This window comes from Tetrao urogallus (genome assembly GCF_951394365.1).
Source record: "Tetrao urogallus genome assembly, chromosome: 2".
Lineage (NCBI taxonomy): Eukaryota > Metazoa > Chordata > Aves > Galliformes > Phasianidae > Tetrao > Tetrao urogallus.
Window position 1 is genome coordinate 74997466 of NC_136814.1, and position 59242 is coordinate 75056707.

The following is a 59242-nucleotide window of genomic DNA, read 5'->3' on the forward strand; positions in this document are numbered from 1 at the left end:
GTGTAAGTAAATTGTGTGTTTGCATAAGCTAGCATATAGCTAGGTGTTCCCACACTATTCCTGACAGGAAAAAGATACCATGCATAAGATTTGTCAGGCCGCCACCAACTATGCACTGTGGATATTTGCTTTCAATCCACTGAGTTCAAGATTAGAAAAGGTATCTGTTGAATTCATTTGAATAGCAAATAGACTGGGGAATCACAGTCTGTTCGTAGCTATTCAGTGGATGATAACCAGTAATTCATTAAATATATTAGTCTCTCCATTCTAATAATTATTAGAGCAGAGACAGAAATTTGAAAACAATCATTTCAGGAACAGTGCAGCATTTCTACATGCAAGTGATAAGTGACATATTTCAGCACATGCGCTCCTTGGCTTCTGGATCAGCCGCAATCACCTCATGACAAATCTCCTCTGCTGCTGCTTGGTGGATAGCTGACAGTGCACCCGCACAGCACAGGTATGAGGATTTCTAAGATCAAAACACAAGTTAGCGACGTTATTCATCTGGTATTACATTTTGACCCCCGCATGCATGTACAGTTATGGAAATTAGTCACTTATAATGCTTACAAATTAATTTCAGCAAACAGTTTAGTTGATCAGCACTGTGAGTACAAGGAAGCAGACCTTGGACATTTTCATTTTGCATGAAACCATGAATGAAAGGACTTTGAGGACAACTGGTAGGAAAAAAAAAAAAAAAAAAAGCAAAAGCACCTTTGGGAGATGATAGCACTGAGATCCTTCAGTATTCAGTATTTCTGGGAGGAAGGTTCTATTTGTAGGGCATTTGGCCAGGATTAAGGCAAGTTTGTGATCTCCCTTCCAGGCAGCTTTTCCACATGCTCATCCTCCTGGAAGTGTGACTGGAAGACCACAGCCTTGCATGGTGACTCATAATTCAGAGAACCAAGTAGAAATTCAGCCTCTCTGATTCACATAGGATTTAGGAAATGCTTGCTTGCTCTTAGCTCAGAAGCCATTTCATCAGCTCAAGTCAGAAGCAGGTGGATATCCATAGAAACATCTGGAAAATCAGCATTACACATGGAAAGAAGACAGTACTAAGAGAGATGGCAGATTGCCATTCAGTTTTCACCCAGTTAATATGCTCCCTCCTTCACTTGCTCACTACATCTTTCCAGGCTTCATAATCTCTGATGGACGTACCAAGGGGTGGAGCTGGGCTGGCAACCATCGCCATGCATCACTGCTCCTACAAACACATAGTACTAGTATGGGCAGAAGGCATCGTTGTGCTGATCATCATCCTCTGAGTCAGCCATTTGCAAACACCTTCTCCAGGCTGTCATCTTGCCACTAGGAATTCAAAATCTGAGTCAGAACCCAATTTAAACTGCTATAATTAACAGTCCCAATTTAACCAAATCTCACAGTTTGTCATGTTGCATTCTCTGTGTACATCTGAAAATCTCTCTCCAGGACTCCCAAAGAGCCTCAGTGGTTTCAGGCTTTCACCAAGACCAAGTCCAACAGCCACTAAACAAACCTGTCCTTGCTGGATTCATTTCACCATTAAATACAAAAATATCAAACGTGATGAGTTGCATGCTGATGTGAGCTCTTCTATAAATACTGCTGGTGAGGGCAAAGCACAGGTGTCACATGAAGGAAAGAGGGGTGGAAGTATCTCATGTTCTCAGAAGCCCCCCAAAAATTAAAACAGTTGAGATTCCTGTGAAGGAGATAATTACATACTGAACAAGCTAAAAACAAGCCCTTTTTTCCTTTATTGTTTCCAAATGATGTTATTACAAATGAAAGTTCACCCTGAGGAAGGTCTCCAGTTACTGTGGATGGCTTAGGGAGCCTCTGCATTTACTTTTAGGGAATCCAGTGCTATTGCAAATAAAGTGACCTGGGGACTATCTGATAGTTTTGCAGTCATAAGTGACAGGAAGCTGAACTGTGGGTGGAAGTGCATTTTTGAAAATACTTTTTTTTTAAGATTTAAGGAGGAATTTTTATTTCCCCTGCTTTTTTTCTTTACTTTCATCTGACCATCAAGAAGGATTTCTGTGCTGCACAGGTGACAGAACAGTGGCACAGGCTGCCCAGAGGCTGTGGAGTCTCTTTTTGGAGCTCTTCAGAAGCCACCTGAGCACTCTGCTCCAGGTGTCCCTGCTTGGGCACAGGTTGGGCCAGATGGACTCTGAGGTCCCTGCCACCCCCAGCCTTGATGGAATTCTGTGATTCCTTTCAATTCTCTGAACAGTGAATTTAGTCTTTTGTGTTGGGCTGCTATTGTTTTTGCAGAGCTATCTCAAGGCTGCCACTATGAGCTCCCCTCTTAGCCTAAGTGCTGCACATCTGTAGCTGGAGAGCCATCCACTTACCGTTCACATAGGCAAAACATTTGAGGAACATAAGGAGAGGGACTCTTTATCAGGGAGTGTAACAATAAGACAAGGGATAACAGCTTTAAACTAAAAGAGTGGAAATATAGATTAGATTTTAGGAAGAAATTCTTCACAATGAGGCTGATGAGGCACTGGAGCAGACCGCCCAGAGAAGCTGTGAATGTCCCATTGCTGAAATTTCTCAAGGCCAGGTCGGATGGGACTTTTGGCAACCTTATCTAGTGGAAGTGGTCCCTACCCACGACAGAGGAGTTGGAACCAAGTAGTCTTTAAGGTATCTTCCAACCCAAGCAATTCTGTGATTCTTCAATTCTATGACTCTATGAAGAGATTACCTCAAATTCATATAGCGGATGAGCAGACGAGTTGGCATTATTGCCATGTCTCCAAATCTGCTTGAGATAGTCTGTGCCCTAAACTACACTTATTTAGCAGCCTTGATATTTCACTGTCATTCCTCTCCATCCTGAGTTTCCCATGTATACAGGGATTTCATTCTATGAACACTTCCAGCTGAAAACGTATTATGGAATTTTTAATGACACTTAGACATTGCCTCACTTTCTTTCAGAAATACCTACATGTCAAAAATTATGAGCATTTCTAAAGAAGTCAGTGAGCTAAAGACTTCTAAGGAAGTCACATCCTGACATGTCAGATGTGTCAAACCTTCATGTTTCAGCGTTGATCAATTCACTGTCTTCTCATGATGTTGTCTTCATTATTTTAGCATGAGTTTTACATATCAGTGTATACATTATCATTACATATCTTTGGAGACAAAGGCAAATGTATTTTTGATGATAGAATTTTAAATATCTTGAGTGTATTTCCACACTGAATTAGGAAAATGTTCCTCAAATCTAACTCTTCTTTTTCATTGGCTTTTAGATACTGTGTACATACATTATGTCATATTTATAGTAGTGTATGTCTGTACATAAACTTACACATACGTAGAAAAAAAATTAAATTGAGTTGTCATTTATACTCTCAATGACCAAGCTGGGGAACAAAATTTTGCCTCATCACACATCTTTCTACTTCAGTGAATTATTTTTATTGATGTCGCAAGTCTTAATTCTAAATCCAGTTCTGATGAAAAAAGTAGCTGATCATCTGCCCTGTTATTATACAAAGTATATTTATATCGAGTGGTAGGAAATATAATTTGTAGAATGATTAATTACATAATGATTATAGTGGAGAAATATATTCTCTAACAAAATTTGTCAAATGGAGGAATTTAATATGAAATAGTAGATTTTCCAAATTTATACAAATAACACCAGATGGTGAGTAGCTAGTTTTAATTAAATTAAGTTTGATAATTATAGCTGATTAATTTTTAGGTTTGACTCAGATTAGAAAGAATGCACTATTTTCCTGTAAATTTATTTTTAGCTTCCTTGCAAAGCTGTGAATATCAGTGTGTGCTGAGGTCTGGTCCCACAGCTGCCAGCTCATAGCATCCCTGTGGGACCCAGCAGTGCTCCTGCAGCTGGGAGGATGCTTGGGCCAGGACCACCTGATGGAAGTCAGAAGGAGTTTTGCCAATGGAAGAAGGAGGAAGTTCTGTCACAGGACCAAAATATGTTTTCACAACCCAATCTACTGACTCAGCTGCTTTGAACAAAGGAAAAAGTTCAACATGACCTCTTCGCATTTGCACACAATTGCACTTGCTGCAGCTTGTGTCTTGGGACATCTTCTCAGGGAGGAACACGCAAGGGCTGAAGCCTGGAAGCAAAGAGTCCCAGAGCTTGTCCCCCACTCTAGCACACTCAGTCTCATCACTGCTTTCCATAAGACCATCCAATCTGGTCCCACAATTGATCTGACCAAGTCCCAGTGGCTCCAATGAACCGTAGAAGTATGCTTAAAGCCACGAATGTATCTTTTGATACATTGAATACATTAAAGCCACTGAATGCTCTTTTCAGACTGTGAAAAGAGTCCAAATCCTACCCTGCAGGACCTAGAACCTGATGCTCAGTGCTCACTGCTCTGCAGGAATCACCTCCCACCTTTGGAGGGAACTGTATTGAGGCCAAGTCAGAATCCACACAGCTGAGTCCTTTCTCACTAATCCTGTTTTTGCAGTTTCAGCTATAAGACCAAGTGAACATTTTCATCATTTTTTAGGCTACATCTGCAAAATGGTGCAGGCTTCAGAGACGTATGGGAAGGCTCAGTTTCTCCCTAGCAGCGAGAGGCTGAAGGTAGAAACGTTCGTCTGAGAATAACTGTGAGACATTTACTTTTTCTGATGATCAGGGAACGACTCTTTCAGCATGCTTGAGCTTGTGGCGTGATTCTCAACTGCTTGGGCTGCTAACCCATCTCCTGGTGCCTGTACACCATAAAAAGAAGTAGGGACTAAAAAGATTTGATTCGCTGTCTCATCACAACACAAAAGTACATTGAATATTGTAATTATAATTAAATATTGTAATTGTAATCACATATTACAATTTAAAAATTGAATATTGGATTAAACAGAGTGTTGAGTAGATGCCTATAACTGCTCAAAGCTATCAGGTGCTTCTGACTTCCAGGAAATAACACATTAGGCTACAAGAAGACAATCCAAGAGCATACTCTCCATTTGGGATGATATGAAACTTGAAAGATGCCTTAAATAATTCCTCACTGCAGAGCTTTCTCAGAGCCAGCACCTGGGCAGGCACTCAGGCAAGTTAGTGCTGTCCTGCCTCCTCCCTCTCAAGTCTCTTCTCTTTTATCTCAGTTTTCTCTCTGCAGGGTTCTTCCTCCATTATCTGCCTAGTGCAAATCCAATCTCCTCCTCTGCTTTCTTTTTTGTGTGTGTGTGCTGAAAAGTGGCCTCCCTGAATTTGTATTATATTGATTATGTAAATCAACACTTCTCTTCTAGATTGCTTTTTCTTTGTGAACTGGGAGTATAATTTGCAGTCTTCTACCTGATAATTGTGAGTATAATTTGAGCTGTCTCTTTGTGGAATCATCAGTGACTGTTTTAATTTCCATGTGTGAGCGGTGCTATTTTTCTTTAACTTTTTTCCCTAATCCCGTCTCCTTCTGAACTAATGGATTGATTCTGCTGCTCATAATAGCATCACCTGAAGAGTATTTTGGAATTTCTGCTGCTGGTGAGATCGAAATTTATCTACAATATGACAGGTTTCTCAACATTTTCAGAAAAGACATAATCTTGTAACTACCAACCTGACAATAAAATTGTCTATGTGTAATGGAAAATTGAGGACTCAAATATGGACGTTTTTTTCACTGTGAAAACATTTCAAAATAAGTAAAACAATACCATTTTGTCGTGAATAGTACATGTCTTTCATCAACTTGAAATGCCAACTATAGATATCAAAATTAAAATAATGAGAGGTTCGTGACATACTGTTCTTTTATTCAGCAACGAATGCAACCCACTTACACAGTGCCATGTAGCACGTCTAGCAGCAGATGAGATATTGCAAATCTATTCAAAATGTTTCTAAAGGATAAGGGGAAAAAAATCGAATAGCCTCTTCCTGGCAACTCCTTCAGAAAAGAAGACCATTGTTTCATTATGCCACTTTCAAAAAGCAGTGCAAGCAGTTTCTTCCCCTCTTGTTGGGGTGATGTTGGTGTTGGCTAAGGGCAAACAACATGATGAAGGTTTAAAGAGGCATGGATTGACAGGAGCTCTGTCCTCGAATGTTCCAGCATGAACCTAAGTCAGCTCCCATTAGTGTCAATAGTGTCTGGAGAAGGTTCCCAGGGCACCCAGAGGCACAAGGCTGGGACACAGTAGGGACAAGGTCTCTATAGCTCTCTGTGACCTACCAATGGAAACACAGCCAGTGAGCTCTCTTCTGCTTTCCAGGTTTGATCACGCTTTTCAAGCCTGGCCCTGTGGAAAATCTGCCTAAGATATGGTTGGATGGATTTAGCTTCTTTGGGACTGTGTTTTGCTAGGAATTGCACCATTAAAAAAGAGCAAAATATTACAAAAAATCCTGAATTTTCTCCCCAAATCATTCCCATCAAATCAAGAAATATTTTACGTTGGCCAAGGATTTCTATTTAGAAAAATTTGCCATGTTGCGTTCTGATACTTTAATTAAGAAAAATGTATCAGACGCTATGTAAACTTTTTTAAATGCGAAGTAGTTTGGAAAAAGTATCAGTTTGTTCCGTCCCAAAAATGTCCAAAATGGGTGACATTCTGATCCAATCAATATGCTTTTTAAAAATTTCTGTCTACAAAGAGAAATGACATCATAATTAGTGCATTTTCATGAAATACTTCCTTTTGGGCAAAGTGGCATTTTCTAATGGGAGATTATTCTGTTAGACAATTTCAGATCAATGCTGCTGCTAACACACCATTCAATCGCACCTGCAAATAAACTCAGGCACGTAAAGCTGGTCTGTTGGAATCAATGGTATTTCTGTCAGAGGATTCAAAAAGTTTGGAATTACAGATGTGTAGGTACGCATGCATGAATATACATGTATCTTCATCATTTATGTATATTATCTATCTTTTACATATCTATGCCTAGATAATTATAGCAATTGCTGTATACACACATCAGAGAAATGACTGGTCTAACAGATGGGAGTCCTGCAGGAAACCCTAAGAACAGCCAGGGTTAGGGGAGAAGAGAGGCAAAGGCATATGTTTTGTTGTAGCTTGAATTACCAGGGCACCAATCCCCAGGAAGGGGGTACGTTTGACCTTCTGCAGCATGGGGAAGGTTAACCTTTCATATTTCTCAATGATCACATTCTAGGGAAGACTTTCTGCTTTGCTGTGGTGCTAAAAAGCATTGAGATATTACAATTTTTAGCAAGATGGAGATTCTGGAAGATTTTTTTCAGCACTAATCATGCAACTTATCAACACTGCACTAGCTGAACAGTCAGTCAAATGCAAGTCTCTTAATCCTTGAAATTTGGCCGTTTTCCCATATTTAAACAATGCGGCCCAAGACATTTATTTTCATCCTTGGTTTCAGCGGATTAATGGTTGAATATGACATTGAGCATCATTATCAACTGATGAAAGGTGAAATGACTGAAATGAATGAGAAATACTACATTTTAAAATGTATGGGCCAGCCATCCTCCCGTGAGAAAGGAACAGAGGCAGAGGATGTTGGTGAGATGGCAGTAGAGGCTGAACCTTCCCAACAATGGGAATCTGGGCCTGGAGTTATGAAACAAGGAAAGCCCTTTTTCTTTCTATGAGGGCTGCTGGAAAAGTAATGCCTCCTATTTTATCATATTGGCCTATGATGTCAGAGGAGGATGTTGGTGAGATGGCAGTAGAGGCTGAACCTTCCCAACAATATTCTGTTACATATTGTTGCTGTGTGACACATGGCAGCAGAGGGGCAATCTAACAAGTCGGCATCTGACATGGAAGTGCGGATGAATCAATGGTGTGGCAGTGAATTCCTCCATGCAAAAACACTGCCCCCATCGACATTCATCGGCAGTCACTGAATGTTTACCAAGACCGAACAGTGGCTGTGAGCTCAATGAGGTGTTGGGTGGTGTGCTTCAGCAGTAGTTGGTTTCAGTAGTGGTGTGTTTCAGTAGGACAAGCAGCATTCCAGACAGCCATGCATAGCTGTCACACCACAAAATGAAGAGAGCCTCAATCAGCTCACCTGTGCAAATCAGCAGATTATGACCAGTGAACTGTGTACAGAGCTGAATAATTGGTTTCAATGTGTTGGAAATAATAGTGGAAATGTTGATGTATGGCAAAGATTGTACCAGAGGGGTCCCACAGATACTCACACAGGAACAGAAAGAACACCATATGCAAGCCTGTTAGGAACTACTGAACCTGGACAAGGCTGCAGGTGACATTTGTCTGGATCTCATCATCACCAGCGATAAGATGTCAAAACAGCAGTCCGTGGGTTGATGACATGTAAATCCCCCATGGAAGGAAGAACTCAAGATGCAGCCCTCAGTGGGTAAAGTGATATGCACTGTCTCTTGGGATAGAAAAGAGTTCTTATTCCAAATTTCCTGGAACCCAGACAAACCATCAACTCTGACCACTATATCACAAAGTTGACTAAGCTGAAGGCTCTACCTTCCAGTGCAAGGCTGGAGAAGACAACATTTCTCTTAAAGCATGATGACACCAGAGCCCCATACCAGCATGAAGACCATGGAGCACATTTGCAGTCTTAGTTGGAATATTCTACTACATCCACCATATAGACTGGATTTGGCACCTTCTGACTTCCATTTGTTTGAGCTGATGAAAGATGGACTGCATAGGCAACTTTTCCTAGAAACAACACCATCATAGCAGCTGAGAAACAGTGTATTACCTCCAGTGGTGTGGATTTTTATAAACGCAATGACTGAGGCTCTCATTCATCACTAGCAAAGATGCATAGCTAACAGTGGTGATTAAGTTGAAAAATAGCGTTTTGAAGCTAAGAATATGCACTATCAAATAGTGTTATCATGCTCTTTGTATCTGTTGCAATTTCCATGAAATAAATGGAAGGCATTACTTTCAGAACAACCCATGTGCATACAAATACCTTTCTCTGCTAGATTTGCTTTTGAAAATTCAGTAGTATTCTTTCTCTTAACACCATGCAGAAATCCTCTGAGATACATCTTCCATTCTGACCTTAATTCTGTCAGTTGTATCTAATATTGAAGCAATCTTTAGGTTGAAGTATGATATATTGCAGACATTCAGAGAATGGAAGCTTTAACTTTGAAATTTTTTTGCATTTGTGGGCTTTTGTCAAAGCTCTAGCATTGCTCTTTCAGTGGAGAAAGTGGGAGATTATGGGATTGTTATCTGGCCTAGAGTTTCTATACTTCAAAATGCACAGGTTTTGATAAGCTGTCTCCACCTAGTAAGGTGGGTGTGTTAAGTTTCTTAGTATAGTAGGCTCTGTATATTCCAAGTTGCCATCTATTCCTCAGCATTTGGACTTGATCTTAGAGGTATTTGCCAACCTAAATTATTCTATGAGTCTGTGATTTTATATAAGACATACACATGTACATAAGAGTGCTTATGTATAAATGTGTGCAAATAAATAAGTGTGAATATTTCTAATTGTATATCATGTTAACTACAGACAATGTCTCTGTACACTGAGGATGAAATGACACTTAGAAATCATGTTCATCCTGGCTGCCATGTTCCGTGGATTGCTATTAGAGGCTCTTAGATTTACTTCTTCATCAGCATATATCACAGAATTAGCAAAGGAGGTTTCAGCATATTGGGTTAATTACAAAAGCAGAATCCAAAGGGTTAAAAAATGTGTATGTGCATTGTCGGGGCAGCATGACCTGTTGAGCACAAACAAGGATTTATTGTTGGAGTCAAGACAGGGGTGTACCAAGAGTACAAGAGAAGCTAAAGAGCACGAGAGCCCTTTTATACCTAGTGATCCTGATAATGTGCTTACATGCTCACTGCAATAACCCCGCCTTTGCTTTTAATGGTTTAGCTGTGTGGGTGCTGATTTCCAGGTATCAAGCACTGGCTACTCCAGCTTCAGTGGTGACACTGAAGGACCTGGAAATTCACTACAGATGCTCACTGACATCCTGCGGTTACAGCCTCCAGGTGTTTCCTATAATATGTTGACTTTTCTGATCCCCATGAGCCTGCGCTGGGATCACAGGCATGTGGCGGGCTCCCTGCTCCATCTGTACAGAGAGGTGAGAGAGCACACCCTGCTAATGCACTCACTGCTGCTGTTATAAAAGACAGCACCGCTTGCATTAGAGATGGCAGAGAAGTAGCCTGAGGGATAAGTGTGTTGTGCTGACAGTGTTACATCTATGCCAGCAACTTTCTGCTTCACAGGAGTCCTAGCTGCAGCTGCAACACAAAGGCTGGTAGTGCCTTCTCCAAGGGGAGAGGAGCAAGGCCAGTGAGGTAAATGCTGGATACAGCTCTCAGGGATGGAGGATGTGAGCTATGTGTCTCACATCTGTTTAGATTCAGAGGTAGCAGTAAAGCCAGACCCCTGGTAGGACCTAATTACCTCCCATCTGAGCTGTAACTCGGAAGCAAAATACTGTCGAGGAGAGATGGGAACTCTTTTCCAAGAACACAGGCGCAAACACATTCTTATTGGCCATAGAGAATGGTACTGTGTGTGCCAATATAGCATGGATGTCTGACTCAGAACATAAAGTGCAGGTGCCAGCAGCAAGAAGATGCTGTGGAGAAATACCAGCACTCTGGGATGCAAAGTATCGGCTATCCAGGGAGACCAGAATTAAGAACAGAATGTTGCTGATAACTGCAGGCATGTTTTTTTCTGTCATCTCCTGCTCCTCACCATGGATTTAAAGCAAGGAGCTGTGGCAGCACAAAGCAGTGGAGCTGCCCCATGAACTGGATCAGCAATTCTGACCCATCCTGAGCATGCTGCAGAGGCTCCCCATGCAAGAGGAGCCCAGTGCATCCTTCGCTCTCCTCTTTGTGGGATGTTGCTGGAAGCAGACAGTACTTTGTGGCTTGTCCTCTTCCCCGGAGCCTGCTCCAGGAGGCAGTCTTCAGAGGAGAGAAAATCAACAGCACTGATGCATTTTGTGCAGTGCCTTGCACAGTGTGCCTTGCATAGTTGGGCACACCAGGTAATAACAACAAACAGGCGCTGTCTCTGAGGATAAGAGCGGGAAATGAAGTTATCTTTCGGGTAAAAATAGTTCCTTTTGATTGTGTGTTTTCTGCTGACACTCTGCCTTCGGGCAATGTATGACAAGTTAAAGAGCACGTTTTTTTTCCCCTAGGAGATGTTTTATTGCTCTCTGCCTTAAAGCCAGTCAATATTTGTAATTATCTGTCAATTCTACAGGTAAGCACAGGGCTTCTGAAACAAAAGAATGAAGGTGGCAGCATAGGACCTGACAACATTTGGAGAACTGAGATGACAAAATGTGGGCTGGTGAGCTTCAATCTCTAGCACTGATACAAAAGGCTGGTCCTTTATAGTTTAATATTATGGTTACTCCACAAAACCCATGCAGGTACAAGCGTATGTTTCTGTGTGTATGCACTCATCTATGACTGTATTTTCTTATTTGTGTATGTGTATGAATTCATGCAGCGCATGTGGGTGGTGAGAAGCCAAGGGAATGTTTTCAAGGTTGAGGAGACCAAAATTCAATCCTCCTTCAGCCAGCTGGGTTTCACTAAGTGTGTGCTAAAGGAGCGAGGATCCCCTCACAGGCTGTAGGATGCTGCAGGAGGACAAAACCCCAGCCCACCAGCGCTTTGCAGAAGTGTTAGCCCAGCACACTGGCTCTGCTGCCGCCACGGTTATGCTGCTGACAAGCCTCGATAATACGGATATCCTCTCCTCTCAGTCCCAAAAATAAGCCAGCAGGAGCTTGCTTTGCAATGTTTGCCTTGTGTTCCAAGCAGGCTAGTGTGGGATCTGAGACACCCGTATCTCTCACCAGCTGCCGGTGACAGAGCTGTTAGGAGGGGCACGGCTGGCATGCAGGGCCAGCACATGGCTTCCAAGCCTGCTGCAAGTCCCAGCTGGCCAGCTCCTTTTGGAAAGTGGGGTGTTTCCCCCTCAATAACAAAGATGTGAAAAAGGGAACCAACACCAAATTAATTGTTTTTGGGGGTAGCATGCAGGCAAAGTTTCAGGTCTATTGACCTCAGCAGTGTCCCCATGAGTCCAGTTGTGCTGTTTGGAAAGGCAAAGCTTGCATAAAACATCATCCTGGCTCTCCTGCCTGCATTTCATGTATTCAGGAGCAGGGTACGTATGCGTGGTGACAAAACGTTGTGACACAGCCAGTCCTACACCTCACAGCTCCTCCACTGCAATTGCTGTCACTGGCATCTAATGGTGCCAGGCCCTATGTGACAGGTCTTTTCACTCTCCGGGGAGCTGACACCAGCTCCCAGCTTCGACAGGCACACTGCTTTGTGGATTTGCACAGAGCTCCCACCCTTTCCTGCCAGATCAAGGCAGAAGTGTTTGTCCAGGAAGAGAAACAGAGGCAAGGAGCAGGGAGCAAAACAAGGGGTCCTCCAGGCACTAGTCCAGAGCCCAGTGCTCTGGTTTTCTTCCACAGCGAGGCCTGCGAGTCAAGCAGAACACCTGGAGGATGACTTAAAGGCTGCCTGCTATGATGGAGCTGGGGTAAGGATTTCAGGGTGGAAACAATTCACAGAATCACAGGGGTTGGACAGGACTTCAAGAGATCATCGAGTTCAACCCCCCTGCCAAAGCAGGTACTCTACAATAGGTTGCATAAGTAGACGTACAGATGAGTCTTGAATATCTCCACAGAAGAAGATGACTCCACAACCTCTCTGTGCAATCTGTTCCAGTGCTCCATCATTCTTACCATAAAGAAGTTCTGCATGTTGGCACTGAACTTCCTGTGTTCAAGTCTTAGGCCGTTACTTCTTATCCTATCACTATGCACCACTGAGAAGAGCCCAGGCTCATCCATTTGCCTTCCACCTCCCTTTAGATATTTACAAACATTATTCAGATCTTTCCTCAGTCTTCTTTTCCCCAGGCTGAACAAACACAGGTTACTCAGCCTTTACTCACATAGGAGATGCTCCAGGTCTTTTATCATCTTAGTGGTCCACTGCTGGACTCTTAGGAGATCCCCAACTTTTTACAATTGGGGAGCCCAGAACTGGTCACAGTATTCTAAATATGTCCTTACCAAGGTAGAGTAGAGGGAGAGAATCACCTCCCTTGATATACTGGCAATGTTCTTTTTAATGCACCCCAGGATACCATTGGCCTCCTTGGCCACAGGGCCACACTGCTGGCTCAAGGTCAACATGTTGCCCACATTCATGGATCCTGCTCCTGGACTTGGAGGTGCCTGGTCTGCAGGGCCAACCAGAGGTGCCGAGATCCTCACACAGCACAAAGCACCACTGAATAAAAGCCAATAGAGTCAGCAGGTCAATGTGCAGGTCACCTGATAGGAAACACTGTTGCTGGCCATATAATTTAATGATACCACCTTGTAGGATATGGATGCATGCCTATGCTGTGGGAAGGAGTCAGTTGACAATTAGACCTGTGTGTGTTTGTTAGAAGAATTTCACTTGGTAACAATTCAAAAGGGAAAGGAAGGGACCCCCTATCCCTCCTCTTAAAACTGTTCATTCTTCAGAACCAGATATGAAATTTGTTAAATCTGACTTTCTCGCAGCATGGTGCAGATGGTTGCCCCATGGGGCTGTTTTAGGCAAGATACAAGGACACAGTACTCTGCAGAGAGGCGAGAAAAGTGGATCTGAACTTCTGCAGCAGGAGAGGAACTAATCCTGTATTTGCCATGGCTAGGGTAATTGTTTTCACTGGAAGATAAATCAGTTATACCCCTATTTACTTCATCCCCATTTTGTGCTCAGAATCCATTTTCCTGTCTGGAACACCCAGGAAATACACAGTCTGTGGATATCACAGGGCTTAACCATGCAGTAAGGACTCAGTTGCTAAGCTGCGATAAGGTGCTCAGGTACTTAAGGATCCAAGGGAATATAGCTGTCAGAAATGTAGCTAAAGATTTGAGGCACCTGCAGGAGCAAACACAGGTTTATAAGCTCTTGTACCTGAACTGCGTTGCCAAAATTTTCCTATGCCCTTTACAAAACCTGCCTACTATGTCCCTTACCAACTTAGCACATTAATAGGGTTTACAGTTTTATTGATTTTTCTCATTAAGTGATTGAAAGAAAAATTGTATCCTAAGCCACTAAGACAATACAATAAATAGTTATGTTTGTAGACTGATAAATTCATGATATGTGGTCCTTCCAAGGGAAACACATTTTTGTTTTTCAAACTGATAACTCACCTGGAAGACAAAATGAAGAGGGCAATCTTGTATTTCCTCACATGATGCTTGAGGGTTGGTGGGTTTTTTTGTTCACTGATCAAATGTAGATAAGAAAATCACATTACAGATCTGCAGTCTTTTCCACTAAAGTTGCAAATATGAAAAAGAAGATCAATCTTTTAGAGATGTGGTAAGAAAAAGCAGAGCAGAATGGAGCCATTAGCAGCATGAATCCATTACATTTACTTATTTTTTTCTAAAAGAGCTAAGAATGGAAGCAGACAAATAGGCACCAAAAATTCCTGTGAAACCACTTTGTTGAGCTGGCTAATAGCTCTGTAGTTCCTAAATCCAGCTTTTCATGAAGTGGGAATGAAATAATAGAGCACCGTGAATTTCTCCATTAACTGCCCATGCTCTGATAATGCAAAGCAAGGGAAGAGATGATTTTTCATCCCTCAGTTTAAAGAGTCCAGGAGAAGTCCATTTTTTGGTTTAGATCTGTTGAAAAGGTGGTTTTGCACAGGGATTTATTTTTATCTATACTGAGGGTTTGGACTAGATGATTACTCTCTCTCTTTGATGGTGATGTGAGCAATATTGCCAGCTCACTACTGTAACATGCCGAAGTGAGATGAAAGTGTAAGCAAAAAGTGATGGTTTGTCACTGCCTGGTCAAGTGCACAGTGGAAAATCCATTGCTGGCTTGTTGGACACAAACAGAATCTGCACAGGGAAATTCAAAGTTGTGCTGAACTTCAGGAGCCTCAGCATTTAGTCTTAAACTTCAGGCTTTGCAGGAGGAAATGTGAAAAAACAGAATAACACATTTTTGGAAAGAGGCAAAGATCACTTAAACACTGTCTGCATAAGATTAAGTACTTGTTAGAAAGCCAGAATTGCAAGAAGAACATTGATCATTTTTCTTTTTTTCTTTTTTTCTTTTTTCTTGTACCACATATTCACTCCTAATCCAAATTATTATTTCCCTTTCTGAGGCTTTTCTCTCAGGAATTACCAAACATTGTGACACTCTGAGAAAAGGCGCTGGCTCCACTCCTGCCCTTCTTGCTTTTCATAACAGAAATGCTGCAGGGCTCCCCTTAGCCTCCCCAAGCTCCAGCACTGCAGAGCTCACTAGAAGGGGCCAGCCCAAGTACTGGTGGCTTCTGCTGAGATGTCATGGGTGTTCAGGGCTGAGGGCAGACCTGGAGGAGGTCCCACAGTGTGCCAGGAAGGCCAAAATGGCCAAGGGCCTTAGCATTCTCTAGAGGAACCAAGAATCTGCAGGGCACAAGCATCGTCTGTAATCATGCTGTCCCTTCTCTCCCTCACCGCCCCCATTCTCACTGCCAGGATCTGCATTCCTTCCACGATGACGTTTTCTTGGGCTTTTTGGGAATACTTGAGTCCCTGAGTCAGTCAAACAGCTGTGCCCTGAATGGCTGTAATTGTTAGTAATGACATCTGCTAAGAGCCCCTTGAGAATTGATCACCCATGGGCTTTTGCCAGGGCTTATGTTCTGTGCTGAGTGTCCCACAGGACCTACTCAGACACAAGAAAAGCAATATTTGTACTACTTAGGGTCTCTGAGAGAAGCCTTCAACATGCTAGCTGGAACCTAGGAGCTGTTATGTGCCTCAACAAGTCAAATACATGTAATTATAAAGTTATTGTGAGGGTGAATAACATATCACACATCCTCACTTGAACATATGGACTTGCAGATTCTATGTAATGAGCAATAGTCTGTGTATTGCTGGGATCTCTTACAGCTTGGGGAGTAGGTTATATATTCACATAGTGTGATGCAGTAGTCCTTCAGCTCATATGTTCCCACAAAAATAGAGGAGCTGCCGCAGTTCTGCAGCAATGATTCTAGTGATGAGGCCTGTCAGAAATGGACATCTGAATAAAATCATCAGTTTTGGTTCTGCGTACATCAAATCCTTAAGCCCATTCTAGAAGCACTAGTGATAAGCTCCTACAGGTCTAAAGCAGGAAGTACCTATTCAGCTCAGCCCTGGACCTGCTCCATCCCTACCGATGCCTGCTAACTGAGCCCCACAGCCCCAGACCAGGTTTGTTCCACTAGCATGACAGCCCAAGGCCAACACAATCCACCATTATGGTGGCAATCTCTGTGACAACCCAGCCAGACCTCCCACAGAGCCCTGGTTCTCACTCTGGGGACTCGGGATTAGGATGCCCAAGGCTAAAACACTGTAGCATCTAGAAGCAAGTAGGCTTTCTGCCCAAATTTCCATTCTACAGGGGATATTTTTCATTTATTGTTGTTGTAAAAAGCCCCCAGGTTTACTATTCCCTTTAGCAAAGATTTTTGTGGGGAAATATAATTACAGTCATCTGAAAGGTCTTATTTCTATTATTTTGATTTGAAGAGCTTTTTCAAGTTTGTAATTTAATTTTTATTTATGAATAGAGCATAATAATTATTGTAATTATAAACAATATCAGATATGGTAATGCAATAATTCATTAGTATTCTAATTGGTAAGTATTACTATAACTGGTGTTTTCTTCGGTAATTGGCATTTTAATTGGCAATTGCTATTCAAAATGGCCATTGGGGTAATTCTTACTACTGACTGGTAATTACAATGGAAATTGTAAATTGATTCTCTAATTGGTTTAGTAATTCATATTTGGTTTGCCCATTGGTAACAGAGCAAAGTGGTCATTTGTAATAGATAATTGGTTTGGTAATTGATTTAGCAATTGGTATGATAGTGAGTACAACATAAGCGATCAAAACACATTAATTTATTAATAATATAAAATACACGCCATTTTGAAATGAAAGCTTGTTTGTGAATCTGATTATCAAACTTTTCCAAACCAACCACATCATGTGAAAAATGTCCGATTTTAAAGAAAGGATCCTATTTTTAAAAGCTTTGGTGTTTTTTTTTTAATGGAAAATAATTTGTGGAAATCAACAAGACCATCTCAGTGCTCCAACTTAAGCAAGCTGTTATTTTCCATCAAGTAAGTATTATTCTGGAGAATTTTTGAGTGGCTTTGCTTTACCATCCAGAGTTTGTCACCCGCCTGCTGACCCTGTGGGATAATGCAGCAGGGTGATGCATCGCAGCATGTCCATAGATGCTTTTGTGCCCACTTAATCATTCATATCCCTATGGTACCAAAATTGCTGCCTATGAGGAAAGTCCTAAATGATTACTGAACCAAGCGTGAGCCTATTGGGGCAATGAATGAGGATTCTCCTATCCTCACATTAAGAGAACACAGGGCAGGAGATCAGTGCCATCATTCATCTGGCCCCAATGAAGCCCAGTCATGATGGTATCCACTTGCACAACTCCTGAACTATGACCTCTGAGGAGCATTTTCTTGTTGTCCAGCTTTGAAACATCTCGTCCTCAACCATCTTCTGAACATGATGTTTCTTTGCAAATGAGGCAAAATTTTCCCTAGAACTGCTCTTCATCTCGTATTTTTGATGCTATATGAAGTTAGAATGATAGAAGAAGCTGAAACAGCCCATCATCTGATTTCCCCCTTCTCCATATATACACATATACACTGTTTCCAGAAGTGGGGGTCCTTTTCTTGACATTCTGCAATATGGAAACCATGTGGCTTAAAGAAAAAAAGACTTAGGAGTGCAGAGATATGGTAATGACATCCATATAAAGACAGAAAAATTAAGGTCTGAAGGGAAGAGTAACTAAAATTGCTCACTATAGACTTGGACGCGAGAAATAGTTGGTTGCTTATATAAGTGATGACACAAATTTTCCAGAGAAATATCCAGAACTGCCAGAACTATTTCTGTCTTATTATGGCCTTTGGAAAACTATTGATTTTCTTTCAGATGCATTAAGTTGAACATCCAATGTAATTTTTCCTGGCCAAAACGGTTTGCATGAAGATGTCTGAATATCTGGCTCATTAGATTGCGTGCTTCCATGCTAAGCATAGCAATTGGAGATAGAAAAGGCCCCTTTGGTCACCCAGCCCAACCCACAGCAATGTAGAATTGTTCCCTCTCCCTCCTACACATTTCCAACTGTTTTGTCCAGCCTAGTTATAAATGCCTCAGATAATGGGTTTCCCCTGGAAAACTGCTCACCACCACTGTTATTATGAACTGGGACTGGGATTACATCCAGTTACAGGAAGAGAGATGTCAATGCAATGCACACAAAAGGAGAACAGAGGAAGCAGCCAAAGGAAAGCTATGAACTGAATACAAAGAGCCTGTGTTTCAAAGTAAAAGAGCCACCACTCAACAAGAGAGTATAATTTTTTCAGAATGCATCTATTTCAAGTGATCAGGAGGTAAACCAAACCTCATATGACTCGTGTACCAGTCTCCCTCAGCTGGTAGCAGCAGTTTCAATGGGAGGTCAGTTGCTAACATGAACATCTTGAGGGACTTGTCTTCAAACTGCAAAATTCTGCTTGCAGTTTCACCTGGTTGAATTCCAAGAAAGATTTCCTTCCGATTCCTGTATTTCAAATAGTAACACAGAAGGGGAATTATTTTTAAGAACCTTCTTATAAACTAAAATATGAGGGTACATTTCTAACATCATTTCTGGGACAACTTTTATCCTCCTTAAATTATTTTTGAAATCTACAAGGATTTCTGAAAAACAGTTCAAAATGCTTGTCTCTACTACCCAGTAATTCAAAGCTGATTTCTAAATCCTTACATAATGTACATGGATTTTATAGAGTGCAATTACCTTTTTCAAATGCTTCTCCTTTGTCTTATTCTTTTCCCAAGTCTTGCTTAATTTAACCAATCAAAAATCCATTTATTTCTGATTTGAAAATTAGTTAATGCAAATAAAGCCTGGCTGACATTTGCAAGTCATTTGCAAATGCCCTTATAGCCTGCAATCATATTCCTTCCTCTTCTGAATCCACATTTGCTCTGTGTGATTGTGGTTGGATATACATTTAGCAATACATCAAGAAAACATAATATACCCCTGCTGTTTAGTATATATTCCACATAGCAATTATTATTCACATATAAGAGTTTTGGCCATGTATACATTGAAACCCACAACAAAGACTCCTTGAAAATTAATGATGAAGATACCTGAAGAAGCTCTTCCTACACAGCGAAGACACCTGCTGGGTTCAAAAACGCAAAATAGCACCGCTGTGCTGTATTGCTTTTGGATCTGGGGCAAGTATTAGCACCAACACCCTCCTGCCAGGATCCTTGTCAAGAGTAGCCTTGTCCTCTGATAGCTCAGGCAGTGCTGAAGGACTCACTGCCTTGTTTCTCATGCAAGAGAGAGCAGCAGAACCATGACAACAATAATCAAGACCCAAACTCTTCAGTGTTGAGTTTAAACCACCAAACTAACCTTATCCCCTGGCAATGAACCATCAAATGCCCATCTTCTTTCCTTTTACATATATTTTAGAAGCTAGTTTGAGCTCGAAGCCAATCTTAAACCTGGTATCAGCCTCTGGCTGGGGATGCTTTCCACGCTAGCAGCAGTACTGGTCAAGTGATAGATTTCATTCATAATTTAGCAAATGTCTTTCTTTGTGGGTATTCCAGGCTGTGGGATGTATGTGCTTCATCTCTCCAAAAAGAAGCTGCAGGGAAAACGCAGGACATTGTGTTTTGAAGCCTGACTTAGATGATTGATGGCTTTGGTACCAGCTAAGAAAATGCACGGTCACATCGCCAAGTTAATCTTTGCTTCTCACAAAGTGCAGCGACCTCATGATCCTGGAGGAGGTGGTTCAATAGCAGCATTAGCCTCAGGACCAGCAGTGTGCAGGTGTGCAGACAGCAATGCAGCACAGGGATATTACTGAGCTTTAAATTCATTAAAGCAGGTATTGGAAGCTATTTTACTGCAGTGACACAAAGCTTTGCATGTGCTAATTTAAGTTGCTCCTCAACTAACAGCTGTGTCCTTGCAGTAAGTACTAAGATTTTTATTATAACTATCATTATAACTATCTGTTGTTTTCTAGAAACTCTCTACAAGAGAATCCAACATGGAATCAGCTCTGAATTAAGACACTAACATTCTGGCATGTTTATGAAGGTGTTTAGGTGTTAACTGCAGCTGTCCAAGACCCCCAGATAGGTCAGTAGAGAGCTACTCTGGGCCATCAGCTGAGTTTGCAGGGCAATTCAATTAGCTCCAAACTAGAAACCTAAAGCCCACCTGAGTTTCCCAGACTCAGTGCATGTGTAGCACCTACACACCTGAGATTTTTAACATGAAGCAGCAGGTGTGACCTAGACTTACAGGAGATCCAAGCATTTCAGAACTACTTCATGCTCTGAGGAGGATTGGATTGAACTCGAGCTCTGCATTTAGGTATGTCCGGAGGTGGATCACTTGAATCTCTTGCCAGGACTGACTCCATTGAATAAGTCTTCACTGACTTGGAGACCTTGCATGCCAACACCTACAAGCAGACACGCTCAGGAGTAATAATACAGAGTTGTATGCCACTCCCAGTATGTGATTATGCACAGCATACTGGTCAACATGCTTGCTGCTATGATATCCCAAGGGATGGAAAAAGGCACCAGCCTATGCTGAAAGGTCAGACCACAGTGACTTCCCATTCCCATTCCTGTAATTCTAGCAGTGCCACTCACAGCAGCCCTGCTGCACCAAGAATGGTGCAACTCAGCAAAAATTACCAGGATGTGCTACAGAAAAAAAAAGATTCTCCTATTCCTGCCCTTAATGTGTCACACACAGACCCCAGTATCTAAAAACTCTCCTTCCTTCCTGATGAGGTCAGGAGCCTTTTGCTTTGTGCCCTTCATGCCACAATCACAAGAGATGACAGACAAATGAGGGTACAACATCCACCGAGAAGCGGGCAGGGGTGAAAAAGGACAGGAGTAACTCAAAAACAATGATGCAGCAGCTCTGATTAGACACAGTTTTGTCAACGCAGGTCGAGGGGGAGGGTCAGTTGTTGGTGGCTTATTTTCCTTCTTCCTTCTCTCAAATGTGAGCTGTTGGTGGTGAGGCAGCTGGCGTGCTGTGACAGCTGCTTGTCATGCTGCTCATAATTGCCCCATTGATACCTTGTGCTGCCTCTGGCTGTTCTTGGCACCCACCTGTTGTCCTGGGGCAGAGCTCCTCAGCTCAGCGTTACCAGTATGCTTCTCCCACCTGGCCATGGGCCCCCTCACTACCGTGAGGTAAGCATTCGTATAGCACCAGCAACATTGCTGCAGAGTTGAGTTTGCTGCTGCAAAAGGCAATACTGCATGAAGAATTAAGGTTTGTGTTATGCTGGACATGTTTTATTATGTCCACACAGCTCATTACTAATTTACCATTTTACCATTTGTCACTGCACTAAAGTCCATTGAAGGAAAAAGTGAGTAAGAAAAAAACAAATACTGATGTTTTTGTATGTAGACGATGTTTGTGCATTGCTGTCTAGAAATATATCCCAACAGAGAACATTTGGATTCTTCAGATCTGCAGAGATTTTCATCTACTTCTAAAACACTGCCAGCTCAATGGACAGATTGATTGCACTTGGGATAGGCAATCACATAATAAAATGTTGTGTTTCATACTTCCGTTTTTTTTCCTTCCACTTGAGCAAAGTTTTTCAGAGCACACAGCCCAGAATTATGCAGGAAAAGTAGTGATTTACAAGGCATCTGTTATCTGTAAGACACATTGACTCCAGGGGTCTTGTTGCCTGCATGGCATTCTCCAGTTTATCAGGCAGGGAGGTGGCATAAGCTGGAGGACCTTTTTACATAAACATGAAATTTCACAGTGACTTTACACACAGCCAAAATGAACTGAAAAGGAAAAAATACTCTGAAGACACAACACAGAAGTCTTAGTATGTCTCAGCAAAAATCTGAACTTTCACATGGAGGGTTAGCTCACCCCAGCATGCATGCATTGTTTATCAGAACAACATCCTCAAGAATTTGACCTTGGCTGTGATTCTTCCTGGGTAACTGAATGCTGCAGAAAAAGAAATATGAAGTAAAAAATAACACCAAATCACAGAAACTCCATGGGTGTTGAAACTAGATGATCTCTAAGGTCCCTTCCAACTCAAGGCATTCTAAGAAACTTCAGATCAGAACAGATCTCTGGAGATCATCTGGCCCAGTCCAGCCCTAAAGCAGAGTGACCTTTCAAGTAATATACAGCTCTGAAGCCATAACAGGTAGCTCAGGGCTTTCCTCATCTGGTGTGTGAGTATCCCTAAGGACAGAGACTTCACACACGCTCTGGGCAGCCTGAGCCAGAGCTTCATCACTTTCACTGTGAAAAATATCCTAATATTTAAGGAATAAGAATTTAAGGAAGAAGCATTTAAGCAAAATTTCAGGCTGAGTTTCCAAGAGGTGCACAAGGCACCCTCCAATGTGTTTATGTCTGTCTGTTCCCTGCTAATAATTCCCAAACCTGATTGTTTATTTCAACCAATTCTAACAGAAACATAGGGATGTGATGTTAGATTTCTCCAAGTTCAATGAGAACTGGTGTGTGGGTAGATGAGACAGATACTGTCAGTACCCTCATTGACAAAAAGCTGCAATCCAAATCCAAATGTTGTTGAGCATTTGAGGACCACATGGCATAGAGACACCCTGAATGCCCCAGCTAACAGAAGAGATGTGATCAGACAGCCAGTGCTTTATTAGTCACCAGAGAACCCGACCACAGGCTTCAAACCCGTAGGGAACCAGGCTTCATTAGTTCTGCTGCTCACAAAATGCTCTGAGTTTTTTACCTTTACTCTTATGCTTCAGTCGAGCAGTCGTAAATTTCCAGGACCAAAAAAAAAAAAAAAAAAAAAAAAAGCTGCTCCATCCTCCGTATAATGCCCCTTTATATATCATCCTTCTCTTAGTGAGAAAGAGAATGGCTAAGAATAGCCAGTCAGATGATTTACTATTACAATTTTGTGCGGGTATATGGGATTTCTGGATGTCACTCAGCTGCCCTTAACAATAGCAAGGACACAATTGTTTCCATAGTAATACCCATTGCGATGGGGTGAAGGTGTGTGTGTTGGGGGAAGAGTACAAAGCAAGTGGGAGGCACAGGTTACACAGACTTGCATAAAGGACAAAAATCAGGCACAACAGAATTTGACTCCACAATCCTTGCCATAGAAATTCCTGTTTGAAGGTCAATTCTATTCCATTGAATCTAGCACAAAATTTACTTGAGCAAACACACGCAGGCTAAGACTTTCACATTTTAGAAAATGAGCATACATGAGAGAGCTTTGTGTCTTTTGCCACTCTTCCATCTTGAATAACTTAACCACAAATGCACCACTTTTAATGAGAGGAGACATCCCGAGTTTGTGATCAGTGTCAGAAAAGTATACCTCATCATACTATTTCATTTCTTACTTGATACAATAGGCAAACATGGTCTGACAGGCTGGCTTCCCAAATCAGCTAATGGTATAAAACAGTCTCTCTGTGTTACTCTTAGAAAGTTAACCAGACAACAATTCCCTGACCAACAGGCTAAACGTGTCCTACATCTTTTCATCTCAAAATATCTCTGTGAACAGAGAAATTCTGATGCTGCAGCATACGTTGCAGCTTTTCTTGGTCACCCTTAAGAAAACAAGAATTGCAGAAACAAATGAAAGCCAACAGTGAAGTAAATAAAACTCTTCCGCTTCTTTCTTCTGTGGTTTAATAGAAAATGCTGCTCAGATGGTCTGCCAGCTGCAGCAGAAGAAGTACCTGAGGATTTAATAAAAGTTGCTTTTATAAATGGCTGATGGGGGGAAAACTGAAGAATTTATCCAGGATTCCATTTGCCCAAGATGGTTCCTGGTGCTGGTGCTAAAAGCTCTGCTATTGACTCAGACGGTTATATGACCCTTTGAGCCACTGCCAACACAGATGAAGAGACGATAAGCTCCGGCTACTGAAATAGGAAAAGGGCATCGAAATGTAGGTAATAAAATGATCTAGTCCTTTTTCTAGTCCTTAAGTGATCCAGTTGTTTTGGGTTTTTGTTTGTTTGTTTGTTTGTTTGTTTGTTTTTTAAATATTCTGTAATATGAGCTGTCAATCTAAATGTTGTAGGGAAGTAGCTATTAAAAGACCACATTTTATTACTGAATCTGCTCCCCAGGCTGGAGCTCAGAAGTCAGCTTTCCTTAGCCTACATAAAGGGTGCTCCCAAAGATCCTAGTTGATTTGTTTCAGATAAAATTCTGGTCATTATCTTTTTTTTTTTAGCATTCTCTTCGTACAGTTAATTGATTTTGGAAGTCAAAAAAGCCCTTCCTAACCACAAAACCATGTGAGAAAACTCAACTATTCACAACAGGGCTTCAAGATGGGGTCATGCCAAAACGGTCACTGTAAGGCTTCATCTGAAGAACCTCTCTCCCAACTTCTGCTTGTCCTGTTCCCTTCCTTAGTCAATACTTTGTGCTGCCAGGTGAGCTGCACTGGTGAATCTTTGCCCAGAAACTCACTCCTATTACAGTGGATTTATTTCCCAGTGATGGTGTGGGGCTGTGTCAGGGCAGCCAATTCCCCCTTGTTGCAGCAGAGAAAAAGATGAGCAGGCTTCAGCTTTGCCTTTTTGGGGTTTGATGTTTAAACCCACTGTTTGAAAACCTCCCTCTGGCCCCATTTTGCAGAGCTGAAAATGCTCTCAGTCACACAGATGCCACAGAATCTAAGCTGTATATTCTGAAATAATACAACCTGGGCTGATGGTGCTTCCGTGACCAAAGGGTTTTATTAAATGAAAACAAGCACGCAAATGTACATTTTATGCTGAGGCTAGTGACATAACAATGAATAATTTGCGGGGGGAAGGGATGGATAGCATTAGCAAGCTTTGACCATATGAGCAAATGTAGCCACAATAATTGTAATAATGGCTAAAAATAAATAAATAAATAAAATAAATAAGGCATTGAGAAGCTGGCAGAGGTGAAAGAAACAGCCAGGCTGTCTGCTGAGGACCAGACTGTGGTGCAGCTTGGCACAAAAGAGAGGTGGAAGTTTGTGTTTCTTACTCCTTCAGAATCTCTGCATGTTTCTGCTGAAGTGCAGGGGAGCAACTCACCCAGGCTTACTGCATTTCCCTCTGCCACCACACTGCTTAGACACCCAGCCTCAGAGGGGAAGGCTGCAGAAATCTTTAAGCACACACACCACAGGGTTCCCAGGAACATGGCTCCAACAGAGTGTGCTATGGATCTTTATTCCAGCTGGGTTTTATGGTTACGGGGGCAGCTGAGCTCTCTCTCCATTCTCCAGCAGCGGTCTCTCCTTATTAAGCATCACAGAAGCACACACACAGAAGCAGTGCCTCCTCCACACAGTTCAACTGTATAGGGAACCTGAGCTAGGAAATGTGCAACCCTCATCCAGATTTGTAATTGTTTCTGTTTTCTGGAACTGAACGTGTATGCTGATATATACTGTTCTTATTTAAAACCTGACAGGAGGGGTTGTTTTTGTATCTATCAGGGACAAGGAAAATGCGAACAAAAGTTAAAAGGGAAAACAAATCTGTATATTTCTATGAAAGAGCCAATCTTTTTCAGAGTCATCTTAGGCGTGTTTTCAGTTGGGTTTTGTTTGTTTATCTGTTGGTTCCTTTTGCCATGCTGATGAATGATATCGATTTGCATTGCATAGAAACTGCAGATGCAATCTATGCCTTTTTCCATTAAATGCAACATTCAGAGCACCCAACATCTCTTGGAGACTTTCCTGACTTTGATGCCTCTGTATACTAGCAAAGGTAGAGCACAAGGGAAAGCTTTGTCATCTTGTTTCTCTCCATTTCTTCCCTTGGTCACACAGCTATGTTGTTTATTTATTTATGTTGGGGACCCGCTTTTTTTTCCTTTTGTACTTTGCTATGCATACTTATAATGAAAAGATGATCTGTGTCCTCATTACTGTTCTATTGCTTGATGAAGAAAAAACATGTTAACAAAGGAAAATGCTTTTCAGTCAGCTCATAATGTTCCCTGCTGTTCAGCTGGGACTGTAAAGAGTATGGTTTAATGAAAGAAGGTGAGAAGGTGGGAAAAAAAACTAATGAGGGTGTTTCTCTGCATTGAAAGATCACTTAGGAGCAGCAGTGATTTCCTTTGTGTCAGAAAAATATAAAAAATAAGGTTCAAAGGCAGCATCCCCAAGGTCAAAGAGACCCATCCTCTTTACACAGCATGAGGAGTAACACTCTCTGGCGACCTCCTTTTTTCACCTAGAGCAGCATTTTGTAATTTTCACGTGGTAGAGGGAAATGAAGTTGATGTGTCTTAGCCAGCTTTTAATTCCCAAGGAACAGGCACAAATGCTGGAGTAGATGTGCAAAGCTGATTGCATCCTTAATGGAACAGCTCACAGACCCTCACCTGGAGCTGTAGATGGGGATTGAACCTCTGCACAAAAAGGGACTCCCAAATTGGAATCCCAAAGCTCACAAGACTGCTGCCATTTGTTCCAGAGAATATCACAGAATCACAGAACCATTAAGGTTGGAAAAGACTTCCAAGATCACCTAGTCCAACAGTCAACCCACCCCCACCATGCCCACTGACTGTGTCCCTCAGTGCCACATCCACATGGTTCTTGAACATGTGTGGCGACTCCACCATTTCCCTGGGCAGCCTGTGCCAATATCCCACCACTCTTCCTAAGAAGAATTTTTCCTAATATCCATAGTGAGTTGATCTGAAACTGCACTGAGCAGAGCACATAGCAATGAGTAGTTTGCAGCACAGAGCCCATTGGAGTCACAGAAGCCATACTGTTCTGCTCCAGCCACAGTCACCATGTTGTGGCCTCACACAGAGCACAGAAGCTTCCTTCCAGCCTGCTGGAGCCGAGGCTTCAGCATCAGAGGGAATGAGAAAGGAAGGAGAGAGGCACCGTTTGTAAGGATCCTTTCCCAAGCATAAATAAGTGTGTGGCAGGCAACAGATGACAGATAAGCAACTCCTTGCCACAGATCTGGGCAGGCCTTTGTTTCAAAGCAGTGGTTTTGCACCAGTTTTCTGACTGTTCTCTTTTCTCCAGAGCTGGTAGAAGGAACGTGATACAGCACAGCATCACTGCCTTCAGAGCAAAGGAAAAAACCTTGTTAGTGCCCTGCAGTGCCACCCACAACACAATAGGCAAAACACTACCAGAAATCAATACGGCAAAAGATTGAGCTCAAATATATTCTGTTTGATAGGGCTATTAATGCCCCTGTCAGTAATGGGTTGAGATTTTTTTACAAAAACATATGCATTCTTAACTGTGTTACACATCTCTCTCATCTTCCTAACTCACTGAGTTCATAACCTAAATTACACAGAACAGTGACTAAATTGGTTTGTCATTGCTCAACTCCAACCTAAAAGGACAAAGCAAGAAGCGGAAGAGAATAATATTTGGGGAACCGGAGAGCTTCAGGGGGTGGTTAATGATGGGACAGAAAGACTTGAATGGCTGCATCACCAGTTTTAATTTGGTTCTGGGGCAGTAGTGACGCAAAGTCATTTCCATACGATAGCTGTTTCTTTTCCTGGGTGAGAAGAGTCGGTGGTCTCGGTCTGTTCGTTGCTGGCGGATATCTGCATCACAAAAACCAGCAGCACATCGCTCATTCTCACCAGCTGGCTGCATCGAAAAGCCAAGGTCACATCTGGGGAAAGGGCAGGGCCAGCTGAGCAACAGGCTGACGCATGCTGTGGGGACAACCCCGAGCAGGGACACTGCCATCCTCAGCTGTGACATGAGCAGGGACCGCCTGCTGTCAGCTCGACCTTGCACAAGGGACCAACATCTGACTGCACATGGAGCTGGATAATTAGCAAAGCCCCCAGGTAACCCACTCGCTTTCATGGATTCTATCATTCTCTGAGTGTTTGGGGTTTTTTCATTATTTGCTTTGATGACAGTAAAGCTACTTCTGGGCAATAACATTTGGGTTTTTATTGTTATTATTTGCAGCACGACAGTGCCTGCAGGTCATAGCCAGGACTGGGGCTTTAATAGATGCTTACAAACTACTACTAAGAGACAGTTCCCTCCTTGATGAACATATCACTGAAATGGAAAAGCCTCACATTGGCGAGAGAAGTGAGATACTGTTATCCTCCTCAGCACAGGAAGACAAACAGCAGGACCTTCTGAGAGGCTGAGCTCCTGGGGCCAGTGAAAGCTGTGGGTGTTCAATACTGCTGAAAAAAAAAAAAGAACAGGCAAATCTGTTTAATCAGTTTCTGGATCCCGACCTAACGTGGTCTGTTTGATAGAGAAAAATGTAAAAAAGCTGAAAAATCGTGTTCCCATGAGACACTTTTATTGCTACAGCAGTGCCTGATCGTTGGAGGTGCTCAGGCTCTACCCATTAGGGAGAGGAAGCCAGAGTGGGAAATGCTCAGGATTTAAGGTCTTGTTTTGGTAGGAATTTCTATCATGGCCCTCAGGATAAGCAGAAGCAGAACTGATGGAGACCCTCTTCAATTTTCCAAAGATTTTATGGCTGTGTAACCATGGAAGAGGTTTTGTGCACCTTTCATTCTCAGTGAGATCCTAGCAGCAAAGTCTCCTAAGCCAGACAAGTATAGATAATGCTTTGAGACATGCAGACAATCTTCTAAATTAGGAACCTGACATAAGTGCAAATCTTTTCTCTCATTTCAAAATGAGTTAAGAAATGGCCACATAAACCTTGAGAAAAACCATTTGCCTGTGAACGGGACACGAATGAGGGTGTTAGAAGACAATGTACTTCCAAATGTCTTTTGGGAGAGCCTTTATTTCTTGTGTGTTCTTTGTATCTACCACGGATGAAGTGATACAAAGGAGCAATACCTCTAAGCTTATCACATGAGACGGCTGCAGAAAAGACTCTTGACCAGGAGAGATGGGAAAATCTTGCAAGCAGCCACAGAACTCCAGAGTCTACAAAACCAGGATGCATGTGATCTTTATGAGACCACTGAACCATCTCACCTGATCATTATATGGATTTTTGCTAAGTAAATCATCAGGCTCACTCATTAGGTACATCTGATCAACCTAAATAGATAAATAAAATGCTTTGCTATTGGAATACAACATTCATAAAGTGATGGACAATGTTTATTTTTCCTAAAAATATGAAATACAGTATTTTGAAGGAAAAAAAAAAGCTAGTAGAGCACAAATGGTGACATGTTGAGGAAGAGCACAGGAGCAGCTGGATTATCTCGTGTGTTACCCTCATTCCTCTTCTTTCTGAAACAAGAATTGAAGGAAGTCACAGCTGCAGTAGCACTGTGGGCAGCCAGCAGATATCTGACCGATGTTCTTCTTTGGAATATGCTAAATGGGAGCAACCAAGAGAAAAGTAAGAATGTCTGCTCTTAGGGTCCACAGAACTGGAATCATAGGGGCTGGAAGGGTCCTCTGGAGATCATGGAGTGCAACCCTCCTGCTAAAGCAGGAGTAAACCTATAAGTAGGTTGCACATTACAGCTTACTTCCACATCTCTTCCTTCAGATCTCATCACTATTACTGAACGATTTTCTTTCAGCTGGTAACAAGGCTTAAATTCCTTCATAATCACACACTCTAAAAAGGTGACCATGTACGTATTTGGACTTCCATCACGTGGCTGGGAGCCCCGCACACTCAGGGACCTTTGTTTTCCTAGGTGTTGGGGATTGAAAATTTTGCACCTAATGAGGACTGTAGTATTCTCTGCCTCAAGAACGTCGTGGAGAAAATTAATTAGAGCTGAATGGAAACGTGTTATTCAGGTTGTATTATTTTGTAATACATAATATAAAATGAAATATTTTGAAACCAAAACTCGTTTTGAAAGAAGAAATTGAAACATTTAGTTGGAAATGTCAAAACGAGATGTTCCCACACTGTTGGAACATCCCTCCATCACTTACTCTTTTTTAAATGACATTTTCAGTGAAACCAACACAAGTTTGCAGAGCGGTTTGATTTTGACAGGGCTGTATTTTCCAATGGAAAGCTGTTCTGAGGTTTTCCAACCAGCTCCACCAGGAACAGGCGTCGCAAGATCGCAGAGACCATCGCTTTGGCAAACTGCTGCGTTAGAAGCAAGATCCTAGATGAGCACAAGGCACGAGGGGCAGGGGACACCCCAAGAAGGCTGGGAACCTGGTGCCTGAGTCACCCCTGGCTGCATCTCAACACATCCCGCCTTCTGCAGCACGGCTGCGCCTGGGGACTGAACTGGCAGTAGCAACTGTGGGGGATTTTAGGGGGAAGAACCTTAGTGTGTAGGCACAGTTGCATCTCTCAGCACTGCAACTTCCCTCTCTGCTGTCTGAGTTTAGAAGCAACAGAAAGAAGAAGTGCCCCGAGTCTGGCGTAAGTCCCAGTTCAGGATGGCGAGCTTCTAGCAAGGCCCGGAGGCGGAGGTGGGATGAGCAGGAAGCAACGCATACCCCGAAATTCACTGATTTCTGTCCAGTGATGTCTGCTGGATGTGACTTGCCTGTGTGAGATGTGTCCCTCCCTCATGGATGCAGAGGAGAAGCTTAGGTTCACAGGAAAGGCAAAAATGGCAGCCTCTCTCAAAGAAAGAGAATCCCTTGAAAACTCCTAGTCCTCTGAGAAGTCTGTACCTTCTGAAACAGAAAGGGAAAGAAAAATCTGCTCTGTTTCTACTGCAGTGTTAAATAAAGTTCCTTTCACACACCAGCACTTTTGAATTACCAAGCAGCCTGACTAATATCAGAAGCTTGAGTTGGGCACAAATGAGTTAGCCTTTTTTCTTCTTCACTTTCCTCACAGGAACGCCACTTGAAAAAAAATTTCCTTTCTTGTTAATTTAATGATTACCTTCAAGAAGAGCTGGCAGTGGGGAAAAATGTAGGCAATAATGATGATGGAGCCATCAGTATGGAAGCAGGTTCTAGGAACAGCTCAGCAATGGGTCCATGCTCCTGGGCCTGCTTCCCCAGAGCCCTGAGATGCTGAGTGCCTCAGCGCAGGGCCCGACTGCATAAACCTCCTGGGGTGATGGTGTTCAGAGTGCTGGCTCCTCTCAGGCTGCGCACCTGAAACACCACCATCTGATCTCCATGGTCCCAGCCAGGGATAGTGTAGTTCTCTCCGTGTGTCTTCTCCCAGCAATGGAGAAGAGTGTTCTTCCGCCACAGGCAGATGTGGTAGGTGGACCAGTTAATGTCTTCAGATCCTGTCAAGTGATAAATATTTATCATGTTTCTGTATTAATACATGTGAAGACAAATCCATATTTATGACACTGCAGAGGGAGAAGCACACTGAGCAAAGCCAGCTGGCTATCATATTCGTTAAGAACCGGCTTTGGGATCAACCCCAGCCCTCCAGTTGTGCCTGCTGCTGTCCTTATGCCTCAGAGCCATCCCAGCCCTCACCTGAGGGATTCTGTGGTACCTTTGGCTGCCACCATGATGGCTGTTGTGTCAGCCAAAGACACGACTGTCAGCCTCGAGGATAACGGGGAAAAGACAAATACATGACCGCGAAACTCAGTGCTGGCAACCAGCATGAGGAGAGATGGTGCTGGTCCGACCGAAGGGAACACCTTTCAAAGGTGGCTGCGACCAAAGCACCTCCAATACCCATGATGGAGCCCAGTCCACACTGAGTCCACCCCACCTTCGCGAGCAGCCTTCAAGGTCCGGCGGGGGCCCCAACGCCGCGGCGGGAGGTGCGCTCGCCCCGCGGGACGCCCGGCTCTCCTTGCCCGGAGCGCCCTGACGGCGGGGAGGCGCGGGCCGCCCCGGCGGGCCGGAGGAGGCGCTGCATCGCACATTGGCTGCGGGCCGCCCCCCCGGTCCGGCTGGGGCTGCCGGCGGAGAGTAACGGCCGAGCGCGGCACGACGGGGCGAATCGTTACCGATAGCCGAGAGCTCCTCGGTGGCGGGGGAGCAGGCGGGCGGGGCGCGGGGCACTGCCGGGCGGCGAGGTGCCGCTCCCCGTCCCGCCGCCCACTCCCCCACCCCCGGGCGGCGGGGCGAAGTTTGGCCGCCTCCTCGCTCCCCCGGCGCTGCCCGTGCGTGCGGAGCGCCTCCGCGGCTGCCAGGGCCAGGACAAAAGGCACATTAACACGTGATGGGAGACGGGCTTCATAAATGGGACCGGAGCGGGGCGAAAGGCGGGGGGGACGCCGCGGCCGGCGCCCAGCGGCTCGCGCTGCCTCCCCGCGCCGAGGCGTCGGGCGGAGGCGGCGGAGGAGGGCCGGGGGCGGCGGCCTGGGGCGGCCCGCGGCGGAGGGGCGGCGGAGCCGCTCGAGCCGGGCGAGCGAGCGAGCGAGAGCGGCGGCGATCGGAGAGGAGGCGCCGAGGGGAGGGAAGGGGAGGCAGCCGGGGGGAGACGTCTCCCACCTCCTCCTTCCCCTCGCCGGCACCGCCTCCTCGGCTCTCCCCAGTGCCGGGGTGCCCGGGCGGGGCGGCGCTCCCGCTCCCTGCCGGGGGTCGGCGCGGCCGGAGCGGGCGGGGGACGCGGCCGGTGCCGTGCGGAGGGTAAGGAGGGCGCGGGGCGGACGGAGCCGGGGGACCGACGCCCCGCGAACTTTGTTAGCGCCGGGCGACGCCGCCCGCCCCGACGGCGGAGCGGCCGCGGAGCTGAGGGCTGCGCCCCGGGCACCCCGGGGAGGCTCCGGAGAGCCGAGGCGGGGGCGGACGGCTGCGAGGTGCCGGCGGACGGGCGGCCGTACCCCGGAGGCTCCGAGCTCCCGCTGGGGCTCCGCTGACCCCGGCGCTTCTCTCGTCCCGGCCCGGCGCTCCGTTCGGCACCGCTCCGCCGCGGCCGGGATAGATAGCGGCGGCTCGCGATGCTGCGGGCAGCGCTGCTCCGCTGAGCGGTGGCACCCGGCACCCGGCGGCGGCTGTAGAACGCCCCGGCGCTGGGCTTTGGCTGGGTTTTGTCTGACGTTTGGAGGTGGGGAGGAGGTGGGGGGGGAGGTGAGCAGAAGGAAGGGAGCGAGCGCTGTAAACTTCACGCGGGGTTTGTCATGTGAAACCTTCATTTGGTCCGAAACCCTCCAGAGTGACCGGAGGGGTTTCTGTTACGTGGGCATCTTTTTGTTCCAAAGACGTCTGCACCCCTCCTTTGGGAGCACCCCTGGATGAGGTATGTACCGAGCGCTGGCAGGAGAGAGCTCGTTACCGTGATTGCAGTTTGATTAAGTAAAATGGTGTCGGATGATGAGGTCCGGAGTTTTTTCTTATTGCTAAAATTATCGTGAGTGCTATTTTTTATGTGCCGGTAAATGATCACATTGACAGTTTCGGCGTCTTCTTTGAGAAGAAAAAGGAGGAGGAATGTAAGGCAGAGACAGGCAGCAAAATACTCCTCTTGAGTATCTACAAGTTTAAAGCAAACAAACAAACAAAACACAACGTAGTGTGTCTTTTTTAACCTGCTAAAGGTGTGGCAGTGTTTCTGTTTTCCTTATGTGTATCCTCTTGTTTTCATTGTTATTGTTCACCTTTCCTTAAAGGAATATGGCATTCGCTGCTGGGGGTGGCATTGCTGCTCGCACGGATGGGGAAGGATCGGGTGTTGTGTGATACAGTATCGAACAGCAAAATGTACAGCCCTGAAAAAATTACTTGGGAAGACCTAATTAATTCTTCCCAGATGACACCTCGTACCCACTGCTTTTCTCTTCTTGGGAAAGGAAAAAAAGAAAAAATAACGTGTGATTGTAGTAGGGATATTTGTTATGCAGGCAGAGTTTATTGAATCAACTGTAAAAGAAATGAGTATAATGTCCTTAAACAGTTTAGAATATGAATGTGTAATTCCTGATTTGCTTGAGGTTAAAAATAGTCTGGTTGCAACCGGGAACATCTTTGCTTTATTATCCGCTGCTCTTCGGAATGAGAGGCACAACCATTTGAATAGAAGCATTTTAAAACAGAACTGATAAAAGCTGTAATTGTTGGGTTGAGCCAGCAGGCATCTATTGCCGAGGGGAAAAAGTTGGCAAGGGAAAGAAATGGGTTATTTATCCCACCAACCAGTCAGCAACACGGAAACTCATGGTAATTAAATGGAGATACCTGCACAACTCCAGGTGGGAGTGAAAGTGGGTTTTTGGCATCATGGGGATGAGCCCGTGGGTGCCTTTCATCCTGCCTGTTGTTCTTTGGTGAATGGTGTTAGCTGCGTTGCATGAAAGACACCATTAGGAGTCTTCATGCTCCGCTGAAGGAATGGCATCTCATGGCCAACGCAAGTCTTTCTGTGTTTGCAGGTTTCTGATTGGGCAACAGAAGTTTACAAAGGGAATAACTTTTTTTTTTCCTCTGGTCATTTCTGCTTTTCTTCCCTCCATGTGGCCATCCCCAAATGCCGACACACTGTGGTTCTTCTGAGAATTTGGTGCTGAAAGTGTTATGTGCTAGAGAGGGAGAGCTCGGATGGCTCTCTTTCTGTTGGATGGAGGTAGGTGAGAAGGCTAAAGGCAGGGGAGAGCCTAAAACTCTGTATTTGCTCAGCATCGACCCCAAGTTCTGCAAACAAATCACCAGTCCCGGTTCCACAGGGCTGTTTCATGCAGTGCTTCCACTCATCCGATTTCTCTACTTGTGTGCTTTTGAAGAGGAATTACCTTCTCATGTGCCAACTTGGTGACCTCTCTCCAGCTGTGCCATCAGCTACTGGCATCTGCAGAATTCATTTTGTCAACAGTGATTCCTTTTTGCAGGTGTCTACGTTGGCTTTATCTCATTCTCCTCGTGAAACAGTAAATGGTTTTAGAGGTTTCAGATAGTTTTGCTGCAATTTCCAAAAAGGTTGGGCTATCTGCAGTGATGAACATTCTCCAAAACTACTCATCAACCACTTATGTGAGAATTTGGAGGTTTTTCTCCTCGGTAGCAGCAAATTCTCACAATCTGCTGCTGATGTATATGTAATACGTACTGCAGGCGACCCCAGCACTGGGATTTGGCCAAGTTCAAAGCAGCTGTGCAGATGGACAGAGAAGACAGAAGGCAGAGGGAAATAGACCCTTTTAATCATAACAAGGCTGCTCTTGTTTTCCTATCTATAGTGGAAATGCATGCCAGCCCCTTGTACTTAAAAGCAAGCTTGCAAATGTGCCAGAATAGACAGCAACAGCATTTGTTATTAATGCAAAGTTAAGAATGTGACAACCTGTCTTCTCAGTGTTTCTCTTTATGTCTCTATTTCTCTCCTGACACCGTGCTGCTACAGAACACGCTCATCTAATTGCTGTTGGTGGGATCAGAATGTGCCCAGAACTTGGGCTCATGGAAAGTGTGTGGCTTTGTTAATGCTCACCGAAAACAGCAATGACCTGTCCTATTGAAATGGTTGTAATGACTTATAAATCAATTGCTCATTAGAAAGAACTTTTTTTTTTTTTTTTTTTTTTCCCTGAAAGTGCCATTGTTACCTGTGAAAAAGGGTCTGGTTTGCAGCCTAAGGTTGGATCACGTTTTGTTGCGATGTGTGTGCCTCGTACAGGGGCATTATGTTTATGCCTCCCTTCAGCGCTTGCATCCTTTTGTGGTGGAGCTGCCCACGTCCAGATTACAGAGAAAACAGATATTCCACTCCTGTGTCAGCTAATAAGGTGTCACTCATTATCCTTCAGCTGGTGGAACGGGCTGCTTTGCGCGCTTCAGATGTTGTCTTGTTTGTGTAGATCAAGGCTGGATGGCATCCCATTTTACTTCATCCTGCGTTAACCTTTTTTTTATAGCAGTTGTATATTCTTCTCAGGAAGGCGTGCTTACTCACTACAAAGTACTGAGCAGCAGCAGTTCGTTAGGGAGTACTGCAAATTCCATTTCAGCCCTCGCTGGAATAATTTCCATATCTTGCATTTTAGGAAAGCTTTCAAAGTTTGCACTTCGGGGGGTTTGGGGCTCCTACGTTTCCTTTCTGGCAGACATGTGAAATGTTCTCACTGCTCTGAGAATTCATTATTTTTGCCCATTTCTGCCTCTGTTTACCACAGCGCAGTGCTGGATTCTAGTCTGTGCCCATGCCTGGAGAATGATGTTCAGTAGATTTGGAGTGTGTATATAGATACCCGTACATATATGCACTTGCAAAGTAATTTTTACAGGATCTCAGAGATAGATGTGCTAATTTTAGATGATCCTTTTTCCCCAGGAAGGCTACGTATGGGAGACTTCAGAATGACATTCAGCAGTTATCATGCCTGTAGTTCTGTACCCACACCTCTAGCTTGTCTGTTGTCCTCTGGCAACAGGAGCCAGAGCTTCTGTGTGACAAACACTACTGCAGTGTTTGTGAGACTTTGCACAGTTGTTCTTCTAGACATGTACCTGTTTGTGTGCATCTATCCGTAAGCTTAGGCATATATATCTGTGCATATACACGCACAAATGGAAATTCATAATGTCCCTTGATATCTTTTAACCATTTCTCTAGATATGATAAAACACTGGTTAGGGTCTCTGCATTTTGTTGTTCGGGTTACTCTGATATCAGATCCTACTGTAATTCTTTCTCACTTCTCTTTTTCTCTTCCTTTCTCTTTTATTTTTAAAAGAAAAGCATCTGCATGTTTCAAAGACATACACCATTGCCAAGCAATCTGGTGTAGTGGCTTAATATGCTGGCAAATAATTTCACAAGTTGTTTGTGTGTGTGAAGACAGTATATTTGAATATCATTATATTCAGATTTTAGCTACGAAGAGAGTTATCTGAGCTTATTTAAATTTTATGAAAGGCCAGACAGCTTCAGAAATGAAAGAACGTGTTACATTTTTCATCGGAGTGTGTAGTTCTGCCCTTTACTTGTGCTGATGGTGTGGGACATGGTGATTACCAAAGGCTTTTCTGTCCCAGCAGGCATCTGAGCTCTGCCTATGCTTGGTGGCCTGGTGGCAGTCTTTGGAGGAGGACGGCAGTAGAAGGAGCAGTGCTTCACAGTGTGCTGCTGACCTCAGCACTAGGTTTGTGCCATCACTTGTGAATCCCGCAGCTCGTTTTTCTTTCCTGTGTGTTCATCCATTGTATGGTCATTTGGTTTGAGCGTCCTACCTGCCTTTTCACCTCTGAAGTATGTGCTTCCTTTTCATAAGGAGCCTGCTGTTTCTTCATGTCCCTGCCCAGATGGGCTCAGCTGGTCTCTGCCAGCCATCCCCAGTTCAGTGCCATGTGTCTGTCCGTACCATCTCAGTGACCTGGCACATGATGGCTTCTCAGAGCCCTCTGCATCTTCTCTTGCCCTTTGAATACAAATAAAAAATGGGCTTTCAACAGAGCAAGCTGTTGCCCGTGGAGCAGTGGGTCTGTTCTTTCCTTAGGATAAGATCTGAAAATCCCACTGGCTATATCCTTCAGCTTCTGGAGGATCTCTGAAGTTCTATGAGCTCAGATCAGGGAGGTTTTCTCTCCTGAGTTTTCTTCTTCACCCAAACTGCTTCCCTTGAGTTGATCACAAAGTCAGTTATTTACTTTCCCCCAAATCTGCATCCCAGAGGCTCCTTGTCTTCTCTTACCTTTCCCTCGCTCGTTTGCTCCCATCTCACTTGGAGACATACTTTCTTCTTTCATTGCAGTTCAGTCACCATCATTTAACCCCCACTACCTCAGCTTTCAGCATCTTTGCTATCTAGTGAAGACTTTGATTAAAACTTGTTTCTGCCAGTGTCTCACAGGGGGGAAGGAGGAGAGCAGTCATGCACTCTGTGTGGTTTATTAAGATTTCTCCCTGGAGCCTGATGTTTTTTTTCTGCCTTTCTAGTTCTAATCCATACTCTTTTAATAAAGCTCACTAATATTTTCTATCGCTACAAATTCTTGACCTTATTTCTTCTGCTCCAGCTGTTATGTGGAAGCTGTTTTCTTGGAGCAGTTAGCTCTTTCTTTCTGCTAATAAGTGTGTTTTTCCCCTCACTTTCATGCTCCAGACACCAGATCTTTCTGGGGCCCCTTAGTATTTAGCATTCAGTGCAATCTGGGTCCTTGAAGCCCTGCTCTGCTCTTTGCAGCTGCTTCTCTCTCTTCAGCTACATCTTGTGAGCTGAGCTGATGTCTCTTTTTGGTATTTCCAGGAAATTGAGTGCTCAGTCCCCATCTCTTTTGCACCTTGCCAGGCTTCTCTGTCCCCACGTAGCATTTATGTCAATTTTGCCCAGCAGTACTAAGTGTCTGCACCTTTTGACATTAGAGATTGGTGAAAAAAGATGCAGGGAGTTAAGTCATTTCTATTGGAATATTGAAATCCGGAATAAACTCTCTTGTTAAAAGAAAAAAAAAAGAAGTTTGAGAGTTCAAAACTGACCAACTTGATGAGTTTTCACCTGTTTTCTTTAAAATGTCTATTCTGTAGCACTGTATCAAACTGTTCTTACTACCTGTTATTTCTCTTTTATTGGGAAGCTGGTCCTACAACTGGAGCTCCTCAATTTCCATTTCATATGGTTCATACTGCAGCAAGCCTATTTGTTGCCTCCCCAAATCCTGTCTTTAGATACTTGTAAGGTATATAAACTATGAAAGGTCCTGAAATCCTATTTCATACCATGTCTCTGTTATCTTAGGACAACGAGCTTTGCGCCCCCTCCTTGACCCCAGAGGACAGACAGGCTGTGTGGCTGTGCCACCATTAATGCAGACTGATGCTCCCCTCTCAGTACTTCACCTTGTCCAGAACAATTGTGTTTCTTAAGCTGAGAGGTTTTGAGCAAAATCAGAGCTCTGGAAAGTTTTCATGCTGGCCAGATGGGGCAGCTGTCCCCACTCTTTCCCCTACCACTGTGTGATTTGAGTGCTTCTCTGAATATGTGATCCTTATGTTCCTTGGTTTGTTTAAAAGACAAGGGGCTCCAATCTATGCTTCCCACTTCCCAAGCATGCTGGAGTATCAATTAGTGCCTATATTTCTGGTTGTTTAACTCTTGGTGTAAAGTGAAACAACTCAAGCAGTTCACAGAGGGCCAGCAGAACGGACGCCTTCATGCTTAGCAATTCTGTAGCAAACGTGGCAGAACTTCATCCCTGCCTCAGAAGGGCTTGAGTCCCTCTGCACTGAGGTGGCTGTGTGTGCCCTGGCTGGGTGGGAAGTGAGACAGGGCGTCTATTCTCTGTGTCCACAAGGCCTAAGTAGGGTGGGCACAACTGAGGAGGGAGGAAGTGAGGTATTTTCTTTTAAAAACATTGTCCATCACTAGATAATGCTTCTTTTTTCCTTCTCTTTTTTCGTTCCCCAATTGTTTGGCTTTTGTCATTCAGACTGTTGGCTGCAAGATGCCTAGGGGGTGTCGTTTAAGGACAGCTCACCCCCAGATTAGAACAATCCAGCCCCCATCCTGCTAGAGTGCAAATGGTGTGTTAATGAGCATAAATAACCAGGTAGCTGTGGTTTCTGGCTAATTAATTTTCAACTTACTTACAAGAGATATCTTTCAGCATAAGTAGCAAATTTGGCTCAGCACTTGCATGCAGCTATTATCCCATAGCTGGCAGCGCACTGCTGTAAGGTGGTAGCACCTCTAGTTTTCTCCAGTCCTAGCTTCGGTGCTCTATCCTGACTCCTCACTCAGGGAAAATTCCCACAGAAGTGGGTGCAGGTGTTCCTGAACTAGGAGTGACAGCATATTTGCTATTTATAGCCTAGAAACTGCACAGTGTTGGAGATGTAGTAGTAAAATAATAAATAGGAAAGGGGTAACATGGCTCTCATATTCTCAACGTTCGTTTCTTGCTGAGTCTTAGAGTGACATTTCTCAGGCTCAGTTTCTTTCTTGAAGGCATGGAAACCTCATCCTGTCCTCAAAGCAGCATTGTTCATCACTGTATGGGATAAGGTAATTATTAGCCATATACATTTTCATTTTATAGGACAGTTTCAATTCCTGGAGGCCAACAGTAACTCTAGTAGATCTCCGTTCTTGTGCATGTTTTCAGCTGAGTGCACATGGTTATAAATTACTGCTCTTTCTCCCAAGGCAGTATTTCTGGACCTGGTGGGGTTGTGGTCCCAGCATTCTGGGCACTGTGCAGACTTGTCAGAAGAGACAGCCCTCCTCTGAAGGACTTGCAAGCCTTACCATGTGGAGCAAGTCTCCTTCCTGCATTCGTGTATCTTTGTGCATTCAAAACTGTTTCAATTATACCTACTTGTCCTTTAACCTGTTCTTAATTAGCTGTCGCTATTGTAGAAGAAATGTATGCGTATGGAGATCAAAATATTTTAAAATAGAAACTCAAAGGGTTTGATTGTGGATTTCCCTTTCTTGTTTTGATTCCTTTTCTTTTCATATCAGCGCTATTTCAGTTATCGGTATCATCACTGTATTGCTTGTAATTACTTTCTGAGGAAGAACGTCAAATGTTCAGTTTCTATTCAGGCTATTAATATTGCTCTATCAATCATCCCCTTTTGAAAATTATAATAAATTCTGCCCTTCTTTAGATAACTACTAAAACTTCCCAGTTTTCCTTCTCCCCCAAAGCAGCAGGAGAAAATAGATTGCAGCATTTTAAGAAAGTCACCTTCTTGTTCCTTGTGTGAACTGGTCCTGTGGCAAATGAGAAATCAAGAGGAGTTGGAATTCTCCCTGTTGTCCGAGATGAGTTCCCAGCCTTTTATGCATTATCTGATTTAGATTTTATCTAAGGGGTCTTGATACTCTGCTAGCACCTAGACATTCTGTAAGCTGTGCAGAACCATGCAGCAAAGGGCAGTGGTAAGATTTGCCCTTCCCTTCACCCGTTCTTCAGATCTGAAGGATGGAGACTTACACAGTTGGGAGTGTCTTCAACTGTCAGCTGATGTTTAGTATGTTTGGACCCTGGCAAAGCAGGCTGGAAGAACAGGATAGATGAAGTTAAATCCAGGTCTGAAGACAGCTCGCTGATGTGTTCATAAAAGCCACTCCATCTAGTGGCAGCTGCTTTGCACAGCCAGTCTGACGGTGCCAGCCAGGAGCCTCAGGTTTAGGAGAGAAGTAGCACTGTCTAAAATGGTGTGCAGCTATTGGCTTTTCTGGTTTTATTCTTCAGGATAAAAGACACTTGAGGTTTTTATCTTTTTTTTTTTTTTAAATCATGATCCATCATCAGAATTCATTACTGTGAGTTGCTGCGTGCTCTCACATAAATACACTGACAGTTTTGAGTGCTGGCATCGGCAAGGGCTCTTACTCATCTTTAATCATCATTTCTATTCTTCTTAGAGCCATTTTAAAATAAGCAAAGTTGTAGAGGTCATCGAGGAAAAGGAGCAAGCTGAGAGCTTCAGGGACTCAAATCCTCAGCAGGAAAAGCGGCTCCTGGCTGGGCAGGAGGGCTTTCCTTCACCAGGCTCTGGGCTTAGCTGCAGCATAGAGCCCTCTCCCACAGCCTCTCTCCAAAGGAGGGATTGACACAAGGGGCCCTCATCTGCCAGGGAGGCTGTGAAACGCTTCAGGGCTCCCAGGGGCAATGTTTGTGGGTCTCAAGTCATTGGTTTGTGTTGAAGGGAAGCCAACGGTGAAGAACTGGCCATGTGGCTCCTAGCTCAGGGGCCATGCCTGCCAGGTGCACATCTATGCCTGTAGACAGTGGAGCTCAGCACTGAGCATCGTGTGGTACCAGTATCAGACCTCACCAAACAAAGGGACTAACTTTTTGGTCTGTGCTAACCTGTGCATCACCTCAAACCCTAAACTGGACACTTCTGGTAGCCCCGATGGCAAAGTCCAGCCTTGTTTTCAGTAGGCAGCCAAGGAAAACATTGTTTCAGTGCATTTCAGTATTGTAGTTTATACTGGGACAAGCTAGCATCTAAATTAAAATGTACTAAATTCCAGTGAAGTACAATTCCAGATCACGTGAATGGCTGTTTTACTGCAACTTTAATAAAAATCAACTGCTACTTGAATAGGTGCGTGCACACATACTGCTAGAAATTTCCAATTATGATATTCCCAGCAGCAAACAACAACAAAATTAATGTCAGCTGCATCCCCCAAAGCCTAAACTGCACCACTAATGAACTCTGAAGTACTCTCAAAGAAAACTCTTTGCAGAGACAATAAGGTAGAAATTACTGTAATAATCTGAATATAAAAATACTGAGAACAGAAATCATTGAAATTCAAAGTAAGACTTGCCTCTCCTGATCCCATTAACCACGTTGTTAGCATAGCATATGCATGCATGGTGATATTGTCACATAGCTCACTGACACCTCTAAAAGAGCATAGAGGAATCCTTGTTGTTTCATTTGTATTTCAAACAGAGGTAGGGGTTGTAGCGGGGCTGGCACCTTATGATGAGGCCATATACTTAACGTGCCTTCAGCGGGATCTAACTGCCTCGTAACAATTTGTTTGTCTGTCTGGCAGAAGTGTTTCGTTGCATACAATTTTCAAAGCTTTACTCAAACATAATCTTCTCGACATGGGGCTGTGGCTGTATTCATTAAAATGGTTGTCTTTCTTCTGACAGAAATAAGCCAGAGCGTGTGAGTACCACAGCCATCATTACATGCTTATAGAATGACTTGGGTTTTGTTCTTATTCTCGGTACCTTTCAAATGAATACCATTTTCTTCACTCCTGGTTTTAAACTGATGTTATAAAGCCAAGTCCAAAGTTGCCAAATTTTACCCAACACACTCTCGTCAGAAGGGTCATTTTTGCAACATATACAATCTTCGAAAACTACCGGGAACATCTGGAAGGTGCCTTCTGGAAGAGAAGTACCTTATGTGTTAGATGACTGCAGTTCATTTTTAATGTGCACTTCAGCAGCATTTCCCTCCTGCACTAATGAAGCCCTCAGAATTTAATCCCTTAATATATTTCAAACTTGTCTAATAATTATTTTATTTCTTGTGGAGCAACAATGTCTGTGAAAGCTGACAGTGAGTATCTGTGTTGCATATGGGACTGTCCTGTGCATCCTGGCTTGTTTGTAGCCCTTCTTGCAAGCTGCACTGACACTGCAGTGTCTTCTGAAAGTGAGGGTTCATATTCTTCCTGTAATGCTACGTGTCTAGGCCTACTGAATAGAATGGGAAACATTCTATTAATGAACTATGGAGGCAGTCTCAGTTGTTAGATACCAATTCAACACGCACTATAAATATATCAGTTGTCAAATGATCTTGGCTTCTTTTGGAAATCCTCATGGTTTCTCCTCTTTTTAAGTGTTATTACAGAATTGTAGAATCATAGAATTGTGTAGGTTGGATGGGATTTTAAAGATGGTCTTGTTCCAGCCCTTTGCACCTCTTTCTTTCAGTTTTTATGGAAAAACTTGGATAAGTACAGAGCATGTTTACTTTTTCAGAGTTGTGATCAGTAAGTACTCTTGATTTTGGCCACTAATCTGTGGTGGCCTTTCTGGACATTTATTGTCAGTTGTGTAAAGTGAAGAAGTTACATCAGCACAAGGCTGTGTTCAGCTTCAGGGATTTCTTGAGCATCTCAGACAATTTTCTCCATTCTAAAAGCATGAAGAAGTTTGCTTTTGTTATTGCTGCTGATGTAATCATCTGAGTGTCCCATAGCAGATGCAGAATAGCTGAAATAATGATTCTAGCTCTTTGCATTCACTGACTGCCACTCTGGCGATGGAAGGGGACCTAAAGCAGGTGTTCAATGTATATTCAGGGAGTGTTGCGTGGATGAAGTTACATAAAGGAGCACAGCATAAAAAGAGCTGTGAGACCAGTCTTACATGTTGATGTACAGATGATGCTTAGTTGGCGATAAGCATGCTCTCCCAAGGGTACCGTGACCAGGAACTACATCCTGCACAAATCATCAGCCTCAAGCAGAAGCTTGGTGTAACAGAACTCAGAAACCGATGGCTCCCTGGGCACCTTCTGCTGTTTCCCATTTCTGAGTGGACTGAGTGTCTTTGAGGGTGTCCTCAGTTGAAAGAATGACGTTGCCACATTTCTCGTGGGAGCAGTGGTTCTTTGGTCCCTCTCACCCAGAGTTTTGGCCACAGCTTCGCACTGCTGCCAAACTTTGCACCATGTTTTTCTCAGTGAATGTGAACTCTCCTGATGGAGCCTTCCGATCCAGACAGAATGAGTCACTGTTACACCTGCTGATTTTGCAGCGCTGCTCATTTTTCCTGAAACTGTGGAGAGAGCTAGGTAAACACCCACTTTGCCTTGTAGTCCGAGCATCCTGGTTACTTAGGTTTGCTTAGATAGGAATTGAATTGAAACTTTATCCAGGTTTTGCATTTATAGATAAATGTGCTATAGATGCTGATTAATTTTCAATAATAATCTCAGGATCTTAGTAGACCTCAAATTACTGTGACAGAATCATGTGAATGTGCCGGCATACTGGGTGAACTGTGCAATTTAGAGTGTGGCTCTTTCTCTGTCCCCTGCATTGTCAGGTTTTCAAAACCCTTGGTGCCTTTTGAAAGGAAAGCAATAAAGGTGATGATTCAGTTTAATGCTGTTCTTGCAGTGGCACTTGGTATTATCTAAATGAAGCAAGCCCAAGGAATATTGGTCTGCAAGGTACTTAGCAATCAGAAGCTAAGTTCAGATCTAGAGAAAAATATCTTCCTGGTGGAGCAGCTCAAAACGTTTTGATGAGAAATGAAAATTAACTTTTGTAGAATACTCAGTGCTTCGTACTTCCAGTTTTTTTCACCACTTCTAGGGTAATATAATTTTAGTGAAATCCGTGTGATTTTTTTCTGAGTGCTCAAGTCATTCTGACTCCCGCAAGTGGTAAAGGCTAGACCTGAACTGAATACAGGAGGAAGGTCAATTTTGATACAGTTCAGCTTAGTTGTTTGTGGAGTTTGTCTCCCTGTGTGTCTTAACAAAGTTTGATCTTTTCCCCTTCTAGGATTTCCTCAGATGTCTTTTTCCATCCTCCAAGTCTCTTTGAAACCAACAAGACTGAGGTTATGAAGTCAATTCTAGATGGCCTTGCAGATACAACTTTCCGAACAATTACAACAGATCTCCTTTACGTGGGCTCCAACGATATCCAGTACGAAGACATGAAAGGCGACATGGCATCCAAGCTGGGATACTATCCCCAGAAGTTCCCTCTCTCCTCTTTTAGGGGTGATCCTTTCCAAGAAAAAATGACTGCAGGAGATGATCCCCTGCTAAGCATTATTCCCTCAGACCAGATCAATATCACAGAGTTTTACAACAAGTCCTTGTCCACGTTTAAGGAAAATGAGGAGAACATACAATGTGGGGAGAACTTCATGGATATGGAATGCTTTATGATCCTGAACCCCAGCCAGCAGCTGGCCATCGCTGTGCTGTCGCTCACCCTGGGCACCTTCACAGTCCTAGAGAACCTCCTGGTCCTGTGTGTCATCCTCCACTCCCGAAGCTTGCGGTGTAGACCCTCTTACCATTTCATAGGCAGCCTGGCTGTGGCCGACCTCCTGGGCAGCGTGATTTTTGTCTACAGTTTTGTTGATTTCCATGTTTTCCACAGGAAGGACAGCCCCAACGTCTTCTTGTTCAAGCTGGGTGGAGTTACTGCCTCCTTCACTGCCTCTGTAGGTAGCCTTTTTCTCACGGCAATAGACCGGTACATATCTATACACAGGCCGCTAGCTTACAAAAGGATTGTAACCCGACCAAAGGCTGTCGTTGCGTTTTGTGTGATGTGGACCATTGCCATTGTAATAGCTGTTCTTCCACTGCTCGGCTGGAACTGCAAAAAGCTCAACTCCGTGTGTTCAGACATATTCCCTCTCATCGACGAGACGTACCTGATGTTCTGGATCGGGGTCACCAGCATCCTCTTGCTGTTCATTGTCTATGCCTATATGTACATACTGTGGAAGGCGCACAGCCACGCTGTTCGCATGCTTCAGCGTGGCACGCAGAAAAGCATAATCATTCAGAGTACAGAGGATGGGAAAGTACAGATCACTAGACCTGATCAAACTCGTATGGACATCAGGTTAGCCAAAACCTTGGTCCTTATTCTAGTCGTTTTAATCATATGCTGGGGTCCTCTCCTCGCCATAATGGTGTATGATGTCTTTGGGAAAATGAACAAGCTCATCAAGACTGTCTTTGCCTTCTGTAGCATGCTCTGTCTGCTGAATTCGACAGTGAATCCCATCATCTACGCTCTGAGGAGCAAGGACTTGAGACATGCCTTCCGGAGCATGTTCCCCACCTGCGAAGGGACTGCTCAGCCTCTGGATAACAGCATGGAGTCTGACTGCCAGCACAAACACGCCAACAACGCGGGAAACATGCACAGGGCTGCTGAGAGCTGCATTAAGAGCACAGTTAAGATTGCCAAAGTGACCATGTCTGTCTCCACAGACACGACTGCTGAAGCGTTGTAAGTCAGAGACTTCTCAGCGTTGTGAGAAAAGGAGTTAGTTAAAAAAAAAAAATTAATTGAACAACAGAGAATACCAAACCCGTGGTGTAATGTGTTTGTACCTCCCTGTAATATCTTTTTGATTTGTCATTGTAAGCTAAGCAATGGTTGTGTTAAGAGTATTACCATCAACCAGTTCTTCGAGTTTTACAATTAGGGATCCAAGCTAAATTTTCAAAAGTTGTTTTGTTGTTTTCTTTTTCCCCTCAAAAAGTGTTTACTGGATAATAGCGAGTTTCCTGCAAGAGCACAGAAAAAACACCAAGCTAGCAAAAGTTCCTTTTTGGGATGTGAAGAAAAATTGTGAAACCTAATTGAAAACTAATGCATCCTAAATCAATACCATTCAATAAGAAAAAGCCTTGTAATCATGCTGTCCATCTAAATGTGAAATGTATTTCATGTCTGTAAGTAATAGGAGTTTTTGATTTTTTCCAAAAGCGGCAGTGCTGAGTTTTAGAAATTTTGTAAAATGTGTCGTGTCCTGTGAATTGTATGCTGTTTTGTTATGTGTTATTGATATTTGTCCAATTAAACAAAGTGATAAGGTAGATTTATGTGGAAATAATGTGAAATGTGATATGTAAACCCCATTGAAAATACTTACTGTATTTGAAGAGTTCCTATGAGCTATTTTGGAAATTTTACACTTCTAGTGGTCTTCTGTGGGTGTAGGGGAGAGGCTTTGCGTTCTTTTACTAAAATTACTTCCCTACTACCTTTTATTTTCACATGCATATGAGAATAACAGCAACAAAGGAATAGAGAAGGAATATAAGAGAGGAATGCTCTGGTTCAGACTTTTAAATACCGCTGCAGAAGGACATTTACTGTTGTACAGACTTATCTCCCTTCTCTTGGGTGTTGTGTGAATATGAACGCTGAAAGCGAAGGTCCTGGATTTTGGCTCCTTGAGTCACATGCTGGTGCTGGACAACTGAAAACAGCATGTGTCCAGCTCCATGTGTGATGTAATCACTGTGCCATCGATGTATACTTGAAGTGTGTTGCATTCCTGTACCCCAGGTTTAAGCCAGTTCAGAGCCTGAGATGCCGGACTCCAGCCTTCACTCAAAGAGGAGGAAGTATTGTCAGATTTAGGCATTTTCTTATTGTGTGAGCGTGTATATAAATAAATATCTATGTGTGTGTACGTGTGTGTGTGTGTAAGTATAATAAGTGTGAGTCATGGTAGCATAACTAAGATAGGACACTATGACCAAATGTAAGCTGTATTTCTTGTTGCACGCTTTGCACACAAATTCTGTTTCTAAAATTGAGTTCTTCCAACTGATTGCTGACGAAGGTACCATATTGCGAACATACAGATCCAGCACTAAGGGGTGTATCCATGTGCTAGAGAAAACAACCTTCCAGCTGTGCTTGAGAATGAAATGCAGTGAGACAGAGTCAGGTGTGAGCCAGCACTGACCACTGGAGTGGATGTTGAGGGTGTTATGGAAATGGAGTATGCCATGAATAAAGGAGCGTTTCAATCCTTTTGTATTCAAATCTGATTGTGTGAAACGAGGTGAGTCTCACTGTGAAACTAGGTTACAGAGGACAAGGTGTGATTTCATCAGCTTCCAGGAAGGTGAAGTTACTCGTGAAAATGGAGACTCTGCTCTATAGAGGAACTGTGTTTGACACCTGGGATTTCCACAAGGAGGATGTTGATAGTCTTTTAGGCATGGATACTGTCACACATTGAAGGTACTGTGTCCCGTTCTCTGCTGCCTTCCTCTTTTGGACTGTTTCCTCACGCCTTTCCTAACTGCTTTCTGCCAAAATGGCTGTGGATGTGGCCTAGCCCACTAGCTGCCTGGTGCATGCCACAGGTAGAGTGACTCCCTCAGTGACACTGGGCCAGCAGAGCTGCTGTCCTGCAGTGGGCTTACATAGGGAAGGAGAGCAGGGTGGTAGCCTAGAGGTTGCTGGCCACCAGAATGTCTCCATGGTGTTTGGAAGTGGTAGTGCAGGCCAGAGCAGCTGGTAGCAGAAAAGGCCAAGCTGAGCTTAGCTGGCAGCTCTTTGGTGGCAGAGGTGGCTGTGAGTTCAGGGCATTCAGATACTGTGTGTGGTGGCACCTTGCAGAGATCTCCTCAGGAGAGATACTGTGCAGCAGAAGTTATGGGAGTATTCTCTTCCACCTCCCTCCCTGCAGCTGACCTGAGTGGTGGGACAGGACATCCCGCCCCTAAGTGTGTCAGGGCAGGTCTTTCTCGTATCTAGATGTAGTCCTTCCTAAAGCAATCCTCTTGGAGAGGAGGGGGGAATCCCACTTAAATGTTAAGGTATTTTAAGAGCCATTTTTGAAACTGTCTTCTTGTGAATTAAATGCAAACTTTGTGGACTTTAGTCGTGCATTTGAGTTCTAAATTTTATGTGATAAATCATGGGACAATGGGGCTGTCTTGGCACTTAACTTGGTGCTTACTGATAGAATAAGAAATAGCATCCTGTGAAACGTTACCGTCTATCATCAGGATCTTCATTTGCATAATGAGTTTTTCTAAAGCTCTGGGAACTGTGTCGGTTCACTTAGAACCATTTATTCAAGAGGTGGCAACTACTTGCCTACAAGTTGCACATGGAGTGGGACGGCCAATTCATTAGCAAAACCTGCTGCCGTTCCGAGATAAGCTGTACTTCACCTTCAGCTCCAGCAGTTCCCCATTTGCAGCTGACTACCTTCACCTAGCGATAGCACAGCCAACCTGTGCTCTACGGCCACCCACACTGTCACCACCCAACCAGTGATAGTCGCCATTATGTGTACCTGAAAACTCCAAATGTCGTATAGCTGTAAGAAGATCATTCGTGTTACATGCGTGCAGAGTTAGATTCTCAACAGTCTTGATTGTATATTTGTATAATATAATCCCCGCGACGCTGTGCAATCGATATCTGCGTTTTCTTGCACTGGTCTCTGGATGAAAATTGTAGTGTGTCTGTTGCGAGATAGACAGCGCATTTTGCCTGCTGTTACTGGGCTGAATGTATGTAAATAAGTGGGAAAAACAAAAGTCATCTGTACAAGCAGTGGCCTAAAAGTCTGTAATTGTTGAGTAGGGCAATTGTTGAAGTTGCTGTGACATCTCAAATACTACCTTTGAATAAACTGTTTACAAGGTCTCTTGAGATGCTGTCTCATAGTGAAAGGAAAATACTTCCTTGTGATAATATAACGTAAAGAAATGGGGCTACCTGAGCTTTTTATTTCCAGTGTTTCAAAGTGGACAACATAACTCTTTATTGTCTGTAAATCTAACATTATTACTTCCTCTTAGAAGAATATTGTATCATTAGGTGTTTGTTTGAGCTGGTAACATCCTTGCAACTGCTGCAATATTTTTCACTAGCAACATGTATAATAGTTTGTACACAAGTACTGTTCAGATTGTCATGAAAAGTAGCTTTGACCATTTACCTACCAGTAGCAGAATAGTATTTCTGTAAAATTTCCAGTGTACTACTACCATATCATATTTTATTTCTATAATGTAATTAAACTGTTATTTATTCAAGGAAAAAAAGAAGCATTTCTCTACTTTCTTTTTTTTGTTTTCCAAATTTTGAGGTAATGAGGAAGCCACGTGATGATGCTGCCTCATCCCACAATCTGGTGCTCTACGTTTTGTTTATAAATTTGTCTGTCAGATTCTGAAACAACTGCTTAAACCACTTGACGACAGGTTGTCAAGCTTTGTAGGGTTTAATTGTATGCTGATATCTTTGAAAAAGGAGGTAGATTATGTATTTGTGTATTCAGTACTATGGAGACAAGAGAAATGACATAGTTAAAACTGAATCTCCTGCTCCATTATGTAGGCAATTTCCCCTTTCCTCTGTATTAGCAAAACATGCAATAAATCTCTTTTGCCTTCGTCAGATGCATATGTTTGCACACAGATACCACATTAGAAAAAACTCATACTTAAGAAAGACAAAACACAAAAGAACAGAAGAAATACAAATAAAACAGTGCTGCCAACATCATCAACAACTTAAAGTAGTTTTTGGTGGTGTAAAGAGTGCAAGGTGGTGCAAGAGGCAAACAAAAATTGGTCTTGTTTTGTCCAATGCCAATGGGTAAAGAGCTATGGGTATGTACTGGGGACGATGGAGCAGTCCAACAACAACGCACAAAAGTTGTGCAAGAAGAACAAACTCAGCCATGCCACTGCTGACTGGACACAATACCAGACTCCCACCACAGCTGAAAATATGAGCTGAAAAAATACTTCTACTCTTCTTGTGGTCTCATACGCCCAATCCAAAGCCCACTGAATACCACAGAAAGATCACTGCTCATTTAGAGTCAGTTTTCACAGAATCACAGAATGGCGTGGGTTGGAAGGGACCTCAAGGATCATGAATCTCCAACCCCCCTGCCACAGGCAGGGCCACCAACCTCCACATTCAATACCAGACCAGGCTGCCCAGGGCCCCAACCAATCTGGCCTTGAACACCTCCAGGGACGGGGCATCCACAGCCTCTCTGGGCAGCCTGTTCCAGTACCTCACCACTCTCATAGTAAAGAACTTCTCCATACAGTTTAATCTCAGACTGCCTTACTTAGGCAATTTTCCTTCTCCATGTTCATGGTTTTGAATCAGTGGGCATCTTCAGGGTGTGAAAGGAGCATGTCCAATGGTCTTGAACTGTGGTTTTGCCACAGTACATGTCTTTTTAAAAATAAGATTACTGATACATTGAAATATCCTTGAAAAGATAATGAAAAATAGAAATGAAAAATTAGATCTTAATCTTTAACTGTATGCTACATTTTACGAAGAAGTCTGAACATTTCTGCTGAAAGCTCTCACTACTGAAACAGCCAGGAAGACAATTCCTTCTGTATTCACACATTCAGTGGAAAATAAGGGCTGTGCTGCCACAAACTGACAGTTCCTCTTGACAGTGACACCTAACTGCATCTGTAAGTCTGCTCTGAACAACATGGGAGGAAACGATGACAACTCTGCAAGCAACTACTTTCCTACACTAAACCAGCTCTGGAAGTGTGTGGGCAAATACACTGTCATCATTTCAGCCCTACACGGTGACATTCATTATTATTTCTGCTCTTCTGACAGCTTTTTTTAAGAAGTCACAAGATCATCATGCACACACAAAGCAATAGTTTTCATCAATAAAATATCTATTTGCATCACTTTTTAAAAAAATACAATCTGTCTTCAGTAGAAGTCTGGCTTTGGCTTGAATTAGAAATAAAATGTATTATGTTGGTATGTTGTTATGTTGATACAGGTTAGAAAAGAACAGACAAAAACCATTACTGTAATATCTGCCCATGTGTCCTGTTTTTTTCCTTCCCCTTTGTAGTGTCTGGTATGATGCTACATTTTTGCTTTGGGAGAAAAACACATTGATAACACATTGATGTTTTAGCTGCTGCTGAACAGTGACAAGGATGACAAGGATGATTCAATTTCCCGTGCTGTCCTGTTAGTGAGGGGAACTAGAAGGGACAGAACCAAGGCCGCTGAGCTGAGCTGGCCAAATGGATATTCCATACCATACAACAACATGCAAAAAAGCTTTTAAAACTGTGGGGAGTTGGCCATGGTGTAGCCACTGCTCGAGGACTGGCAGGGCACAGGTCAGTGGATAGTGAGCAACTGTTTTGTGCATCACTTGCTTTCTAATATTATTATCATTATTACTACTCCTTTTGTCTTCCTTTCCCATATCAGTAAATAGTTTTATCTCAACACACAAGTTCTACTTTGTTGGTTGTTCTGTTTTTTTTTTCCAGTTCTCTCCCTCACCCCTCTATGAGCAGGGAGTGAGCAAACGACTGTGTGCTGCTGAGCAGCCTGCTGGGTTAAGCCACAACATCTTGTTAAAGAAAACATCAGGCTTTCCTCTTATTGATAGCTTACAACACCTCCTCCTCCATTCTGCCTTTGTCCACTGGTTGTTTTAGATAATGGATATGAAGAGTGTCAACAGTTTTCTTTAAATAGCAGCACAACCTACAAAGTGCATGATTACCTTTAACAGGTCTCCTTAATGTGAACAGCCATCTAATATTAATCTTTAAAATTCAGTTAGAGGAAAGCATGATAATGAGCTCGAGGTAATCTTAATGACTAGGTATGAGATGCCCTGGTATTGCTTTCCAATAAATCATCCTTGGTATTCAGGGCAGCGCTCAGTTTCCTGTTACAGCATATTAAGGAGTGGAATCCTGTCTCAATTAAGTCACTAAGAATTTTTTATTGACTTCGGCAGAAATAACAGCTTACCCCAGATTTTCAAAGCACGTGTCTGCATTTGTGAAGCGCAATGTTATATTCCACTGTATTTGCATTAAAACAAAGGTGAGACAGAATAAATAACAGCTTCTATTATTGTTTGCTTGTCTGTTTGTTTTACATCCAAGATAATCTGTTTTAAATTCTGGTGGGTCGGTGCAGAATTGTAAAGCCTGGTGGGTGTTCCATGGACTTGTCATGGGAGTGTAGCGATTTCTTTATGTGCAGATTGGGTAGAGAAGATCATGAACAAAACTGCTCTCAGCGTGCTGATGACAGAGTTCCTTCCTGACCAGGGATGCTGTTTTGACGCTATTTTCTCTCCCTCTCTCCATATATATGTATATATATGTGCAAGGTAGAAACAGGATATACAAACACCCAAAATCTTCCCCAGAAATCAAAGTCTCTCCGCTAATAATAATAAACAGTCATGATAATGATAACAATAATAACGAACAATAATAATCTGATATATCTTCACAGCCACTAATTGCAGGAAGGAAAAAGCTCATCTGCCATAACGGGATGGATCAAGTCCTGCCATTGCAGGGCATTTTGAGGCCAGGCTGGATGTGGCTCTGGGCAGCCTGGTCCGGTTGTTGGTGACCCTGCACGTAGCAGGGGGGTTGAAATTAGATGATCTCTGTGGTCCTTTTCAACCCAGGCCATTCTATGAATCTATGAATCCATGAATTGCTATCTGAACAATTTTTACCCCCATGGGTCTTGCTGAAGGTGCTGCAAGGATCATCATCACAGGGACTCCCCGCTTTCTTCCAAGCTGAAGGGAAGGGAAATAACCAGGTTGTTTGTGGCAGCCTGCTCCCGCACCTGCTCTGTGTGTAATGCTGGGAGGGTCTCTGAGCTGCTCCCACAGCATCTCTGTCCTCCAGGGCAGAGCGTGGGGTTGCTCTAACCTGGCCCAGAGCAGAAACCTTCTCAAGAGTGGGGAAGAACAGTCCTTGCTGGATGAGACTCCAAAAAGGAAGGATTTATGTAAATCAGTGTAATGCAGAGGTGGGAATCCCGCTATGTGTCACTTCTCAGTTAAGGAACAAGGATTAGGAGTATTATTTTAATAAAGAAACGTGGGGAATTATACAGGCTGTGGAGCCATCCAGTAAACGCTCCTCCCAAACCTTCATGAAGGTAAAAATAAATCCGGTACGGCCTTTTATCAGCAGCCTGGGAAGAGATATGATCGTTGTCTCTGCAATTCTTAACTTGTACACTAATTCAATTCATTTTTAAATTATACACCTACCTGCTAGCAATGCAGCCTGAATAGGCAAAATTAATAACAGGCATGCTCAGTAAATCCAAGGTTTAATGCTTTAGCTTGAATGTTAATGTCTAAATTCAGTAATGCCATCAGTCATGAGAATTACAGTTTTCTGCCTCCCTATCATCTCCTATTTATTTGAGAGCTTTTATTTACTCCCATTACAACACTGGCAAAGCCTTGCCCGGCTGAGCAGTTCTGGCATTGGTATGGCCTTTCCCTCTGCAAGGGAAGGGAGACTGGGCTGGGTGTGTTGATAGGAAAGGAGAAGGGACAGCGAGCCTGGTGTAAGAGGTGAAGAATGGGGACTATACTGCATCAGTGGTAGGTGTGGACTGTGCACAGCTTGCCTTTTTTCACTCCATGTTGTTAAGGAAAGCTTCCACTTTCAGCGCTGGTGACCTTCACTCGGTATGTTGGAGCTGACCAAGATGTGGCTGTGTTCAGATGACTGCAGGTCTCCATCCCTGTAGGTAGATTAGAGGACGAGTATCTTCCCAGCAAAATGTCGTAAGATTTAAAAAGGACCACACTCTCCACCTAGAAATTTGGCATTTAACCCAGTTTTCTCTGCACCTGCTATCTGCAGGTAAGTCTTTTAGCCTTGGTTCCTGGAGGCTGAGGGCTGGGCTGAGCTTTGTTAGAGAACTGAGCTGACTCACCAACGCTGTGCAGGTCAGGTCAGGCAGGTCTTATCCTCTAGTGATCCCCCAAATAGGTATACAGATGGAGACCTTTTGTGTTCTCTCACTCAGTACACTCAGCCCTGATTGAAAATGTGGGTGTCCATCATTTAATTCCTTTTTTATTCAATTCAAAATGCCACTGGGTCTCACTTTACTTAGCTACAGGGTATCATAACAGGGAACGGAGGGAGCCTTCAAACTCAGTGCCACACTATTCTTATATTTTTGCTCTTTGCCTTTTCTTGCTGCTTACATAGCGATTTAAAATAGTAGTTTGTGATCTAATCTTAGCTGCTGTGTCAGCTGGCCCCTGCTGAGGCTTAAATTCTTCTGCTGACTACGAAATGTAGACTCAGGTCTCAAAAAGGAGCAGGCACTTGCCTTCAAGAGAGCAGTGTGTGGAGGTGGAAATGAATGGAAAGTTTTTTTTGTTGGAAGGTGAGCAGTGAAGGATGAGAATATAGCCTGATGTATATTTCCCATTGTTCCTTGCCCTCCCTCAGTTTGGTCTCTCTTCTCCCCATGCTGCCTCTCCTGTAGTGCCAACACAAGCCCCTGCATAGCTGCCTGGTAAGCCAGATGCAAATGTACTGAACCAGCTAAAAACTAATATTTTTTTTCTACATGTGACCATAACCTGGGTTTCAGAGCTGGGGAACAGCACTGGAATTGTCATGCTCAACAGCTCCATCAAACCAGATTCCTACTGTGCCAAACACATAATGGGACTTCAGGGTCTTGGTGTTCATTATCAGAGCAATCTAAAAGTGTTCTCTTCCACACAAGCAACTCCAAGGGAAACTTGAGTTTCAGAGCCCATTTAAATACCAGAACTGCAGAACTGTTTTGGGGGCTGTATCTGTAACCTCCAAAGTCTTCACCAGAGCTAAGAAAACTCTTCCTGTTCTCAGTGCAAGTGAGAGGTATCAATACATATATTTTTTCAATAGAACTGACTGTTTGAAAAATTCCTTCTATCTTTCCCTTGTTTTGAAGGATGCCCACACTTCTTGTGTACACTTCTACACTTCAGAAGCTCCTGTGCTCAAGTGGCTGGGCAGAACATGTGAATCACACCTTCATCTCCCATCCAGGTGGCCAACCTCATGTTGGGCATGCCACAGAGAACACCTCTCCTCACTGGCGCATGAGGTTCCAGGGCAGGCAGGGTAAGCCTGGTGTCACAACAGCCCCTGTAGAATCCTAGAAAATCTGACTTACTGAGTCCCTCACTAAACCATGTCCCTTAGTGTTACATCTCACAATGTGAGTGCCTCTGGGTGCAGGTGTTCATTGCCACTGTGGCAAAACCACAGCACTGTCTGCATCATGGCATTCCTCTCTACATTGCTGTTTCTATTTCTGCACTGCTGCTGCTGGGAACCACGAAGGTAAGATACTAGGACTTGAAGCAGCCATTTTGCCATTGCTGCAGAGAGGCACGAAGATGCTTGGCAGCAGATACTGCTGGCCAGTTGATGGGCAACAGTGTGCTCAAACTATATCTAAGGTGCATCCACTATAGCTACAGTGACTATAGCCTCTTTGGTACCATGAGCTCTTCGTGTCTTCTTACTCCTCAAAATGTATTTGAATCCCTACTAGGGGCAATATGAGTGAATGGGAAATGTTAAACTTTGATTTTACAAAAAATGTTTGTAGGTCTGTATTGTTAAATAAATAAATAAACAAACAAACAAATAAATAAATGAATAAAGAACTTCCAATCTTCTCCGTGGGAAAATAGGTAGAAAACTAAATCAGGAAGAGCAGCTTCTGTAAATTAGAGGAGCTCTTCCACACTCCCAAGCAGAGCAATAGAGGCCAGTCATACATCTGCTAGTCACAGTGCCAAGCTGTGGATGTGTTTGCTGTACAGAAATAAATGAAACCACATCCACTCACAGGAGGGCAAAGGACCTCATGTGAGCCCTGGGGTGCAATACTGCACAAAGGAAACTGGTGCAGGTTAGCTTCATCCCTGGCTTCATACCTGTGAATTCTGTGTGCTCTTGAGCCACTCTAACTTAAACTGGGGACTCAGAGAGCCAGGCATTACCAGTAATGAGTAAGATCGGTGGCCAAAGAGGACTAGACTCATAATACTGTATTTTGCAAGTCTCTGAGTTAATGGCATGCTTTTATATATATTGCCATTATATCCGGCAACCCATGATAATAAAGGGGTAATAGCAACAGCAGAAAAAAAAATAAACAGCCTTTATCAAACCACTCCTAAGAGGTGGAAAAAAAGCACTGTGTATGTCAAAGGCTGCAATATTAGAGTGGTATTTAGGCTGTAGCTAAAAGGCCATGCAAGCCTTTACTTTTAACTGCTAACTCAGATCTCCTCAAGAGAGGACTTGACTGGGATTTAAAGGGTAAGTATTGTGGAATGGTCTGCAGAGGAGAGAGCAGCCCCTGTAATGTGGTCTTTTCAGGACATTATTCTTTCCATTTGTATAGAAACAATTGCTCCAGCTAACCTGCCTGTCCTGTACCCCAGGCAACTTGACAAATTAAAACTAACGGCCTAATCCATCAAACAAATGGTTTGCATTGGCTTCATCAAAGGTAAATAAATAGCTATCCCCCTCCCTGGAAAATAAAATATTTCAACAGCAAGGAAAGCTTCTTTCCTGCCTCAGTTCTTTCCTGCCTCACCTTTCCCTTCTCCAGATGCCCAAGGGAAGGATCCTGCAGAATGGCCATGAGGTTTGCAGAAGACCAAGGTCCAAAGACTATCCATTAGCAGAAGTATTTTCTTTCCAGTATGTCCATGAGCACAATGATCCAATGAAGACTTGGGAGAGATGTGGATTATCCTGTCTTGATCCCTCTTGTAGGACACCAAGATAGAATCCAAACCTTGCATTTGCCGGCTTGTCGGCCAGGACAGGTCCAGCCAAGCGCTCAGCCCTGAAAACATAATCGCTTCCAGTGCCCCCATGGCATCCAGCTTTGCTTTGCAAGGCTGAATGTACTCACTCACTGCCTTTGATTTCCTGGCTTGGGATGTGTGCACCAAGCCTGTTAATGAAGCTCAAAGAGCAGAGTGGATGCACCTTCACAGGGCTGGCTGGCATGAGTGGCAGGAAGCTGCCTGGCACTGGTCACCATCTCTGCATGTGTGCCAGAAGACAATGCCATGAAGCACTAGACAGGAAGAGTAGGCACAGGGCTGGTGTCGATGCATGCTTCACAGGCAACTCTGATTAGTGCCCTCCTTACCTTGTACTGCCATGAGCCACAAACAGGTCCAAATCCCACCATATACCAGCTTCAGGCACTCGAAGCCTCATTAATTCAGCATGCATTGGAAGCATCTAACATCTAAAAGCACCTAAAATCACTAGCAACCACCATTAGAATCTGCCTCCCAGAGCATAAAGTTTTATGTTCATCTGCATGGCAGCTCTGGGGTGGCAGCCCAATCTTGGGCCGAATCAATGGGCAAGGGCACACTGCCTCAGCCACCTACCATCACCTGAGGCTCCAGCCTCATCTAACTTCTGCCAGTAGTAGCTTTGGGCTCAGCAACATGCTGATGGGTACTGGTAGCTGGCTGGGATCTGACTGAACACAGATGGAGCTGAGGCAGGCAAAGTCTGATGCAAAGTGCTTCCAGCCTTTGTTTCCCTTGGGGTCCATAAGCAGCAAAAACAACAGTGCATCCCAGTTCAGTCATAAAACTTACTTAAAGCTGTTTGCTGGAGGTTTTTTTCTTTGTTTTTGTTTGTTTGTTTGTTTCTAAGTGAAGTTTTCATAATCTTATGGCTAATAAAAATAAGCATTAGCACTGGACAGGCTGGGAACAACAGTGCACTTGATCAATAGCTGCTTTTTCCTCATCAAAGTAAAATACAGGAATGGCCACTCAGGATTTGAAGAGAAGTTTCTGACACTTGGGGGAGCAAAGCAAAACAGATCCTCTGTGGTGGACCCCCAGGGGATCATGCCCATGCTTCACACCTCATAGTACATCTTGCCACAGGAGATCTGCTTCCACCTTGGCTTTCAGACTGTGCTGAGCTGGCTAGAAGGTTCATCACATCCCAGAGCTGCACCCTGAGGTGTTTATGCATGTTCATAGTGATGCCTGGGCTGTACCCAAACAAATGGTGGAGATGGCAGCTGGCAGATCACAAGGAGGAGACTTTTGATACATGAATGTCACTTCTTGTGAAGGAAAACTGAAGTAGGTGCCAAAAAGACATGGAAATTATTTAGTAGCTTGAGAATCCATTTTATTTTTTTCTGTGAAAGAATAGGTAGCTCCTATCATGGTTTTTTGTTTGTTTGTTTGTTTGTTTTGTTTCTGGTTTTTTTTTGGGGGGGGGGGGTTGTTGTTTTTTTTTACTTGTTTGTTTGTTTGTTAATCAAAGAGCAGACTGAAAGATAACTCTCTTGTAACATGCAAAATATT

At 43.6% G+C, this 59242-nt stretch overlaps 1 protein-coding gene across 1 annotated transcript; it reads left to right on the forward strand.

The window, feature by feature from the left end:
* Positions 1-39897: 39897 nt before the first annotated feature.
* Positions 39898-46522, forward strand: CNR1 (cannabinoid receptor 1; the record flags this gene model as incomplete). Its single annotated transcript, XM_079532534.1, has 2 exons — positions 39898-40032; positions 45040-46522. The coding sequence occupies exon 2, from the start codon at positions 45101-45103 to the stop codon at positions 46520-46522; it is 1422 nt and encodes a 473-aa protein (XP_079388660.1). The 5' UTR covers positions 39898-40032; positions 45040-45100.
* Between the last annotated feature and the right edge of the window lie 12720 nt (positions 46523-59242).